The following is a 71,259-nucleotide window of genomic DNA, read 5'->3' as shown; positions in this document are numbered from 1 at the left end:
TTCTGGGACCTAGCCAGGAATTTGGATTTTTTTTTTTTTTTTTTTTTTTTACCCCTAATGCAAAGAGTAGCCATGGAAAGGTTTTAGTACCAGGTGAGATGGGAATGGCACAACTTGGCTTTCCTTCAGAGGTCCTCTGGCTGCTAAGTGGAGATGAGACTGCAACACAGATGCTGGAGAGATACCCTGCAGAAGTCTAGACAAGGAAGGATGGGGAGTCGGCGAATGAGGGCTGCAGGGGTCATGGAGAAATGGCGAAGTACCGAGACTACAGCGTTGCAGAGGGAATCTTGACATCAGTTGTCAATGGCTAAGGCATGAGCAGTGAGGGGGAAAGGAGAATCAAGGCTGTCTCCTCTTGCTTAGGCGATGACACTGGTGGTGTGGGAGTGACTATAGTGGGGCCCAGGTTGTGTGATGGAAGAACACAGATTACGTGTTAAGTGTTGGTATAAGTCTGAGGAGCCCGTTCAGCACTAAGTATCAAGGAGCAGAGTCCTGTGACTCTGGGGTTCAAGTTACAAACATGTGGGAGGCGGGGGATATTTAAAGGTATAAAAAACACATAAGATAAACTAAGACTGAGCATAGCATAGGAGGCTCTAGCCCCAGCCTGAGACCCACCCCCCACCTTCTCCAAAGTGTGGTAGCAGAGAGAGAATTATCAAGGTAGATAGATCATTACCAGGGCAGAAACAACTTCACAGAATCCAAGGGAGAAGAGCCATAGTTGGGAAGCATAGGATGAGCTATGTGAGAGACAGTAGTGTTTAATGGGTGTGTATTACAGGCTATCAACAAGGTGTGTGAAAGGCTGAGTTCCAACCGCCAGTGTTCACGCTCCGTTGCTCTTCCCAAGCCTTCACATGGTCGCAGTTCAGCTTGACTTTCCAGGACAGAGGTCCTCTTGATAAGATACAGAGGAACTCTAATAAGAGACAGGTAGTGGTAGGACCATGATGGGAGCTTCTATCAGCAAACTGCAGGCTTCTCCTACTGAAAATGTTCCTAATGTCAAACCTCTTCCCAGTCATGAGCTGGCCAGAATGCAAGGTCAACCAAAGGGAGAGGCCCCAAGATTTCTTTTTGCAGTGAGCTTCTTCTACTACATTAAAAAAAAAAATTGAATGAACTTAATGTAACATATTGAAATGACAAAGTGAAGAAAAAAAAAAAAAACCAAATGACATAATACACGAGGCTGCATACAAATAAAATAAAAGCAATCATGATAATATAAAATATTTATTTATTACAAGTAGCAGGATATGTGGATTGTGTGATGGGTGCTTTCCAGTGTTTTCACGGTGATCTTGTGATCAGCTATATGAACACCAACAGTCTATACCCTGGAACTGGGGATATGACTCGGCTGATAAAGAGTGCTTGCCTGGCATGCATGTAGCTCTGGGTTTAATTTGAAGTGTGGTGTGTGTTATTTATAAGTACTGGTGGTTCCGAGGAAGCCCTGCTATATATAGGGTCACATTTCTTAAATTAAAATGTTTTCTGGGAGGGACCTTCTGAAGAGCAGAACCATGGTTCTTGCTCAGCCCAAACCAGATGTTCTGTAACCTGAGTAGGACATACATAACCTGCTTACAGAGAGCTGTGGATAACTATCTTCGTGTGTGAGTGTGTGTGTGTGTGTGTGTGTGTGTGTAGTATGTGTGTGTATAGTGTGTGGTGTGTGTGGTGAGTGTGTGATGTGTATGTATGGTGAGTGTGTGTGTGTTGTGAGTGTGTGTTGTCTGTTGTGCCATGTGTGTTGTGTGTGTGTTGTGTGGGATGTGTGTGTATGGTGTGTGTGTGTGCTGTGAGTGTGTGGTGTGTGTGTGGGTGGTGTGGTGTGTGTGCGTGGTGTGTGGTGTGTGTGTGTGTGTGGTGTGTGTGGTGTGGTGTGTGTGGTGTGTATGGTGTGTGTGGTGGTGTGTGGTGTGTGTGTGTTGTGTATTGTGTGTTGTGTGTGTATGTGTAGTGTGCATGGTATGTATGTGGTGTGTGTGTTTGTGTGTAGTGTGATGTGTGTCTATGTGTGTGTGGTGTGTGTATGGTGTGTGTGGTATGTGTGTGTTTAGTATGTATGGTGTGTATGTGGTGTGTGTGTATGTGGTGTGTGGTGTGTGTGTGTGTGTATGGTATGTATGTGTGGTGTGTGGTGTGTGTGTATGTGATATGTGATGTGTATGTGTATGTTGTGTGTGTGTATGTGGTGTGTGTGTGGTGTGGTTTGTGTGGTGTGGTGTGGTGTGTGTGTATGTGTGTGTGGTGTGTGTTGTGTTGTGGTGTGTGTGTGTGGTGTGGTGTGTGTGGATGGGTGTGTGGTGTGTGTGTGTGTGGTGTGTGGTGTGGTGTGGTGTGTGTGTGTGGTGTGGTGTGGTATGTGTGGCTGGTTGTGTGGTGTGTGTGTGGTGTGGTGTGTATGTGTGGTGTGTGTATGTGGTATGTGGTGTGTGGGGGTGGTGTGGTGTGTGTGTGGTGTGTGTGGTGTGGTGTGTGTGTGGTGTGTGTGTGGTGTGTGGCTGAGTGGGTGGGTGGTGGACGGTGTATAGTATGTGTATGGTGTGTGTGGGGGTGGGTGTGTATGGTGTGTGGTGTGTGTGTGGTGTGTGTGTGGGTGGTGGGTGGTGTGTATGTATATGTGTGTGTGGTGTGTGTGGTGTGTGTGTGGTGTGTGTGTGTGGTGTGTGTGGTATGTGGTATGTGTGTATGTGTGTGGTGTGTGTGTGTATGTGTGTGGTGTGTGTGGTATGTGTGTATGTGTGTGGTGTGTGTGTGTATGTGTGTGGTGTGTGTGGTATGTGTGTATGTGTGTGGTGTGTGTGTGTATGTGTGTGGTGTGTGTGGTATGTGTGTATGTGTGTGGTGTGTGTGTGTGTGTGTGTGGTGTGTGTGGTATGTGTGTATGTGTGTGGTGTGTGTGTGTATGTGTGTGGTGTGTGTGTGTATGTGTGTGTGTGTGTGGTGTGTGTGTGTGTGGTGTGTGTGTGTGGTGTGTGTGTGTGTGTGTGTATGTGTGGTATGTGTGTATGTGTGTGGTGTGTGTATGGTGTGTGTGTCAACTTCAGCTATGGTTCTTCAGATACCACCAACCTTGTGTTTAGAGCCAGGCTCTCTTGTTGCCCACAGCTGCTGAGCGGGTCACACTGACTCCACAGCCCTCAGGATCCTCCTGTCCAGACTCCCCAGAGCAGGAATTCACTCCCATCACCACCAAGCTCTCTCTGCTTACTTTGTTTGCTTGTTTGTTGTTGTTACGTGGGTCCTAGGGGAATGAACTCGGAGTCTAGGGCTTGCAGGGCAAGCACTTTACCAACTGAGCTGTCACCCTGGCCCTAGGGAGTCCCTTTCATAGAAATTCACAACAGATATTTTTAAACTTCTCATAATGGGTGAGAAAATAGTCAGAGCTTTCCTCCTTATGGGGGACATTAATACATTTGAGGAAGTGAGACATTGCAAAAACCAACTGTAATTCTGACTGTGTTGAGTGGCCCGAAAATAGCACAAAGTGCTTTGAGACCCAGTGTTTTGGAATAAATTGGAAATCTTCCACTTGTCTCCTTAGATCCACCACCCACCACCTGTTGTTCTGCCCCTTGGAGGTGACCTAATTGGGCACAGTCCATGGACCCTCATGCCAGTGTCTCCCAGCCGGCTGGGGAGGGGAGATAAAGAATGGGCTTAGAAAACTGACTCCATTGGGAGGCCTGCCAGCCTGGCAGTGAAGGTCACAGCCCTGTCAGGTGGTTTTCTCCATAGAGCGACCTAAGTTTCCGAAATTACTTTCTGCGCTTGCTCCTCGTGCGGGGCCGGTCGGGGCTCTCAGCGTTGCTCAGTGAAAAGCAATGTACTGTGGCCTGAATCCCGTTTCTGCTTTTATCAACAGTCCCTTTATTAACCCTCATCAACGGATCCACTTGGCTTCCAACCAGGCCCTGAGCAACAACGACAAAGCCAAATCCTACCAGCAAAGGCGACGCCGACGCTGTGGCGCGAAACCCCGAGTGGCTGGGTATAATAAACCGAGCTGAGTGTGGGAGAAGGCCAGGCGAAGGTGAGTGAAGCCAGCTGCTGCAAAGTCAAGAACGGCCATGTAAGCATGACTCAACTGGATTTCTCCCCATGTGTAGTTTCAGAATGAGGAAGTCGAGCCAGTACAGCCCTCTCAGTGCAGCCCTCTCAGTGTGCTCTCTTTTGGAGAAGTAACTTTTCCACAATAAACATAAAATCTACTCTGGGCCGAATCAGGACACCCACAGATGGGGAGAAATGGAAGAAAATAGTGCTCTCATTCTACCTTATAAAATTTGGTCCTAAGTATTCACAATGAAGAAAGAGCTATAAATATGCACAGATTTATCTGCAAGGATGTTCACTGGGGTGCCGATTTAAAGCTTTAACACGGTAAACAACCCATGTTATCACTAACAAGGGAGAAGAAACCTATGGCTTTAAAAACTGATACTGAAAAAAAAATAAAATAAAAACTGACACTGTAGATACGGCCGCATCACACATCTTGGAAGGCTTGGAAGGACATTAGTGTTACATTGAAAGTGAAAGCAGTATACTATAAACATAAGAAATTCAATGCTTAAACTAATATTCATTTATATCCATGGAGTCAGGAGAAATATCTTCCTCTACAGTGAATAAGTAATAAATGCTAGTTTCCCATGAGCATGTATAATTCGTACCAAAAGCATTTTTGTAAGTATCAAGGGCATAGCTTTTGATCTCTTAATTAGTGCGGATGACATACCCCAAGCCACTGCTGCCTGAGACTCCAGAAGAAGAAATGAGCAGCTCAAACCCACAGGTTGATGGAGGACACTGGAGGAAAACATCATTCCCCCCCCCCCCCCCCCCCGCAAAAAAAAACCCAGCAGGATAACTGACCTTCACTGGCTACTCATCAGGAGTCAACAAACCTTCCTGAGCTGCTCAGACCAAGATATGCTATACCTACACTGGACAGCCTAGCATGGATGCCTCAGATCGAAGCCAGGTTTGTGCTCAAGTAAATCCAGAACAGAGAACCCTTACCCAGGTCCACATGAAAGGTCAACACATGGCAAACTCTGGGAAAACTGACCTCACTGAGATCCAGTCTGCCAGGAAAGGATAAAAAACTGCTTGCTAACTTTAATAGATATCTATTCTGGGTGGGTAGGAGTGTTCTCCACCTGGACTGAAACAGCTCAAACAGTAGCCAAAAAGCTCCTCTGGGAACTGCTTCCCTAATTTGGATTCCTCCTAGCCTGACTTTTCATAGCCAAATGTCGCAATAGCTGAAGCTCAGACATCCATTCAAAACCTCCTTGTGCGGACAGACCTTAGAGTAACTCTTTAGTTATTAGGGTCCAGCAAAGGATGGATATTCCTCTTTCATTTGCTTTGCTTTGGCACGCTGTACCCTATACAGGGAGGGATTTACACCCCATGAGATTAGGTTTGGAAGGCCTTCTCCACTGATTCCCAGGCTCCGAGACAAGTAATTGGCAGAACTATCTAAACAGTCCTTTCTCAAGTCACTTCAGGCACTCCAGTTCTCCGTCAAGGCATTGATCAGACTGTCCAAGAGATCCAGGCAATGTTTGAGTCCACCACCAGTGGACCACTGTTCCACCACCACCGCTTGTTCGAGTCTGCTGCCAAGCAGCTGCAACCAACTTGGAAAGGACCCTAGTTGGTGACTGCCTCCTCCCCTATGGCTGTGAAGGTAAATGGCATTACACCTTAGACTCACCACACATAGGTGGGGAAAAAAAAAAAAAAAAAGAAGCCACAGATGGTGCCAAATGGGCTGTCTCCAGACTATGGACCCATTAAAATTAAAGTCTCAATAAGGCCCCAGGGCCTTCCATTCCCTGCGCCCCTACTTCCTCCTGAGATTTTTATTCCTGCTGAGAATACAGGGTTATGGTCCAGCCACCCTGGACCTGGACCTGGGAGCTATGGAAGACAGATACGGCAAAGTATTAGCTATTGTGACTACAGACCAGCAACCCATATTCATCTTGAACTTTGCCCACTTGAAGTGTCTGGTTGTGTTGGAGGGAGCAAAGATATGGACATTTATCTTTTGAAATAGGAACACAGAGTTTGCTATTACATGCATGCCTTCCAGCTGAGCCCCCTAGTTGCCAGAAACAAGGATGGCGTTATGAAACTGAGGCTTCCCGAAAAAAATTCCTTTAAAAAATATCCTGTCTTTGGGGAAACAAAAAAAACTGGGGAGTCAAGCTGTATGCCACAGGAAGGGACCCTGGGGATAGATAAATTACCCTACATATATTTCCAGACCTTTGGGTCCTTAACTCATGTAGGTTCAAAGTCCTACCTCCTGATGTCCAGGAAGCTGAGGGATCACTACCTATTTCTCACTCCAGACAAGGTTTGCCACTTAGTCCTTCGCAGGCAGATATCAGGCAGGATTGCGGTTCTGTTTAGACCCTCGTAGTTCCAGAGGAACAAGAACTTAGCAGACTGTCCGCCCATTGACTGGCAAAGCTCAGTGTGACCGGGGCCAGCCCAGATTAACATTGGAGGACTTACAGTCTAATATCCAATCTTTTAACCTACACACTTCCCCCTTCTTCTGGTGTCTTCTGTTCTGCCTTCCGGGTTAGCTCATCTGGATTACAACCATATTACCAAGCCCCTGGGACTACTTGCTGGGCAAGCACTAATGGTTTGGCTCAATGTGCCTCTTCTGATGCGTCCTGAACCAAGTAGACAGGTTGAGCAGGACCGAAAGTTATTAAAACAGCAGTGAGATTCCTTAGCAGAATTGGGCATACAAAATTGAAGAGACTAAGACTTAGTTCTCATGAGATAAAGAAAACTAAGTCTGCCTTGGGGAAAACCTGTGGTTTCTATGCCAATTGATCGGGAGTAATTTAAAAAATCTTTCCATGGAGAGGAAAAGATATTAATCAGATAATTAGTACCAGTTCTCTTGTTCCCCCAGGCTAACTACTCTGTTTTTAGCACTGGCTGGACCTTCAGCTCTTATTCTGGTAGAATTACTGGCAGAACCCTGTATCTTAAACTGTATAGCCAACTGTGTATCAGTTCAGTAAAAATTAGTGGTCCTTAGAACCAACTACACCTCTTCAAAGCAGGATGAGCCCATGATTTGAGTCAGTCACTAAGACCAGTGGGGAATGTAACAGGGCCCCAGACCTTAGTAGGCCTTGAGACCTTAGGACAACTGACTCCATGACTATGTGGCCCCCCAGTGGAGCGTGATCAACCTACCTGTGGACAACACTCTTAGAGAGAGCTTACTCTCCCTTTCTCAGAAACTATCAATTGCCAAAAGCTCCTCATCTGGGGGTGGGACTTCCTGTCTACCTTCCCTCCTCATGCAAAGATTTGATCAGGCTTGAGCCTTCAGGAGCTTGTGTGTTCTGTCAACTGCTGGAATTGAATTTACGGGGTTTCCCTGTTGTGTCCAGTAGACACTGGCTCTTTGTAGTCATCGTCTTCCTCTGGCTCTTAAAGTCTTCCTGCTCTCCCACCCCCCCCATTCCATAATGATTCCTGAGCCTTGGGAGGACAGGGTGCAACATAGATGCTCCAATTAGGGGTAAGCATTCTCTGCTCTTTAACTAGGTATGGATCTCTGAGTTAATTACCATATACTGCAAACCGGAAGCTTCTCTGCCGAGGGCTGAGAGACACATTAATCTATGGGTATTAGATCTTGACTATGGAAATATAGCTCTTAAAGTTAGTGTCGACTCTGAATTTCCTTAATCCACCTCCCAGTGTCTCAGCACAGGTGACCTTCAGCTCTGTTTTCTGTTCTTGTTCCTGCCCTGGAGATGTCACTTGCTAAGAAAGGCGCAAGTTTTTTTTTGTTTTTTTTTGTTTTGTTTTGTTTTGTTTTGTTTTTTTGCTTTAATTCATGTACAGGGGCTGCCTCCCCACTAAAATGGGGTTCGAGAGGTTGGCCTTGGATGTAAGAAAGACAGGGTTTTATAATTCAAGGATAAAGGAGTTTCCAAATGGGGGCTTTGGTGGGCAAAATAGGCGCAGTTACAGGAGCAGAACATAAGCATAGCAAGTTAGTGTTAAGTTCTGCCTCAGTCCACCTACCTGTGATGTCACTGCTTACCTGCCAAGGGGGCGTGGCCCTGCCCATGGCCATATGAAAGAACAGACCCTCCACAAGGGTCTCTCCTCTTATTTTTCCTCTCTCTCTACTCTCCCTTCTTCTTACTCTTCCTATCTCTGTCTCTGTCTCTCTCTCTGGGGTACCCCTCTCCCCATTTCCTTCTCTCCCCATGCTCATTTAATAAACTCCTCTACAACATCAGCTACGTATCTGGCATCTGGGACATTATCGTCTTATTGTCTTATATCTTACTCTCATATATAAAAGTTAGTCCCACCTGAAACAAAGACATGGTTGCAAGGCAGACACAGCGAGGCGGTCATTGTTAGGCTGGGACTCCTGCTGACCCCTGCACAAGCCAGGTAACCCCATCGGCCCCGCCCACAGGGAGAGAACACCCCAGGCTAATGCGATGTCATCCCTCTCATCTCTGAGTTTCCCATAACCCACCGAGAGTGCCTGCCCAAAGGTTTGGTTTTTGACTGTGTATGGGCACAATGCCGGCTCCTAACTCTATGAAACCCTCTTGCTTTAGCCCAGGGGCATGCCGCCACTGACCTCCTCCTGAGAGATCGGTAAACTGGCTGGAGAGCTGTCTCTCAGTCAGCCTGCCTTTATATTGATTTGGCTTATTGCATCTGGGGAGAAGCCTATTAATCCTAAGAACAGGTCGTCATAACAAGGTAGTTGTAGGCGGCCATATAACCTTTTGAAACAAAGGTAAGGCTGCAAAATGGTTATAAACTTTTTGAAGCAAAGACGTTGTGATTCATTTTTGGACCAGGCTGGGCAGAACCATCTGTAGTTAAGGTTATATTAGACGGGGTGGGCGTGGGGGTGCGTTTCCATGACTGTCTGATTAAGCAAGCTTTATTTAGACTGGCGAGTTGTCTGCCTTTCCCAGTGTTGGAGATTTCAGGGAGAAATCTTCACTGGCTTTTGAGCTCCTAGGATTGACAGAAAACAGTTGTTGAGATAATTGGCTGTTAGTACCTAGAAAACAGCCTTCAGGGACAATTAGCTGTTACAAAGGAAGCAATAAAAATAAATGCAAGAAATGCATCACATGGAAGGGGCGTCATCAAAGTATCTGGGAAAACACATTTCCATAAGGCAAAAGGGTAGTTATTTATCCCAGGTTCAGGAGTTCAACAAGACAAAGGAGAGAGCATGTGGGGGGGGGGTGGTGGTCACAAGCTCACATGGTTTGTGGGGTACATTGGGCTCAGGCAACTGAAGCATATTCATGTAAGGTCTGGAGACTTAATGTATAACAACGTGACTCCTTAACAACAATATGGCTCCTGTTTTGGTTCCGCAGTTCCAGCAGGGCATAGCCCGATCTTTGAGAAACAGAGGTTTACTCATAAACAGGAATGAGGCTAGTTTGTCTTTCCTATAAGTCAGCTCTGAAGTCTGAAATGGAGGCAGAGTGGGCTTTTTTAAAGGACCTCTTGCATACTAGGCAAGGCCTGCCACGCTATCTGCAGGCCTCCATACATATCCTGGAAGTAGTTCTCAGTTACTGTGTCTGTATCTGAAGGGGCTCGGGCAGGCCTGGCCCTTCTCCCCCATCCCCTCTACCTCGCTGAGTCACTAGATTACACTATGAAAGGCAGCAACCAAGGCCTGGTTCCTTATTTGGCCATTTCTTCCTCCTGAGGCTGACGACCGACCGGGCTCCAGCTATCAAAGTATTCAAGTCCAGCAAAAGTCCTCTTTTGGCTCACCTAATTAACATGCCCAGTTAAGATGAAACACCTCATGCTAACATAGGGTTTTCCCTCTTACCTTTTACAAACCGACATTCTCCCATGGGCCATGTCTGTCTCTTCTTTATCCAGAGGCAGGCCTTTGTCCCTCTGAGACAAATATCCCTTCCTCCCTCTCCCTTGGCCCTTTCTCCTTCTCTCTTGTTCTCTGTCTCCTGTCTTTATTTTATATATATATATATATATATATATATATATATATATATATATATAAAAATTATACACACACACACTATATACACACACACATATGTGTGTGTGTGTGTATGTATGATGTCTGTATGTACATGATGTCTTCTGGGTAAATAAGTCTCCTTTGTGCTAAGCACTTGGTCTTGGTGTATCTCGCTTGGGCTTTGTGGTCCTTTCAATAGCTGGCTACTCCATAACTGTACTGTCTCTCCATTCTCACTCCTGCAGGAAATTATTGTTTATAAGTCCATAGAGACTAAGTGAGCCACGGGTGGTGGTGCACTCCTGTAATCCCAGCACTAGAGGAGACAGAGGCAGTCAGATAGATCTCTGTGAGTTTGAGGCCAGCCTGGTCTACCAAGCTAGTCCAGGACAGCCAGAGCTGTTTACACAGAGAACCCTGTCTGGAAAAACAATCAAGCAAGCAAACAAACAACAACAACAACAACAACAAGTAAAACAGAATATTGTAATGCTATATATCGATTTCAACCAAATTTCTCTCACGTTTCTAAATAGTTTTAGATGAAAATGTTTAAAAATTATCGGAAAATAAAAGTTATTTGAAAAACGGCGTTTCAGGGAAAATAGGACTGTGTGCCCAACTTTGTGAAGGGATGCAACATACTTGTCTATTCACCCCAGAAAGGGAACCTGACACACCAACCCATCTATCAATTTTGCCAGTGTCCAACCTGGTGAACCAATGAGTTCTTATTGAGGCCTCTAACAGGAATGTGGGTGAAGGGTTACTTTTAAGGAGCAGGAATAAGAAAAGGCCCTACTATACGGCGGGAGGGTGGAAGGGGGCAAAGACTGGACTCTTCAAAGCTGCAACCTTGGAGCGCTCTGCGTACTTGCACGGACCTCAGCAAATCAAATCTCTCTTGTGCTCCTCAGCTGTTAATCTCTAATTCTGCTCCCCCAACAATGTTTACTGCTTCTTATACTGCTGAAAAGGGGTCCTCAAGAATCTTCCAAGTTTCTGCTTTCCCAGACACGTGACCTTTTGTTTATCTCTCCCCCCCCATCCCCCTTATCTCCACCCCAACTAACCTTTCAGTCCTGACGAGAATGTTTCTGTTTGGACGGAAATGCCTTTACAACAAGCATTAATAACCAAGTCAGGTTGAGCTATTGATGGACTCCAAATCAGCAAAGCAAGAAAGTTAGGCTGTGGCAGGCCTTCCAGTCTGGAGGAGAGTCTACTCAAGGACTGAGGTGGGGTTCTGGGCACAAAGTATCAAAATACGAACTGGGAAAAACCTTTCTCCTAGACTGGTGCTCAGAGATTCCGTGAATTTTGGGGATTTAAAGAACAGGATGGAACTAGCAAAATAGGCTTGTGGGTGGAACACAGCTCAAGACGGACCCGGTGAGAATCGGGTGTCGGACTAGGAACCTAGGAGCCCATCAACGCCCCAGGCACGGCCAGGATCCTCGCGTGGGCGCTTGAGGAGGTCCAAGTGGTGGCCCGCCCTGGGGTGAGCACTGTGTAAGCCAGAGTCGCAGCAGCTCGCGGCTGATGAGAGGTTGGGCCACAAGCTCCTCCCCTGTCCCTCTAGCACTGCAACCCAAGAGGGGAGGGTCGAGCCTAAGGATAGATTTTTAAAGGCCGGGCGCCCAGACCACCTCTGAGCTAACCTATCTCCGTGGGCAACGACTGTCTGGAGACCTGCCGTGCTAGGATTTGGCTCACGCTGGTGCCATTGGTGGGCTCACGGCACCGGGTACCCGAGACTAACTCAGCGCATTGATCAGGTAAGGAGCTTTAGGACAGCGAGAGACTTGGGCTGTGGGCTTGTGGGGCTGGCACTGGGCTACTGCGGCGGGGGTGGGGGTGGGGGAACGGAAGCACAGCCTGGAGAGAGGTCGCGCTGAAACAACAGCGCCCACATTTGGTCCAGGACTGACCTCGGAAGCCCCCAGAAACAGGACTCCAGAATTTTTGCGCGGAGACGAGGGTTACTTCCCAGAAAGCCACCCTAATAATCCAGTACTAAGGGGGGCAGGGCAGCAGGTGAACCGGGCGCAGTAGGGAAATATTTTGTCCTTGGATTTCATTCTGGAAACCTCACACAGTTACTTAGGAGGAGGAGGCGTATCCCTGGTCTAAGAAGTCTGTGAATAGAATAATAAAAATAAAGCAATACTTACTGCTCCTGCTTGGAGCATCCTGCTGCTGCCGAGATGAAATGCTGGTTGTCCCACCCTCAAGGCTGGATTTTTTTTTTTTTTTTTTTTTTTTTTTTTTTTACAAAGCCAAACAAAACTAGAAAACACAACATGGTCCTTTTGAGGCTTCCATTCAGAGCCATGGGAATCACTGCCGGATTGGAGGAAGGAAGGAAGGAAGAATGGATAGGTGTGTCTGACACTTACTCACGCGGGAGCTGTCACCTCCAAAGGGCACACAGAATCTGGTTTGGGCAGCACAGGTTACCAAATTAGACTTGCACAAATTATCTTTGACCCAAATGATAATGCAGAGCTGGGGACTGGTGGAGGAGCAGGAGCTGGGGGAAAATGTATTCCCTGAAGCAAGGAGGCCGACAAGCAAATTTTATAGTCACACTGAACTTCTGAGTCGGGGCAGCAGAGTCAAAAGAAAGAGAAGGCCTGGAGGAAGCCGTCAGCATCCAGGCAGGTATTTGTGCACAGAACCTGTTCCTCGCTATGTGCTGGTAGCATCCCTGAGCAAGTACCATGGTCTGTCATTGCAGACTGTCGCTGACCTCAGGGACACTGAGGCTGAAGAAGAAGGCTCAACACACTGACCACTGAGTGCTTGTGAGGAGGGATGTTAATACGCCTCAGCCACTAGCTAAGCAATTGAGAATTCACACCTGTGAGGTGAGAAGGGCTGGTCTAGGTTTCCCTTCCAGCCAGGCAGCTAGCCTTTCATTTCCTCTTCATCTGCTCACCTAGGTCATAAGGCAACATAAACAAACACAATCCAGTACCCTCTTTGAGACTGCTTTAGCATAGACCATTAAGAGAAGGGCCCCTGGGGTACTTGGGATGGGGGTCCCTGGGAAGGACTTCCTTGAGGGAGACCCTCTTGTCCTTAACTTTTCACTCTTCTGAGAAAAGGTACCTGTAGCCCAGGCTGGGTTTCGGCTTGCTATGTAGCTGAGAATAACTTTGAGCTTCTGGCTTTGGTGTTTTAGTGTCCTGAGTTGTGGGATCCTAGGCCTAAGGCACCCCTCATGGGCTGTGGGGCACAGGGAATGACCCCCATGTACGTGCCAAGCTACTTAACCAATCTTATGTCTTCTGTTTGTTTGTTTTGCTTTGTCTTTTATTTTTGAGGCAGGGTTTCTCTGTGTAGCCTTGTCTGTCCTGGACTCATTTCGTAGACCAGGCTGGCCTCAAACTCACAGAGATCCACCTGCCTCTGTCTCCCGAGGGCTGGGATTAAAGACGTGCACCACCACGACCAGCTATATCTTTTTGTGAAATATTTTATTTTATGTATACTGGGTGCTGCCTTTAAGTCTTTGCATCATGAGTGTGCTGGGAATTGAACCTAGGTCCTCTAGAAGAGCAGCCAGTGCTCTTAACCATGGAGCAGCGCGCCCCTCCCCCACCCCGGCCCCAGGCCAATATCTTAAGCCTGAAATTTAATCACAATTCGTGACTGACCCACTGACACTAAAAAACACAGAGACATCTCCATCAGGTAAAGCCTGCCTGAGGAAGTATTGAATGAAAAGAAATTGAGTGAGGGAACGTTTGGTCCTCAATTGTATTGTTCTAGAACCTTGAGGAAGCTCTGTGGTTTGCTGACATGGACAGAAGGAGGGTTCCTACCTCTTTTCTCTATCAAGTGTCAGCCACCTGTGCCCTGACATCCCTGCTAGTGCGATAGTGACTTATGGTAACAGAACAGACTCACAGACTTGTAGGGCTTTTGTTTTTAAGTGAACGTAGCAGCCAAGGAGACACTACTACAAGACCACTCATTGAATTAATCGGTAGTTGGTTCCTAGCAAAAGCTGCGTTCCTTCATTCCTTCGTTCATCCATGTCAAAACCATTGTTGCTGGGTGGATGTGGTGCAACAAGCCTGTATTTGCAATGCTGGGGAGACTGAAGCAGGGGGATCTCACATGGTCAAGGCCAGCTTGGACTATGTGGTGAGTTTGAGGCCAACTTGAATTACCCGAAAAATTCGTGTCTCAGTAAAAAATAACCAAGGGCTGGGGGTATATTATAGCTCAGTGGTAGAGAACTTGACTAACATGTGCAAAGAAAGCCTGGTTCAACCCTGAACTCTGAGAAAGACAACAGATAGGTATGCTGGCTGGATAGATGATTGATAGATAGATAGATAGATAGATAGATAGATAGATAGATAGATATGGATGGATAGATGGATAGATAGATGATAGATGGATGGATAGATAGATAGATAGATAGATAGATACTTCTACCATGTACCAGAACATGAATGTGAGCAGTAAAGTTAGATACACTATCTCGTGTCAAAATATTCTAGAGTCAAGAGATGAGCAAAAACATCAAGGAAAAATCAGGATGAGTCTGACAGTAATAAAAGTTTTGAAGAAAAGCCAAGAGCTGTGGTACAATGTTATGGACAGGCTTTTAAGTGCATAGACGTGTCTTGGGCAGATAGCAGGAGCCCAACTTCTTAGATTCACCCCTCCTTTTAAAAGAGTTACTTATTTTTATTTGTGTATGAAAACTTGCATGCATGTATGTATGTGCATTGTGTGTGTATACCTGGTACTCTTGAAGGTCCCCTGGAACCAGACTTAGTGATGGTTGTGAGCTACTGAGTAGGTGCTGGGAACCGAACCCTGGCCCTCTGAAAGAAGAATGAGGGGTCTTAACTACTTGAGCCATCTCTCTGGCTCTTTGGTCTCAGTTTTTAGGAGAAAATTATCTTTAAAATGTTCTTGAGATGGGACCACTGAAGCATAAATACTTTTGATAGAAGAGGTGTGTGGGAATCAAGTGCAGTGTATAGATAACATAGTTGGAAGGTCAGAGTGGCTGAGGTAGGTAAGGGAAAGGAGGGCCAGGAGCAATTAGGAAGAAGAAGGGAGGCCAAGGCTAGATTACACAGCCTTACAGGCCTAGTCAGGCAACACAGAAGTCATTCCAAAGAGGATAGCAAGAAGCTGGAGGTGTTCTAAGCAGAGATGTGGCACCATAGACTTCTGCATTGTGAGAGGTTGCTCTGGGTGTGGTGTGGAAAGTGGATTGTTTGGAGGAGGCAGGACAGGGCATGGCTCTAGATTTGCTGTGGTAAGTCTAGCAGAGGGTGTAAGTGACAGATGGACACGTGGCCATTTTTGAAGATAGAGTGAAAAGTGAGTTAGTGTTTCCCTCTCAAATTTCCCACCTACAAAATGGTTCTGCCAATACTACCCATGGCCGCAGGTGTGCTTTAAAAAATATTATCAATGTGCACATAGGAGTATGTAAGACCTTATTACTAACACTGTTTGCTAATACTGTGTCATTTTAGTTCTGGGTGTGTGTCTTCGCTCTAATAAATCCCAGTGTCCTGGTTTTGTTCTTTATTCTGTTTAATGAATTTAATTTTGACAATACAATACTTTGGGGGTGAGGAGAGGGCTAAGTTGGTAAAGAGCTTGCCTTGTGAGGGTGAGAACTTCAGTGTAATCCTCAGAACCCTCAGGAAAGATCTGGCATGGTGGAATATGCTTGTGACCCCTGAGCTGAAAAGGCAGGCCTGTGGGCTCATTGGCTAGCTGGACTGGCCTATGTGGTGAGTTCCAGGCCCCAGTGAGAGACCCTGCCTCAAAACCAAAAAGACAAAACCATAACAATAACAACAAGAAAACAGGCAGTCAACACCTGAGAAACAATTCTAGAGGTTGTGTGTGTACATGTATGCGTGCACATGAATACACACACACACACACACACACACACACACACACAGAAAGAGGGGGGAGGGAGAGAGAGAGCGCGCAACACAACACAAAACAATACGTTTTCTGTCTGTAGAACCCCAGAAACTATTAGGTGAGCCAGGATAGAATATAATGACAGCAAATTTAATCTTGAAACTTGAATATGCTCAAGTCAAATACGAAAATTTAATACTTGAAACTCGGAATCGAAAAAAATGTTGGAAAATGTTTTCAAAGGACAGACTGGTCTTTGTTCAGGATAGGGTGCTGTGCAGATGTCCAAGGGTGCCCGGATCTGTTGAATGGAAATGCCCACGGGGCAGCAGAATTCCCCAGCAGGGCCCTGACAAGCACTGAAGAGCTTTCTCCTAGTGAAGCATTCTCTCTCACCAGAGGCTCTGCGGCTTCCCTGGTTGATTGCTAAGTCAAAGATGAAGCTTTTGAACTTGTTTACTAACTAGAGAAGGGATGACTTTCTCATGACAGGTCATCAGGACATCTCTCCGGCCTTGTGAGGCAAACCTACTTCCCTTCCTCATGTCCTTTGAGGTGCAACTTACAAGAATGAGCTGCCCTAGTTTAGAAGAAGAGGGGCCCCTTCCTTATTTGCACTGCATGCTGTGGTAATCCTCTCATGACAGCCTGCGGGTTACATTCTCTTGCTAGATGCCATTAGTTATATATGAGTCAGATTCTGAGTTTAATTCTGGACTCAATTCTGCTGACTCAAATTGATGACAAGACAGGAAGATGATTCTGGGACATATCCACCATATTTCCTTAGAACTGGGAGCCTGTGGGGCATTTTTACGGGAGAGGTTACAGTCTCTCCTTTGTCCACAAATCTTCGCTTTGTTATCATTTTCTATATGCATGTATAGTTTATGTCTCATATGTTCACACATGTGGAAGCCTATGTGTCAATGTTGCCTATGTGCCACTGTTACACTCCACTTTATTGTTTGGAGCCAGGGTCTCTCTACTGAACTCTCAGCTCCCTTATTTAGCCACATTGGCTGGATGGGCAGTCTCCAAAGCCTTACTGCTTTCAACTTCCAGTGTTCAGACTACATGCATCACACCCTGCTCTATATATTCTGGGTTCTGGGGATCCGAACTTGGGTCTTCATAATTGGGCTGCAAGAGCTTTACCACTGAGGAGCCTCCTCATGTGATGAATTGGAATGTTCAATTTCTTGCTATTCTTCAAAACTCATTGGCTATTATGAGTAAATGTAGACACCCATTTTTTTTTTTCTTGAAAACAGTCAAAAGATGTAGTGACACTCGCCTCTCATTCCTACATGGACACAATCTACAGGAGTGGGGTGGCAATGCTGTTTTGTGGCTAGTTCACAGTTAGCCACACTCCACATTCTGCTGCATAGGTCTGTTTTCCTCGTTTAAGATACCTATTGGCTTCTAATTTTGACTTCAGGTCAGAGCTGTCCTGTCCAGCTTATCTCATTTAACACAACGTCCCCCATTGGCAGAGCATAGACCTGAACCTTGCTAACTATTGAAAGGCTCCATTAATAGATTCAGGTACTCTGGGTCTACCTAGCAAATGGCTAAGAGGTTATTATGCTTCTATTATGCAGCCTGGGGTGTCTTTAAGTCGTACTGGATTGGTTTATTTTTGCCAACTTCTTATTGGGAGGGGTGTAGCACATTTTTAGGGCTTATTTTCCAATTAGATTGTTTATGAGCCCTTAGCAGAAGTAAGCAGTGGCTTTAAAATGATGACGAGTCTTCCTTCCCTGTGGGATATTTGACAGTGTACAAACACATATCCGGTTGGCATAGTTGGGTATGCTGTTGGCGTCTGGTGGGTAGAGGCCAGAGGTGCTCCTACAAGTGTCACACACAGGCATAGGTCAACTCTTGCACCCATGACATGTCAGCCTTGAATGCCAGGCATGATACTGTTAAGAACTCCTGTTTTAGAGTCAGGGCCTAAGTTCAGGGGCTGGTTTAGTTGTTTCCTATCTCTGTGACAGCAGACATGTCACTTAAGCCCATCTTGGTTTTCATATAGATATGATATATATAGATATAGATAGAGATGGAGAGAGCGCAGATGAGGTCATTTGTATAAAATACTTAGCATGGTCAATTACCATTATCGCCAACTGTCACATAGATGTTATCACAGTTTTCTTCCTCTCGCTAGTCAGTTTGCCTCATGTATGAGTTATCACTTATCTTTTAACGTCATCCGACAGGTATGCGTTGGTGCATTTGCGTGTTTTTAAGGATCAATTCAGAGATCTCAGAACTGCCTTCCCTTTTGACCTCCATAACAGCAGCACTGCTCCCAGACCCATGGCCGGGAAGTATTAAGTGGAAAGTTCCCTAAATAATCCGCGAATTTCAAGTTGTATACCATTCTGAGTAGCAGGATGCAATGCCATGACATCCTTGCTGTTGTACTCCATCCTAGCCTGCTCAGAATGTGAAGGGCCTCTCATCCCGTGTGTCTGCGCCCACCAATCACTCAGTAGTGTGCCTGTTTATCAGATCCACTGTCGGGTGTTTAAGGAATCCCGGTGCAACCTTATGTTCGCCCCAAATGGGAAACAGAGCGTACGGCGTTGTTCTGTGATTTTCCTGTGGAGGCGTGAACAAAACCTGAACATTTGCACACCAAATGCACGGATTTTTATTTATTTATTTTTTAATTTATGATTTTGTTTTCAAAGTATGTGTGCTTTGCCTACATGTCTGTCTGTCTACCATGTGCAAGCCTGGTGTCTTTTAAATTTTGAAGAGGGAGTCAGGTCCCTGAGGAATGGAGGTACAGGTAATCATGAGCTGCCATGTGGGTGCTGGGAATCAACCTGGGTCCTCTGGAAGGACAGCCAGTGATCTTAGCTGCCCAGCCATGTTTCATCTCTCCAGTCCCTGGAAGCAGGTTTTCCCACAGTAGCTATGTTGTTTTCATAAAGAGAACTGCAATTTAGCTTCCTTTTCTTGACCCCAGTTCTCTTTTGAAGTTGTGAAAGGATTATACAAGAATCATATGAACTGTCCCCGGAGCATCCTTAGACATTTCTGCAGATGTTGCTTGCTTCTTATGCCTTTGAGGTAGGTAATGTGAGATTAAATTTTGGGTTCACAAGCTAACATTATTGACATAGAAATAGTGCCAAGTGAGTGGATAACTGTTATCTTTCTTACTTTTGATATTAGCAAATATTGAGTAGAAATTGTTTTGCCAATTATAAAAACAAAACAAAACAAAAAGGAGAAGGTGTTTGATACAGATGAGATAAGTGAGTCCAATTCCATGCACAAACTATCCTTGTTTTAGCATTCCAAGAAGGAGACCAGTTAGCAGTGTTCAACTTTAAATAGCAATTGAGGTAGACATTATAAGTGAACTGATTACCAACATGTTTTCCTTTTCTTGCCCAGGTATCTGACAATACGAAATATGTCATTTCCTCTTGTTGAGTGTATGCACACTTAATGTGTATGTACAGGTGTGAAGGACATTGGCACACACGTACACAAGCAAGTAGGGAGCAGACAATGACAACCTCAGGTGTCTTTCTTTAGGACCCGTACATCTTGGACTTTGAGGCAGGTCTGTCTCGTTAGCTTGGAGTTCACTGATGTAGGCTCAGCTGGGTGGCTGTGGAGCCGGAGGCATCTTCCTGTCTGTCTCTCCCTCTGTGGTATGGGATTACACGTGTGTGCCACTATGCCCGTATTTTTTTTTTTTTTTTTACAGACACTCTCAGGGATCGAACTGCAGTCCTTGTGTTTGTAAGGCAAGCACTCTACTGACTGAGTCACCTCCACAGCCTCTATTTCTTCCTCATTGTTCCAGCTTTCCTGTGGACCAGAGTTTCTTAACCTCAGAATCACTGATGTTTTGGGATATCTCTATATGGCGAGGCCAGCCTGCATATTGAGGATATTTAACAGCATGCTGGGCCTCTGCCCGTTCTATGTCAGGAGCAGTCCCTTGACAGTTAGGACGATCAATGACATTTCTTGATAGTTGCAAGTCATTCCAAAATCACCTCAGCGTTGTAAGACAAGCTGTTATGCGTTGTGTCTGGTAACTTTACAAGTTCCCAGTTAGTTTTCTGTGGCTGCCCTAACAATTTGCCATCTAGTGGCTCAGAGTGCGTCCTGGTTGGGGTGTGAAATGACCTCCACACATTCTTCTTCTGAAGCTTCCTCCCCAGCTGATGTTGCTATTTTGGCAGGCGGTGGGACATGTAGAGGGTGGGGTCTAGCTGGAAGGAGTGTGTCACCTTCTGCTTCTTGCTTCGCTTTTGACTTCCTGATGCTCCATGATATGAACAGCCTCCTCCTCTTCCTCCTCCTCTTCCTCTCCTTCTATTTCTTACATTGTTTTGTCTGAAATCAGAGATTATCTCTTAATTCTGTACTGATATTTTACTTTAAATTAAACCATAAGCACTCTATGGCCATAAAATTCATATTCTTTTAAAATTAATTCTCACTATCAAAGCAACATATTTTATTGTAACTGGAAAAACACACATGATTTCATTATCCTTTTTAGTTACTAAAGCAGAGTTGGAATTTCTTAAAGAGATTTATGGACTTGAAAGAGGAGAGAGAAAGAAAGAACGAGTTAGGTGGTAGAGGAGTGGGGGAGGTGAGTGAATATGATCAGAAAACATGGAATGAAACTCTTAAAGAATTGGTAAAAGTGTTATGTACTAAAGGAGTGTCTTAATAGAGATTTAAGTGTGGGCAGAGGGAGGATGAAACAGTAACCTTCAAGACAGGGTGCTGCCTTCCCAGAGGAGTCATACCTTGTGCTTTTTTCTCAACATTAACTTTTACATGACTGTTGTATAATTTTCAATTAAAATTGAAACATGTCACTCATTTGCTCAGTCATAAGAACTGTCTTAAAAATGTGTTAAATAAAATCCCATCGATAACACATCCTAATTGTCTGATATCGTGGTGCTTTGTTTGTGGGTACATGTATGTTCCTGTGTGTGGCAGTTGTAGTATTTTGTAGTGGACAACACAGTACACATTCAGCATGCCCTCGTGACCCTCTCTTCCCTGCTTAGGCAGAGCCGGGGTCAAAGGCATGCACATTACCACACTAGGCTTATCCCATAGGTTTGAGGATGGAAAGTCAGGTCCTCACACTCTCACAGGACTCACTCTCATCCATTGAGGCCTATCTCTGGGCCCCACAACTGCTTTTCCAATATTTTCTGCATAAGCCTACCAGCACCAGTGAGTGACTTTGTTATGCAAATGTCTCTGTTTCAAAGTCTTAGGTGATGCTGTGCTCCTGGGCTTTGTCTTAAGCATTTGAAGCTGTGTGCCTGGTGCCATCCTTCTCAAAGATCGGGTTGTATTTTCATGTTGTGGTGGCCAGTGGTGGTGGCTGTGGAAAAGAGTTTCTGTATGTTGCCGTGTTCAAGACTGCTAAATGAGCACTGTGTGGGCTGAACAAAATAAAAGTGGACATTTCTGTACTCTCTAGTTCTAAGATAATGTCCACTTCTGAAATGTAAACCTATTTTTAGCAGGCAGAGCTTGAAGAGACTGTGGGAGTTACAGCCTCCTAGGAAGGCTTCCACTGTGTTCCCTTGCGAAAACCCTTGGGGGCTGTGGCTATTGCCCACACACTCCAGTGACCCCTGGAAGGTAGAAGACATCTGCATGTTCTTACCAGCGCTTTGTTCAGAAAAGCGGAAAGCTTTGTTTTTGTCCGTATAACCTGGGGAATTTTGGATCATGTTTATTTAAAATGGGTAATATTTTCAGAAAGATTGGCAGTGCCTCAGTTGAACGAGAAAACAGCCAATAGACAAATCAAGACAGACAAGTGAACCAGATGCTAGAGGAATGCACCCTCATCACCAATCGCATTGGGAAACACCACTAACTTCAGGACAGCAGTCCATCAGTGTCTGGCTCTTTTGTTTCCCTCAGTACAGTTTAGCATTCCTGTGGAAGCCAGCCATCTATTTAGTACTCAGAGCATGACAGGTCCAGGAAGGTGCACACCACATGAGAGGAGTGAGGCAGTCCATCATGAAGAGACATGCACAGCATGAGACAGGATTTGACAGAGGAACAGCCACACTGCAGTGGGCACTGTGGGCAGTGAGGCAGGGGCTCTGACTAGGGAAGTTAGGAAGAGCATCTTGGAGAAGAAGCACCAACCTCCCTGATTGGGAAGTATGTTGGAAGCAAGTGTGACATGTACATGTTACAAGGTGGATGCTTTATTGATGAATCTCTCTCTCTCTCTCTCTCTCTCTCTCTCTCTCTCTCTCTCTCTCTCTCTGTCTGTCTCTCTCTCGCTCTCTCTCTCTCTCTTTCTGTTTGTACCTTGTTGTTGTTAACACAACCTCTCATGTAGCACAAGCGGGTCTTGGGAACTTACTATACAGCTGAGGATGACCTTGAACTTCCAATCTTCCTACATCCACCTCCCAAGTGATAGGATGACAAAACCAAGCCGCTATGCCCACTTGTTATTGGCTTTTTAAAAAATGTAGGACATCACTCTGTAGCCTAGACTAACTTGGAACTCACTAAGTAGCCCAGATTGCCCCCAAACTTGTGGCAGTCCCCCTGCCTCAGCCTCCTGAGTGCTGCACATGACAGGCATGTGGCCCAGCTTGTAGTTTTCCTGATGGTTTCCCACCCTCCCCATTTCCCTGTGTGTATCTTCATCTCCTCTCCCATGCCAGGTTGGTACCACTGCCTGTGTTGCTGTTGTTTCTGATGTCACCTGCTGAGTCTCAGATGGGGCAGTTTTACTTTCCAAGGTCACTCTTCTTGCTTGCTATGACTTGCCAGCAGGCAGGGAATGCCAAGTACATGATAAAACAAAAAGAAAACCAGCCATTACCCTGTCCCTCAGAAGTGACCACTGAAAACATTCTGAGATTCTGCATATCTGCTTTTTCTATACATGTAGAAATTATATATTTTAAGTAGAAACAAGACCATGCAACATTAGGGTGTTTTTTTTCCTAATTTGCATCAGAGTGTTGGGCTCATTTCTCTGGCTTTAAAGCCTGCCATTCACATGACCCAGTCAGATGGCATCAATAGTGGTGCCACCCACTGACTCCCTGATGTAAGAAACAGAGGCCGTGTGACTCGTGAAGCCAGACAGAAGTACTGTGCACCTTAAACACAGAGCAGAAGACAGCCACTTGTATCTCATATTACATTTTTAAGTTTTATAGCACTCAAAGTTGTGACTTGAGAAGCCTGAGTGGAAGGCCAAATGCTTCTTTGCTTGTGGAGTTCCGGTCTAGTGTGAAAACAAAACAAAACCGAAACCAAGAAGTCGAGATACCAGAAAGCCCGGTCCATGTCTCCTCCGATGCTGAGCAGCATTGTTCAGGGCACTTGTTGGTCTTCTGAGAAACAGGAAAGCAGGCTTCATCCTGTCTCTCCCTGGGCTGTCTGTGTGTATGTCTCTGTGTGTGTGTGTGTTCGTTTACATTTCCCCTTCCATGAGTGTGTGGAGGTCAGAGGACAATCGTGGGTGTGGCTCCTTGCCTTCCTTTTTGCTCCAGAGGGCCTCTTGTGGCCTCTGCCTTTGCCACCACGCTGGCTGGCGTCCAGGCTACCAGGAATTCTCCTTCCGTCAGGCGGTCGGAGGGTTGGGCTTACAGACACACACTAGCGTGTCCAGCTTCATGGAGGTTCTGGGCGTCTGAATTCCGATCTTCACACTTGCACAGCAGGGTTTACTGCCTGAGCCATCTTCTGAGCCCCCCCTCCTTGGGTGTGTATGTCTGTGACACCTGTGATCCTAGCACTTGGAAGGTGGAGGCAGGAGTTTGGCGTCATCCTTGGTCACACAACAGACTTCCAGGCCAGCCTGGGATACCTTAGACTTGTTCTTACCATGCCCTCTCCCGCCCCTACTGCTAAAAAAGTGGTGAGGCAAAAATAAAAAGAGTGGTTTTTTATTCTTATTTTCTCATTTATTTCAAAATATTCTCATTTCTTTAGCCCTTTGTCCCAAGAGCACAGTTCAGTTCCATAAAGAAATAGCTCCAACAGGACTTCAGGGCTGCCTAACTGTCACCCCCCGTTCTCCCCCCCCCCCCGTGTGTCCCCATCAGGGAATCCTGTGCTTTGCAACAAAGCTGTCCTCCCAGTGTTCCCTTCCACCATAAGACGAGCAGTGAGCCAAGAGCGGACCTGCCTGCTCTGCAGTGTCTCCTCCGCAAGTGTGCTTTCTAAAGAAGGGTGCCTTCCCTGTTTCCCACACACTGAAGCTGTAGTGGGGCCATCAAGGACACATGCCTCTGAGCTCCCAAGGACAGCTTGGGAAGTGGATGACTCCTGTGTCCTCAGCCCTGTCTGAAGCTTGGCAGCCGGGGCACTGGGGCAGCCAAAGTAGATTAGTGCACAGGATCTGATTCTCCTTTGGAGAAAACTTCTGGAGGCTTTAGTGTAATGGTGTCTAGGATAAAGTACGGTGTGTTGTTGAAAGTTATGAAAAAGGTGCCCAGATGTGTGTGTGTGTGTGTGTGTGCGTGTGTGTGTACATGCTTGTAGGTGTGTGTGTGTGTGTGTGTGTGTGTGTGTGTGTGTGTGTGCGCGCACATGTGTGTGGAAGCCAGAAGTGGACCTCGGGTGTCTACCATTATCAATGTCTACATTTTTCTTTTTCTTGAGACAGCATCCCAAAAACCCAGCGTTCACTGATTGGCTAGACTGACTGGTCTGTCAGCTCCATCTCCCCAGTGTTAAGGTCCCAGCGTTCATGAATGACTTCGTTAGGGTTTTATTTCTGTGATACGATCAAAAGCAAACTGGGTAGGAAAGTGTTTCTCAGGCTTACATACCCCAGGCCACAGTCCATTAAGGGAAACTAAGGCAGGAAGTTAAGATGGAACCAAAGCCCAAGCCATGGAGGGGCACGTACAGGTTGGCTTCCCTGGCATTGTCACCTGCTTGCTTTTTTGTTCTTTCTTTCTTTCTTTCTTTTTTGTTTTTTGTTTTTCTTTTCTTTTTTCTTTTCTTTCTTTCTTTCTTTCTTTTTTTTTTTTTTTCTGAGACATGGTTTCTCTGTAGCCTTGGCTGTCCTTGACTCACTTTGTAGACTGGGCTGGCCTCAAACTCACAGGGATCCACCTGCCTCTGCCTCCTGAGTGCTGGGATTAAATGCGCGCCACCATGCCCAGCTTCAGCCTGCTTTCTTATGCATCCTGCTCACAGGCTTGACTACAGGATAGCATTATGGAGGCATTTTCTCAATTAATGTTCCCTTCTCCCACCTGCATCTACGTCTGTGTCCCATTGATAAGGAAACAGCCAACACAGTCGCTATGCTTTTGCATAGGTGCTTAGGGTCCAAACATAGGTCCTGCTGCTTTCAGGGCAGGCACCTCACCTGCTGGAACCTACCCAGCTTTGACACAGGGGTATCCTTCAAAACTGAGTGAATCAAGCCTCACACAGCAGCAGCATTGTAACTAGTTGGGTTTATCCAAGGTGCAGTTATTAGTAACTGGAAATTTCCCCTAAAACTAGATAACTGAGTATGAGTGCAAATGAATGTAGAAAGTATGAGTGAGCTAGCCATGCTATATTGAGTAGACCGGTGCTTTGAGGATAAAAATAGAGGTCCCGTGTGATGCGGCAAGTGATAAACTCTGTAACAAACAAATGGGATTTTGCCTCTTTGCAACAGTTTCCAAACACTGTCCTGGGAGTGGGGGATGGTGGTGGTGTCTGTTTGGAGGACAGAGTCCTGGGAAAGACTCCGGGAACCTCTGTGACTTGGGGTCTTCCTTCTGCCCTACTCCACTGTGAGCATCTAAGGCCCCAGAGAGCAGAGCTCCCCCACCCCGTCAGAGGGCCTGAGAAAGCAAGAACAGAGTGGCATTTACATCTGAAAAAAGACTTAGTGAACCATTATAAAGACAAACTTACTCTCTTACTTTATTCTGTTATATTTGGATTTTTAAAAATCATGTGTTAATTTTCTAGTGAGCAAAATAATGCTTTAATAAGACAACACAAAATCAATCAAAATGATAAACAACCCTTGAGCACTGACCCCTCAAAAGGAACTAGTTGAATAGACAAGTGCAGTCCTTCTGTAGGACATGGCAGTGACAGCTCCCAGCTGATTGGCATCTGCATGTTATTAGCTCGAGGTAGCAAGGTCCAGTCTCACTACAACCCGTGTCCTCTGGAATCTCTCTGAAGTCCGTTTGGTCTGAAGTCCATGTCATTTAAGGCCTTTTCAATGTCTCTGAATGGCTTCCTTCCTGGGTTGAATACGCTTGTCTTGCCTTTGATTCCCACTTATAAGATATTGTAGGTGATTGTATCAAATTCTTCAGGGTTCCCAATTGCTCCCATCATGGAGAGTATAGACAGTACTTACTTGATAAATGGTCTTGAATTAAGTGCCTGGGATCTGGTGTTAGTATAAAGCCATTGGATACTGCAAAAAGACATTAACACCCTGGAAATGTCGATGCTGTCATTCGACAAAAACAACAGAAATGTATTTCTTATCCACGGAAGGCTGTGCGCATTGGAAGGGCTCCTTTCTGGCTAGCGAGTATGGATCTAGACTTCGTAGACTGGAGTCCCACTGCCGTCACCTGGCTTCTGAGGTCTGTATTGGAAAGGGGAAGGAAGGAAGGGGACACACTGTCTCAGGGTCTTGGGCCACTTCTTCTGAGATGGGCAGTAATCAGGAATTGGTATCAAGACTGGATTCCAGCCATAAGAGAGAGCAGGATGTGCAGGGGACACAGGGACACTCAGGAGTGATAGTTATCGGTGCCACATCTCTATACTGCACCTCAGAGTTACTTATTTAGTTACTGTCTAGTTAGTGCCTCCTTAGGGTCAGTAAAATCAGAATGCATGTGGATTGTGAGAGTTGTTCCAGTGTGCGCTAGAAACCACGTGTACCAGAAACTGCTAGGTTTCGTGATTTGTTTCAACAGACATTTATTTAGTGCTGACTGTATACCAGGCACTATTTTTAGGACTTTGGAAGACAATAGAGTGGTAGAGTCCAGGCTTCTTACATTCCCAGCACTGGATTTCTAAAGCAAGATAATAAATAATGCACAGAGTATATCAATTGATAACAAATATTGGAGATGTGTATATGGCCTTGGGCATGCACAGGTGTGGGGAAGCAGCTTGGAGTCCTGCTTTAAATTGAAACATGGAAAACAAGTCACTATAAGGGTAATATTGGGGCAAACTCCTGGAGATGAAAGTCATTGGGGGTGTCAAGGCAGAGAGCTTTGCTGTGTGTGTGTGGGGGGTCGAGGGGGAATATTTACAGACTTTGGGGTGGGCTGGAGGAGTCAGGATACCTGGTAAGCTTGGTGGGTGGGATAGAGGCCAGGATGGAGACAGTAGGTGTGCCATTAGAGGGGACAGGGATAAGTTTTCAAGTCCAAGTTAAGGACAGACCAGGGCCAGCCTTGTATACTACTTTGCCCTATGGCATAAGAAGCCAATGAAGTTTGGTGGCTGTGACCCTGTAGTTATACTGGGCTTAAACTTCATGGCTAGGACAAAAGCAGAAAGACAGTTATTGCCAAAGTTCAAATGAGAGGCAGTGGTAGCTTGGATCAGTTCCATCAACTCCTCCCAAAGTTGAAAGGACACATTTTTGTTTTTATGTATTTGTTTTACATTTGAAACACAGTCTCATGTCACTCGGGCTGGTGTTGAACTTGATGCATAGTTGAAGATGACCCTGAACTTCTCTTGCCTTTACCTCCATGTACTGGGCCCACAGGCATGTGCCAGCAAGCCTAGTTCATACAGTACTGGGGACTGAACCCAGGCCTTCAGGAAAGCTAAGCTAGCACTTTACCAAGTGAGCTTTGTCCCTTGCCTGGGGAGACTCACATTAAAGGGGAGACATTAACGCACAACTATGAGTAACTTTTGTTTAGAAGATGTTCACATATGGGACTAAGTATAATGCCACATTTTATGACCTCAGCTCTGATGTCCCATCTTCTCATCAATTCATTGATTTAGGAAATATTTTTCAAGTGCCAATTGCCTTCAGAGGCCAACTATATTACCCCGAGCTCTGCTTTTCAGAAATATAGTGGGGTAGGATGCTCACCCAACACCCACTAGTACCACTTACGTCAAAATCAACCACAACAGAGGGTTATAACCACAAGAGAAATGGTTATGGAAACATTATCCAACCCACTAACTGCTGCTAGTTATCTGCACAAGACATGCCATTGGGCAATAGTGAAGATGAGGACACATTTGTTATAATTATTATGATTTGATGTTCTATTTCTAACCAAATGACAGTTAGAAAATCATATTTAACTGTCTGCAAATGTTATTTCTGTGTTCTGCCTTCCATCAGTGTCAAGGATTCTGTCAGTTCAGTACCTATCTAAAAGCATCTCTGAAAAATGTGTGTTTCTTTGTTAACATACATTGATGGGACCTCAGGCCCACTGACTGGCAGTCACTTAAGTCCTTTTCGGTACACTCATTGCCCTTTTTTTCTCTTTTCTTTTAATTATCTGCTCTGAAGAACATTAAAACGAAGCCACTGCTCAGCTCCCAAGATGGCGCCACTCAAACTGCACGTGCTTTTCTGCTTCTCCTGCTGCCTCACGCTGGTGCATCCTTTTAACTGGCAAGACCCATCTGCTTTTGACTTTAGGCCATCAGGTAAGAGGCATCAAAGTCCAAGCAACTTCAAGATGCTGTGTGTTTTGATGTGTGAGAAAAGTCCTTTAAAAAGTGTTCGTGCAGGGGCTGGGGAGGTGACCGCGTGCAAGCATGAGGACCTGAGTTTGAATACCCATCACTGATGTAAGAGGTTATCAGTGTGAGGGAGGTGAGTCAAAGCAGGAGAATCCCTGAAGCGTATTGGAAAACCATCCTAGATGAGTTAATGCACTTGAGGTTCACTGAGAGATCCTGCCTCAAAAAAAGCAAAGAGAGAGTGTCTTCAAAGAAGACACTGGTCATTGACCTCTGGATCCTATGGTCATGTATACACACATACATGTACACCTGAACATGCATGTGTGCATGCATACACTAACAAGTGCTTACAATACACATGCATGCATGTCTGCTCCCTTGTGTGTGTGTGTGTGTGGACACACACACACACACACACACACACACACACGAGCATATATATTCAGAGAAATATTTGTTTGGGGTCGGGAGGGATTGCACCCTTCTCTCTTTACAACCCCAAACAAGACTGTTTTCTTCAACACAATGTGCGTTGTAACCTACAGACTGTCAACTTGCTCTGACCATGGAAAATGCCCTCAACACTTCCTCCTCCTCCTCCTCCTCTCCTTCCTCTCCCACTTCACTGCCCTAATTCAACTCCTGCCAGGTGTAGGAGCCTACTTGCCTTGGAGTTAATAAGATAGTCTCCAACCATGATCCAGGAGAGTGGGATGGGGCTTGTGTCTTGAGAAAGAAACCTGATCCCAGGGAGGTGGTGAGGCATGTGAGAAGGTAACAATCTGGATGCTTGAGGTGCAAAGGAACAAGACTGTTTCTACCTGAGTGTGAGACGTGGAGGAGGCAAGTGGATACTTGGAACTCTAGAGGAGAACGGACATGGTCACTATTTCTCTTGAGTGAAGAGAGAATAAACGAGGAGGGGAATATAGACAGTACTAGGAAGAGTAGCCAGTGTGGAATCTGCACATCTCGTGTCACCAAGAAGGACCCATCTTGCGAAGACGTTGCTTCTGGAGTGTTGTTCATCTTAAAGGCCTGTGATGCACATGCACCTCAGTCTGTGTCCTGTGGAGAGCACGGCAGGAGACAGCTTGAGCATGGTGCCGCAGTTGTCTACACCTACACTCGGACAGATGGACTCACTCCGGATCTAGTTGTTGGATTTGTTGAGTGACTCCTTACCACAGCATCTACAAAAGGGGTTGCGTAACTCAGTGTCATCGAGATAAACTTTGCCCTACTTCCTCATTAGGGAGACGGAGGAATCGATGGGAAAGGGACTGCACCTTATATTGCTATTTGCACAGGTAATTGAGTATCTCAGAGGGCCATTCATCACTTAAGACGTCCCAGGAAGCGAAGGCACCATTGATACAGTGGTGACTAAGGTGCAGAGCTTGTTGTCAGGGAACCTTATGACCTACTAGAAATGAAGGTTATCTTTTCAAGTATTATTTTTAGTGGATGGAGACAGGTCATATGATGGGTAAGTTGTTTTCCAGGGTACATTTTTTTATCATTTACTCTTATGGGTATGGGGTGAGAATTTAAAGACGTTTTCTATCTTCTTATCTTAAAACATCACTGGGAATCTGTTTCTTGAGGGTGGGGTTAATCATTATTCATCCTTCCAAGTCTTCTGTTAACCCAATGCCATACTCATTCTGCCTGCTCCAAAGTAGATACATGAATATTTTTAAAAACTATAGTTAATAGACTAAAATAGATGATTATTATTCTTTGTAATTTATTAAATGAATATATAGAAAATAGAGCTATTTGGGTTATAATTTACTTAATTTGTGAGTGTGTATTTGCGTCATAAGTGTGTGTGTGTCTGTGACTGTCCATACCTCTATATACAGGTGGACACCAGAGGGAAATGTCCAGTGTCCTATCCTATCACAGTCTACCTTATCCCCTTGAGACACGGTCTCTCACTGAACAAGAAACTCGGCAGACATCCAGCAAGCCCAAGACATTAGCGACCGCAGGGCTGGAGTTTCAGGTCCTAGCTGCCATGCCTCAGTTTTTGTGTGGTGCTGTAGATTCAAACTCAGGCCCTCGCGTTTGCACAGCAAGCACTCTTACTCATTAAACCCTCTCTCCAAACCCTTCTCTTGGCTGTTTGACACTGCCTTATGTAGCCCAGGCTGACCTCTCACTCACTATGTGGCAAAGGCTGGCCTCAAATTATTTATCCTATAGTCTCCTCCTTGCAAACACTGATATCACAGGCATGTGCTGCTCTACTTGGAAAGGCTTACAAGCATGGGTAGAGATACACCGCATGCTGATGAAGGACAACAAAAGTATAAAAAGGAATTCATTTTCCCCCTAGAATGTATACATCTGAAGACTCAGGAACATTTGACTGCCAAAAATATATTCTGAATAGCATACCATAGGATCTAAAGTTCCTATTCAAATAAAGTTCAAGAGGACTAAAATAAATAAATAAATAAATAAATTCTGAGCCACAAGTGATGGCATCCAAGCCGCAGTTGGTCCAACAAGTCTCTTTCTTTTTCTTCCTTGTGATGCAGATAGATGGAAAGATGCAGATGCAGGCTTACATGATGTACAAGCTGCAAGATACTTGCCCTTTGCCACACCCAGTGTGGTACCTGTGGCTCCTAAATTCTAGGTGAACAGCCTCCTAAAGTAGAGAAGGTCTGGATATGTGTTATTAAAAGAGGTTCCCTTGTTTCCGTGGAATTAAGATCCATTTGTGTGGGGTGGAACTTTGTTGACAGGTAGGTCTCCAAGGCAGCTAAGAATTCTCTGGGGCTCCTCGCTGAACTGTGAGAGCCAATGGTTGGGCGCCACACCACCACCTCCCAGCCCTGCCATGACTGCCTGTGGGTAGGGACAGAGCAGCTTGTCACCTCCCAATTACATGAAGCCTGACTCCACAGATAACCTGAAATGGGAGCGGAAGAACCTTTTGTAATTTTAAAGAAACCCCAGAATGTTCACTAGTAGGCAAAATTAAACAAAGTAAAAATCAGAAATATTCCAAATTTTGAATGGGCCCTGAAGGAGAGCAGAAGCCCTTAAGTATAGGACCTCCCAGCCTGGTACCAGGGAGCGTTCACCAGCTCTGGAAAGTGCGTGTGGGGGTGGGGTGGGAGGAGCAATGGCAGTTGACTGCCAGTTACAAGCTTCAGAGTCAGTGAACATATTCACTTTACCCGCCTTCATCTGCCTGATTATCATGCAAGCTGGTTAAGGCTTTTATGTCCGACTCTACCACTGGGCACCAGAGAGAAGAGTTCAATTGTTTAGGTCAGAGTATCATAGCTTGGTATCAGAAACAGAACTACCTGAGCTCCACTCCGCTGTACCGTCTCCCTCCCTCAAAGCCGCCTCCTACCATTGCTTTGCCAGTGTGGTGAGCCAAGAGAGAGAGATCTGGACCATGATGCAGCATCTCTTCAACTTGAATCAGCCTACTTTGAACCTTTTTGATTCAGTGGCATTAAAGTGAGCACCATGAGTCTGCATTTCTAGAGCTCTAGGTGATACCTCCTAGGATGCTGGCTTTGTGTAGGAGGCCTTATATATTGAAAGCCTCCATCTCTGACTGGTGTTTGACACATGAGTTGTCAAGTGGAGGACGTGATTAAGGTTATTGCCAAGACTCCAACCCTTGCTGAGCAATGCAGCATGACGACAATGCGTGTGCCACACCTCACACAGCTCTGGGTGTTTGGCAGGGACTGTGCAGCAGAGTGTCAGTCAAGTGAATGCTGAGGGACAAGTAGGAACCTGGCTTTATTGTTATTTAGAAATAACATCTGAAAGTAAAAGCATGGATTTGATTGATCTAGAAAGGAGGGCAGCTGTAGGTATAAGAGTTTGGGCTTCAGAAAGAGAAGAGGATATGGGAGTAGGTAAGTCAAAGAACACATGTGATGGGTTTGACTTAAGGACAAAGGAGATTGGTGGTCCCCTCCTTTCTGCACAATCGTATTGAGCCTGGTGGTCAGAGGCTGCACTTAACTAGTGGGGCCACCTCTTGAGCAGTTGCTAGTTTGGGTGCTGTCTTCTTTCTTGCCACCATAGAATATTCCAGACATACAGAATTCTTGATTCTGAAGAAGAAATGATTATTATGTCTGGGATCTGGATTATTCCAGATTAAGAACAAATCATAGAGATTGTGTAGAGATTTGTTTGACTCCCAGGATTGTGGCCTGGGGTAGGGTGGGGGGGGGGGAGCTGGGCAGTTAGAGAGTGAAAAAGAAGGAGTTGGGAGATGGTCATTTAGTTTCATCTTGGAAGATTTGCTTTGATAGCATTATGCAAAGATGTCAGGTCCAGATGTGCAAGAAGTGTGGCTGTGTTGGCCGTAGTGCTGTACGTCTTTAGTCTCGGCATTTGGGAGGCAGGGGCAGACAGTTCTTTGTGAGTTTGAGGCCAGCAGTTGGTCTACAGAATGAGTTTCAGGACATCCAGGGCTACATAGAAAAACTCTGTCTCAACATACACACACACATACACACACACACACATCCCACACATGCATGCACACACATGCTCAGTGTAAACAGTAATCTGAAGTGTGAGAGGTCCATGTTCAGAAAAGAAGCAGATATAAGTTATATTTCATACACCTTGTAGAGAAAGAGAAGCTGGAGACAAGTCCCTTGGGTGACACTCCAAGCATCTTGCCAGAAGACACTTCTACCTCCATCTTTTTATTCCCCAGAGCCCCCTACATGGTTTGTACAAATCAGGCCCCTCGAGAGGGTGAGAACTGAGAGGGCACTGGGGAAAAGGGTCAATCAGTAATGTGCTTGCCCTACACTTGTGAAGATTAGAGTTCAGATAAACAGCACCCTGTAAAGCCCCAGCACTGGGGAGGCGGAAACAGTTGGCTCCATGAAGGTCATTGGCCCAGCACCCTATCCCATCCACGAGCTCCAGATTCAGTGAAGATTCTGCCTCCAAAAAAGTGAGGTGGAAAACAGTTGAAGAAGATAGATGCCATAGACCTCTGGCCTCCACATTCACACACACACACACACACACACACACACACACACACACACACACACACACACACACACGAGACCAGGAACTATCAGCTGTATTTCATTGCCTTTGATCTTCTAGCACAGTAAAGCCTGACGTGACTGGGTTACTGTCATGTATTTACATGAAAGCACATGAACCTATTTTTCAGTATGGTTTCATAAGCTTAAAGAGGTGATGTCGGCTGCCAGCTCCTGCCATAGCAAAATTCCCAAAGGAAATGGATCCTACCCCGTCGGTTGTACAGACCTGATGCTCGGTTACACGAATAAGGTAACGCCTTGCTTCTTATCCTTAAGCCCTAAGGACTTGCCCTTGCTCTCTAGTGACCTTGAACTCACTTGTGAATGATGAATAGGCCATTCCTGGCACAACGCCTTTCAATACTGTGCCATTCTTTATTTGTTTATTGCTGCCTATAGACAACTATTGCCTATGACTGATGAATTTTATCTTTTTCTCAGATTTTTCTTCTACTCAAGGCATGGTTATTCCATCTTTTTCTCTTTTGTGGTTGTATTCAGCCACCTAGAACCTTGAACACTTCCTTGGACCTCTTAGGAGAAGACAGGGATCTGGGTCCCGGTAATAATATATTCAAGGCACTGTACTACTTGGACTGCATTTGACTGAGAGTATGTCCATTTCCCAACAGAGCATCTTCTTGCGTTTGTATTACCCAGCTCAAAGTCAAGGTCAAGATCGCTTTGACACTGTTTGGATCCCGAACAAAGAATATTTTTTTGGCCTTAGTAAATTTCTTGGAACACCGAGTATTGTAGGCAACATTTTGGACTTCTTATATGGTAAGATTTCTATTGGTCCTGTTCTGAAGTTATATGCACATGTATGTTTATATGCATGTGGATATAACATATGTCTATGTATATTAGAAACAAGAGTTACAAGACATAAGATTTTTCTCCTAAGATGGTAAGGATGTGATTCCTTTTCTTTTTCTTTTTAACTGTGCGGGTGTTTGTGCATGCCTGTTCTTATACACATGAGTGTGCATTCATGTAGGGGCCAGAGGACATCCTGAGATGTTATTTCTCAGAAAACACAGTCCACGTCCTTTGATTCAGGGTTTCCTAGTAGCCTGGGGCTCACCAGTTAGGCTAGGCTGGCTCACCAGCAAGCCCCGGGGAGCCTCCCTGCTCAGCCTCCCTAGCACTGGGATTACAGGTGATTTCCATCAGCAAGGCAGACACTTCATCAATTGAGTGATCCCTCTCGCCAGAAAGAAAGGATTTCTTAAGGAATTAGGCAACACTGAGTGAAGCAAGGGCTCTTTATCATTTTACGCATTCTGATTTTGATGGGCTGGGCTGGGCTGGGGATGCCAGACTTTTCTTAATAGCTTCTTATGCCTGATCCTCAGTCTCCCTTCTTACATCCTCTTAAAGATGCCACAATGTGGTCACAGTAGCAAATTGTCCGGTGGGACTATTACCCCCCACCACACACAAGTATCTTTTGTGTCAGACAAAAATAGAAAATAGAAGCCAAGGCCAGCTAACTTGACACTCATCTGAAGAGACCTTACAGCCAGGTGTGGTGGTGCACATCTATAATTCCTGCACTCGGGGAGGCAGAGGCAGGTGGATCTCTGTGAGTCTGAGGCCAGCCTGGTCTACAAAGTGAGTCCAGGACAGCCAAGGCTACACAGAGAGACCCTGTCTCAAAACACAACAACAACAACAAAAGCTCACCACCCATTCCCAAAGGACCCACTTCTCTCCTACTGTCTGAGGCAGCTGTTATTTAATATATCTGCACTTTATACCAAGGGAGACTTTCTGTTCCCAACATCTGTTAGATCAGGTGTGAATTTGAGCCTATGTTAATTACACCATCAAATTTATCCTCCAAAATTTTCAGCTTTGGGAATTCATTTTAAGCTTATCTTAGGGTTTTCACAGAAATTGCTTTAAAATAGGAAAATGCTCTAAACTAGAAAATACCACTATGTAATGTGGAGTAATTTATAATTCACTTCCATAGCAACCATCATGTTCAGTCTTCATGACCACGTATTTGTTTATGATAATAAAATAGCATAAACATGAACATAACAATGATGATGAAAATGACTGAGACCTGAAGGAAGGGAGGCAATATTTCTTAGTTTTGAGCTCTTTAATATGTAACTGGATAAGTACTTTATATTTAAAACTTAATTAGATACGAGTTTCATTAAAAGTATCCAAGATCGTAATCGCCCGCTCCATTTTATAGAAGGGGACTCTGAAACTGGACAAGTCCCAGGACATGCCCAAGGCCGATAACCCAACAGTGGTGGGCTTATGAAAAGCTCCCTCTGGTGCGTGATGTCATGCTCTCTGTCTCTTGCTGGACCATGATGCATCATGAGGAGTCTCTGGTTCCCAGGTCCGGGCTTTCAGAACGATGTTCTAAGTTTACTGGATGGTCACTTTCAAGTGAAACAGAACTTCAAAATAGGAATAATCAGTGTCCTTCCAGAATACAGCTATAAGTAGGAAACACCCCTGCACCCCCACCCCTCTGCCCCCCACCGCCCCATACAGTCAATGGCAGCAAGGACTGCTAATTGATGCACTTATGGGGAAAGGCACATGCAAGTCTCTGGTTGGTGACTGTCTAGTGTCTGGCTTTTTAAATGACTATACTAAGTTATAAAATCAGAGTTAAAGCTCCATGGTTTGGGGATTTGTGCTCAGGAGATGTAACTTAAATCAACCAGCAGCCTTCACGCCAGAGGAAACACTGATTTCCCTTCCACTGTTGCCTAGGTTCAATGAAGACACCTGCAAGCTGGAACGCTCCTCTGAGAACTGGAGAAAAATACCCACTCATTGTCTTTTCTCACGGTCTTGGAGCATTCAGGTAATACTGGGGAGACTAGGCAGTTTCAGTTCCAAGCCATCACTGATAGATCCATTTCTTTAAAAAAAAAAAAATCAGATTTTGGATTGTAATATTGGCCCATGTTGGGTACTTGGGGGTTGCCTAAGAATTGACTGTGGGGCTGGTGGAAAGTTGGGCAGTATTTACAATAAAAAAATATTATTTGATTTCTGCTACACTCTGATTGACAAATGGGATTCAAGAACCAAATCTAGCCATCCATGCATATCAAAGCTTTCTTGGAGCACAGGCACACCCATTCAGCTCTCGCATTGTCAGCAGAGTTGAGATGTCTTTCTCACAAAGCCCAAAATAGGTGCTCTGACTAGCAGCAGGCAGGCCTTCGAGTCTTCACAGTAGACCACATCCCCTCCTGTGCCTTCAGCATCCCCTCCTGCACCTTTGGGTGTCCCCAGGCATACCATGTGTATTTCTACAGACATGGACTGGGAAATACATGATGTGAGAAAAAGTCGTAGGATATGGCGGTGTGCGAGAGAGTGCGAATGTGACCACTCAGCTCACAGCCTCTGTTAAGTAGTTAAGCAGGCACTGGAGGTGCATGCACTCTGCACTCTGCTCACCTCAGTGAGGATCGCCTTTCACAGATAAAGAGCCACAGCTGAGAAGCCTCAAGGGCCTGGCGCAGGACAAGCAGCTGGGAAGTGATGGAACTTGACCTACCTTCCTATGTACTGCCTCCATACATGCATTACCTGGTCAAAACTTTGTGTCTGGTGCTGTGGAGATGGCTTAGCCATTGTAAAAGCACTTGCTGCTCTTACAGGGAACCCAAGGTCATAGCCCAGCACCCACCCACTTCAGGTAGCTCTCAACTACAGTACCCTCTTCTGGCCGCCACAGACAAGTGCACACACATGTGCATCTAAGTATACATGAACTAAAACTTGTTAAATCTAAAAGATAAATAAATAAATAAAAACAAAAAGAGGAAACCCTTACCTCCTCTATCTTAACTATAAGCCTTTGTTCTTAGCTCTGTTTTATAGACGATGGCAAAATTGAGTAACTGTCCTAAAATCATATCGCTAAAACATGACAAAGATTTAAAAACCCTCGGACTTAACTTGGCATCACTTATGAGAATGGCTTTTCAATGTGGTCCCCATGGTTTCCTCTAGGACTGTGATAGTGGAAGGGATTTTTTTTTATGTCACTAGACAATGGACAACCAGATACTTTTCCGGGCACTTCCTTGGAGTCCTCTTTTATTTAAAAAAAAAAAAAAAAAAAGTGGGTGAAAGAGGAAAGGGAAGTCAATAGATAAGGAGGAGAGTTGAGTCAAGGATGGAGCTGAGGAAGATGGTCAGGTGGGGAATGAAGTAAATTAAACCCATGTGTGTGTGTGTGTGTGTGTGTGTGTGTGTGTGTGTGTGTGTGTGTGTTGTGGCGGTAAATGGATCTGCATCACCTCTCAAAATCAGTATTTATAGTCACTATAACATTAACTCAGTTTTCTTTATTCATATTTACTATTTCATTACCTCAGTGTTCTTGACAGCCTAGGCTGAATACTGCCTTGCTTTAGCAGCCCTACCTGTGTACTGTAGGATGCTTAGCGGTGTCCCCTCTGGTCACTACACACCAGTAGCCTCCTTTCCCCCGGTGGAAATAAAACACCTCCAGACACTGCCAGCTACCTCTCACGGGGTAAGCTCTTTGATGATCAGAGCTCTCCAGTGTGCTGATGCGGGGCACAGTGGGGTCCGTGTTCCTCATTTCTATACTGGACTTAGGTGTGTAATTGTGGTTGGTAACTGCGCTGCTTCCTGCTTTTCATTCTCCAGGTCACTTTATTCTGCTATCGGCGTTGGCTTGGCATCTTATGGGTTCATAGTTGCTGCTGTCGAACACAGGTAAGTTCCTGTGTATGCCAAATGCAAACAGCAGCAGCAGCAGCAGCAGCAGCAGCAGCAGCAGCAGCAGCAGCAGCAAAACGATGTCAGCACCTTTAACTATACTTGTAACTGTTCTGTACACTCACAAAAACCTCGGGTGGGTGGAATTTCACGTGAGGACAACAAAAAGAGAAGGAACGACATTGCCAGGACCAGTCCATGTTCTGAGATCAATAAAGGTCTGCTATGGACTAAGCTGCAAGTGATCAGATGCTATGCCAGTCCTTTAGAACTTGTAACTATGCTACAAGATGGTTATTTCATCCACAACATAGAGATGAAAGCACAAAGGGGATTTGCCCAAAGTCAGAAGTCTATTAGGTGGCAATGTACGAATTTGACTTTAAAGACCTGTTTTGTTTTTGTGTTGTTTTTGTAGTACATGGGATTAGAAACAGGACATTGTGTGTATTAGGAAACACTCTATCACAGAGCTGGGTCCCCAGCTCATGAGAATGGCTTTTCAACGGGGTCCCAATGTTGCCTTCTAGGATTGTGATGATGGAGGGGTTAGTTTCATGTCACTGAACAAGGGGTCAGTTAGATCCTTTCCAAGAGTTCCCTTGGGGTCCTCTTTTGTTTGTGGGAGGAAGCTAGGGTGGAAGAGGAAAGGGAAGCCTGCAGATGAGAGGAAAATTGAATCAAGGTTGGAGTTGAGAGAGACACTCAGATGAGGAACGGAGAGTAATTAAATCTGTGTGTGTTGTAGAGACGAATCTGCATCGGCAACTTACTATTTTGAAGACCAGGCAGCTGCAAAGCTGGAAAATAGGTCTTGGCTTTACATTAAAAAGCTAAAACTGGAGGATGCAAAAATAATTCGGAAAGAGCAGGTACGTTTCAGTGAGGGAAGGGACATGGGGCCTTCAAAGCACAAGGAAAATGACAATGGTTACAACGATTAGCTCTCCCTCTTACACAAAGTTCTATCAGAAGACTCTGGTGAAAATTTCTTTTATTGAAAGGTCTGTTTCACAGAAAAGTAAACAAAGGTACTCTGTGAAATAATAATGATACATATCAGAATTCTCTTCTGTTAAAGCGTCTGGTTTTTTTTGAATCTCAAAACCAATAGAGTTTTGATGAACATCTTTTTCTCTTTTATTTATTCTTTCATATACTATATCCTAACCACAGTTTCTCCTTCCCCCACTCCTCACAGTCCCCCCTCTCCTCCCCTCTTCCTTAGATCCATTCCTCCTCCATTCCATTAAGAAAAGAGCAGACTTTCCAAGGTTACAATAAGACTAGGCACAAACCCTCATATCAGGGCTGGAGGAGGCAACCCAGTAGGGGGAAAAGTGTCCCAAGAGCTGGCAAAAGAGTCAGAGACATCTCCACTACCACTCTTAGGAATCCATAAAACACCTAGGTAACAACCATAACATATAGTTATGGGGTGTGTGTATCTCATACACACACACACACACACACACACACACACACACACACAGACATGCAGAGGACCAACCCCGGAGTCATGTAGACTCTGTAATTGCCACTTCAGTTTCTGTGAGCCCCTATGAGCCCTGTTTAGTGGGGGCTCTGTGGGCCATGTACTCCAGTGTTCTTGACCCCTCTGGCTCCTACGATTCTTCCTCTCCCTCTTCCTCGGGGTTCCCTGAGATCCAAGGGGAGGTACCTTATGGAGGTCTAGCTCCAATTTGTGTGTTCTCTCTGCCTAGTGTTTGGCTGTGAGTCCCTGCATCTGCTCCCAGCAGCTGCCAAAGGAAGATTCTCTGATAACAATTGGGCTAGGCACCGGATGACTAGATTTTCAACCCTAGGGGCATTAGGTGAATGCTAGCTCTGTCACCTGGTGGTGGGAAGACCTGGGCCAAGTAAACCTTGAGCTTTGATGTGTTACAAAATATGGAATAACAATATTCCTCTCTCGTGGTCACCGGAATGATTGCTTGAGATAAAATACACTGGCTGCTTCTTTATCTTGGGTCTGTTAGATGTGACGTGATACTTTGACCCACACACATTTTGTTGAAGTAGGTTATTGTGTCACTAGGGAATCTTCCTTTCCAGAGGGAGGAGGAGACCCCAGAAAGGTCCCTCCCTGAGGTTACACAGGCAGGAAGCAGCTGCTGGTAGGAATACTGTTCTATACCTCTAGGGAGATGTGTTTGTGAGTCACTGCACATGTGTGTGTTAGCGACCCTCATAAACTTACTGGTTCACCAAGGTAGGCTTGGAACTTGGCTGCAATCATTTCCTTGGTCTGATGGCATCCTCTCTGTGATGGATAGGCTTTGTTCATATGTCCCCACCATTAGTATACAGTAAGTAGAAACCCAAACAGGTCACAGTGGGAAGCCATAAGTGAGCTGAATCTAAGCCGCAGCTGATACCCAAGCTGGAATCCCCTAGCTTGGAATCTGCTAGCTTGTATTCCTGTCGTTTTTCGACGACGTGTTTGCAGTGTGTAACTAACTGTTTCTCACACAGGCAATTCTTCACAAACATTAAGGTGTTGCAATATCTTATGTTATAATTTCCTTCTAATTATTGTACCAGGTTCAGCAAAGAGCCAAAGAATGTTCCCAGGCTCTCAGTGCTATTCTGGACATTGACCATGGAAACCCAAAAGAGAACATTCTAGGTTCAGATTTTGATGTGAAACAGCTAAAGGTGAGCTTTAACAGAGCTCCTTCTTCCTTGGACTGTGATTCTGTGGTTTTGTTTGTTTGTTTGTTTTGGTTTTTTTGGTTTGGTTTTTTTTTTTTTTTTTTTTTTTTTTTTTTTTTTTTTTTTTTTTTTTTTTTTTGGCTGCTTTCCTGCTGCATTGCAAGGTACATGATAGGAGGCTTTTTGATGGATGGCTTTGATTGTCAACTTGACACAAACTAGAATCACCTAGGAAAAGAGACTCAATGAGGGATGGTCTACATTGGGTTGGGGATGTCTGTAGAGGATTGTCTTAATTAAGTTAACTGATATGGGAGCCCCAGCCTACTATGGGCAGCACTACTCCCTAGGCAGGGAGTCCTGAACAGCTCAGCAAACAAGTAAGCTAGCAAGCAAGCAAGTCATGCTTACATTAATGTCTCCCTGTGGTTGGCTGATGATGCAATATGGCTTAGCTGTTTGAAGTCCCTGCCATCTTGCCTTCCATACCACTGTGGACTATAACCTCGGAATTGTGAGCTAAAATAACCCCCCCCCCTTTTTTTTTCCACCTCATTTGACTTCTTTTTTTTTTTTCAGGATATTTTATCACAGCAAGAGAAATAAAGGTAGACTAGAATGGGCACACAGGTGCACACACTCACATATGTACACTCACACAAGCTAGGCAGCAGTGAGACCCGAACCAAATTGAATTGTACGTAAATAAAAACTACCAGTTGGAGCCGAGAACAGTAGCTTCACATGGTTCAACTTCATACTTCCAAGGGAGGTATATAATTTGTTGAACAGGATGGTATCATTTTAAGCTTGACCTTGAACGAGTTGGCCAAATTTTTGAATGACATTTTTGGGGGGTCTGGGGGGGGCAGTGGAAGTGTGAATGGCATGAGTTGGGTGTTAAGAAAGAGTGTGCAGAGGGAACTAGAAGTATTTTGATTTGAGGATAATGGTTCCCTCTCTATACAATTGAGAGCTGACTCTCCACAAGCCACCTCCTGTCGTCATGTGTCTATCACATGCCCTTGGCCTGACACAAGCAAACACTTCCCTTTTACTAACTCCTATCTAATCTCCAACACTCAAGTCAGGCATCACCTCCTCTGAGAAGCTCTTGTGGTCTCCAGTGCCTTTGCAGAGTGAGGGTTAGCTGTCATACTACCGTAGTGCTCCGTGGACTACCATAGTGCTCCGTGGTCTCCAGGTGCTGTGCTGTGCTGCCTCACAATGTGTCTAAAGCCTCTATCACTTTCTTCCATGATAAACTGTGAGCTCACTACTAACAGTGAGATGACAGTGTGTGGCATGGCAGATATTCAAGAAATACTCTTTGAGTGACTAAACTGATAATCATGGGATAAGGTGAGAAAGAATTTAGCAGAGGGGCTCAGTTTCAGATGTGGGTGATAAAGACCAGTAAGTTTACCTGTGAGTTTGTGTGTGTGTGTTTAAAACATATGTATCTATGTGTGTATATGTGCATGTGTGTATGTGTATTCCACGTTATAAGTCATCAAGGTATTTAACCAGACCTGTGAAGTGAATAATGATTATACAACAGACAGAACAATTTAACATGCTCTTCTAATGCCAGGTGAGATGATAACTCTCTGTCCTGCTTTGTCACCCAGGGCACTATCGACAGGAATAAAATAGCCGTGGTTGGACATTCTTTTGGAGGAGCAACAGTTATTCAATCCCTCAGTGAAGACCAGAGATTCAAGTAAGAGAATGAGACAAAGCGAAACAACTAGAAACGGCTGGGCTAGAGGCCAGGGTAACACGCATGACAGATAACTGTTTTTCTGAAATTCTAGCGATCTTTTGGGGGGTTTATAAGTCTTACTTTTTAAAAAATATTTGTTTCATTTTACCTGTGTGGATTTTTGTCTGCCTGTGTGTATGAGCACCCTGTGTCTGCTTTGTACTGAAAGGAACCAGAAGAGGGCATTAGATGCCCTTCAACTATAGTTACAGATCGTTGTGAGCTGCCATGTGGATGCTGGGAATTGAACCCGTATCCTTGGCCAGAGGAACAACTGCTCTGAGTCACCGAGCTATCTCTCCAGCTCAAGCCTTTCTGTTGTTCTTTGCTCCATCAAGTTTATAACCTTTCCTAGGCCGAAACCATTCATTTGTCCTGCTGCTGAAACCTTCCCCTTGACAATTATAATAGAGTAGCAATGTGCACGGATGCTGTGGGGTCCTTTGGGTGTGTGCCCTGGAAGAGTACAGCCGGGTCACACTACCTAGCTCTGGGTCCAGCTTTTTGTGATTCTTCCACATTGATTTCCAAAGTGCCTTCAGCAGCTCACACCCATACCAACAGCCCTTCCCCCCACATCCTTGTCAACATTTGTTGATTCTCACTGAGACAGAATGGCCTCTCAAAATCATTTAAATCTGCACTCCCCTAACTGCTAAAGATGCTGAACACTTTTAAAGTTACTCATTAGCCACTTCTTTTCCTTTTAAGAACTTCTGGGTTTGTACACTTTGGCCCATCCTTATTTTGTTGTTGTTGCTAAGTTGGGTTCTTTACTTGTTAGTTTGAGTTGTTTTGAGTTCGCTGTACTTTTTTGTGTATTCATGTCCCTCTCATATGTGGACCTTAGCTTCATTGGCGTTAATATGTAGAGGCCAGGAAAATGGAAAGGATCTCAGGAGCAGCGAAACAGAGGCTCTGGGCAAGAGGAGTCAGGGGCGTACTAGAACCCGTGGGGCTGTGTGGATGGAGAGGGAGAGGAGTGGAGAGGCTGTCATCCCAAACTAAGTGTGCGTGACCATGCTGTAAAGAAGCCTGCTACTTTGCGAGCTAATTTAAAAAGCCGCTTCCCCTGCCTCTCCTCACCCACCCTCCATTGTACATATTGATCTGTAAAACGCTTCTTGCTTTCACTTGGAATTTCATCTTCATGTCTTTTCTGTGACATGTTTGTGATAATGTTGCCACCAATGTTACAATCTTCCCTAAGAAGTTAGGTTTCTAATTTTATCATTAGGCCTTTCTTTTCTTTTGTCTTTGAGGCGAGGCTAGATCTAAAAGTCACAGATTTATTTGGGCAAAAGTCAGACAAGAGCCCAGTCTTCTAACGTATAGAAACATTTTCTTTCTTAACTTCACTCTGGACTCACAGGGAGTGGGCTGGGCTATCTGAGATATTTCCCCTGAGTATAAGGGCGTTCTCTGCTGTCATCCACTTTGCACACAGATGGATTTTCAAAGAGGCCAGAGAACACAAGATCAAACCTAGTGGGAAGAAGAAAATAATATTTTTACTTTTTAAAATTTATTTTAATTCTATGAATGAGCATCTCTCTGTGTCTTTGTCTGTCTGTCTCTCTGTCTGTCTGTCTCTCTCTCTCTCTCTCTCTCTCTGTCTCGTGTGTGTGTGTGTGTGTGTGTGTGTGTGTGTGTGTGTATGTGTATGTGTGTGTGTTCATGTGAGTGCAGGTGCCCAAGGATGCTGGAGATGTCAGATCTCCCAGAGCTGGAGCTACAGGTAGTTGTGAGCCACCTAGTGTAGTCCTTTGGCAGTCCCCACAGTTATATTTGCATACATGGTATGCCTCATGTGTTTTACCCTCTGAATACAATCCTATGTGTCTGGGTGTCTTGTTGTTCTGAAATAGGTGTGACAGACATGCTGTGAAGCACCCAAGACTCTCTCTGGGCAGGTTAGAGAGATTAATCTGCAGTTAAGAGCAGGCACTATTACTCAGTTCCCAGCACCATGTCAGGCAGCCCATAAACACTCCAGCTTCACCAGCTCTGGTGCCCTCTGCTGGCCTTTCTGGGAATCTGTATGTCTCCTGCCCCCCACTCCCGTGCTATGCCTCCACCCCCAAATCTTGAAACACAGAAGAAACAGGGCAAACTAGCTATTTTTCATTTTTGAAGAAATTACAACTGATTTCAATGTATTTTGAAAACCATGTGACAAGAAAAAATGAATATGGAAAACTTTTAAGGAAATGGTCTTTTTTATGTTACGACTCCTAAACAGCATGACCATGCAATCTCGAGTCCAGCTGCATTGCAGAGCTGACTGGAGCTCTCTCGAGAGCCCTGTGCTAAGTTGGTTGGTGAGGTAGGAAGGAGTCCACTGGCCAGCCTGTAACCAGCCCTTTCCCACCATCCATGTCTGCAGGTGTGGAGTTGCTCTAGATCCGTGGATGTTTCCTGTGAGTGAGGAGGATCTGCCCTCCAGAATCCCCCAGCCTCTCTTCTTTGTCAACTCCGCCCAGTTCGAGTCCAAGGACGATGTCATAAAAATGAAAAAGTTCTATCAACCTGACAAGGAAAGGAAAATGATCACAATCAGGTGAGTGCGCATGGCCCTGGTGGTGGTGTACACCTGAGACATACGGGAGCACCTGAGACGTAGGGGAGCCGCTGAGGACCAGCTGTGCTGCTGCTTGTTACCGTTTTAATGCATAGAAAATAGTTTGTCTCCTTCAGCACTCTTACACTTCCTCTTTCTTTTCTCTTGTAAAATGAGAATTTTTCATTATTTAAAGCAAAGTTACAAGTCAACGTTTTAGGCTATATATCATACAGGGGTGCAATAAGAAAATGATCTCAACAGTACGATGAAATACACTTGAAACTTGGCATGTCTAATGTATTCCCGTGTCATTGCTTCACTTGAGTGAAGCGGTACAGCGATCCGAGGATGTAATGTGAAAGTTTGGGCTTTGAATAGCACCGGCCCTCATTTCAATAAGAAATCTTAATTAATTTCTGAGTTAAAAAGTTTTCAAGCTCAGCCTGGTCTACAAAAGCGAGTCCAGGACAGTCAAGGCTACACAGAGGAAACCCTGTCTCGAAAAACAAAAACAAAAATAAAAACAAAAAGCTTTCAAGTTAAAACTCATTGCTTTAGTAAATCGCTGACGCTACCTGTGTTGGCCATTGGTGTCTTCGCAGTGTGCAATAACCATGCCAGTCATGAAAAGTGTAGCAAAACAGAATTGATGTCCTTAAAAACAAAACAAAACAAAAACAAAAACCTTTTATTCTTTGTGAGTTTCACATCATGCACCCGAATCCCACTCATCCCCCTGATCCTCCATATCCACCCTGTGCCCTTACAACCTCCCCTTCCCAATAAATAAAAAATTAAGAAAACAAATCTCTCAGTGGAAGCTGCAGTGTATCACACAGTGCCAAACAGCTTTACTTGGAAATGTTCCTTGTAATGAGTCATTGGTCTGGTTTGACGCCTCTGGCTTCTGCTACACTGTCAATACTGGATCCTTACTGGGATGCCTCTCTCATATCCTGTTGTTGACCTGTGTCATGGAGATCCGGCAGCTTTGGATCTGCAGGACCTGCCCCTTCACACACTACAGCAATTCCTAGATGGGATAGATTAGGTAGATGCTGGGGTGGGGCCATCTGCAAGCCCTGGATCTGGCCTACGTGGTGGCAGAGTTGATCAGACCACCAGCTCTCCTGTGCCTGCGCCACCAGGACCAGCTCTACCACACTGCCCAGGTGAGGGGCGGAGCCAGCTCTTCTGCATGCCAAGGGCAGTGAGGGACAGGGCAGGCTCCGCACAGCCCTCAGACACCAACATGGTCCCAGGTGGCAGTCCAGACCTGGAATGTTTGCATGGCCTTTGGTGATAACATGGGCCGTGGACAGCCACACACAGGCCCCTTCTGCTGCAGGACCATGGACCCAGACATTGCTCTGGGTGGCAATATGGGCCAGGGCGTTACCTACCATGGCCTCAAGTGGCACGGGCTACTCACATCACGGTACTTGCATCCAGCTGTTCCTCACCACCTCCAGGCTCCAGCTCCATCTCTTTTCATGGTGCACAAACCGCTTGTCTTCTCTTTCCCCCCAAACCGCATACTGGGGTGTCTTCAGCCTCACCCACCCACCCACACCCTCCTTTCTTTTTTGATGTGATGCATACAAATGTTTCGCCTCCTTGTCTCTCTGTGTACCAAGTGTATGCAGTGTCTGCAGAGGCTAGAAAAGAGTGTCAGATCCCCCCTGGAGTTCCAGATGGTCACGAGCTGCTATGTGGGTGTTAGCAAGCAAACCTAGGCCATCTCCAAGAGCAGCAAGTGATCTTAACCAGGGAGCCATCTCTCCAGCCCCAGACTTAAGTGGAAATGCTTTTAACGCTGGTAATTATACGGTGCTTCTACCAGCAGTTTAATATATAGCTGGGTATTGACTGTTTTTGTCTGTGTACCTGAACACCTACATATTTGAGGGAGTAGGACTGAGGGACAGCAGTTCAGCCTTAGGTAGTTCAATGTCTTTAAAAAAAAAAAAAGCTGAGCTCATCCATTCTGTTTATCTGTTGGGACAGTATACAAGTTTATACGTTCCACCAAGCTGTGAGGGGTGCCCTGAATGATAGCCATGTGCTTATATCCAGATATGGTTTAAACTCACAACAAGATGATGCAAGGTGGGCCTAGAGAGATGCTCAGCAGCTAAGAGCAGTTGCTGATCTTGCAGAGGCCTGGATTCCAGCTCCCAGCTCCCAGCTCCCATGTCAGGGCACTCACAAAGGCCTGCATCTCCAGCTCCAGGGGATGTAATGATCTTTTCTCGTCTCTGCCAGCAAGTGCAAACTCACACACATGTACACACACGTACACACACACACACACACACACACACACACGAATATAAGAATATTTTTAAAAAGACTTTCAAGCAAAAAATAGAACTCATCTTTCTAACTCTGTAAACCCTGGTTAATTCAGGAGGGGAAGAAAGGCAGGAAGGATGCAGGTAAAATAATTTCCTTTTATCCACAGTTTGAGTTTCTAGCTTCTATTTTCATAGTTTTAGTTATCTATGGCCAGATGTGGTCAGGAAATATTTACTGAAAAAAATTCTAGAAATGAACAATTCATTTTTTAAGTGTGAGCCGTTCTGTATACTATGAGGAAATACTGTAGCATCTGCTTTGATGGGAGCTATTCCTTCATCCAGTCATGTGTATTCTATGTGCAAGCCTGCTGACGGTCACCCAGTGTCGTCTCGGCCATCAGATCAACCATCATGATATTACAGTATTCATGATTAGACACAGTTCAGTAAAGGAGTGAGGAAGAGAAAAAGGAAATTACTCTTTTCTTTTTCTTCTCCCCACCCCCCATTAACATACAGTTTTGGTACTTTTCCTGTTTCTGTGAAAAAGCAAAACATTGTGTGCTGGAGAGATGTCTCACAGGTTAAGAGCGCTGGCTGAGCAAGCCACAGGGAGTAAGCCAGGAAGCAGCGCCCCTGCCCCTTCCTGGTGTCTGCCTCAGGCTGCCTGCCTTGTTCTGCCCTTGCTTTCTCTAAGTGAAGGGCTGTGTGTGATCTAGAAGCAAAACCAACCCTTGTTTCCTCAAGTTGCTTCTGTTTGCGGTATTTGCCATAGCAAGACATAAACTAGGGCACAAATACTTTTTGAGGTTTTTTCCCCCCTAGCCAGAAGAGGAATTGGATTTTAGGATCCTTAAAAGAAGGGGCTGTGACCGTCAGATACATAAAAATGACCGGAGTGCGCATTTTGTTTCCCTATTTTGCAGAGAAGTATCCAGTGGGGCCAGAATCTTTTTGTACCATTTAAAAAATATATTTTTCCATGCAACATGAGCGTAAACATCTTTCTTTTTTAGGGGTTCAGTGCACCAGAATTTTGCCGACTTTACTTTTGTAACTAGCAAGCTAATTGGAATCAAGCTGACCTTAAAAGGAGAAATAGACTCCAGGGTAGCAATCGACCTCACCAACAAAGCTTCATTGGCTTTCTTACAAAAGCATTTAGGTAAGAAACGGCACACTTCTCAGGACAAAACCATTTTCTGTTCACTCAGTCTTCATCTTATTGTACCTGTTTCCATTTGGTTTTTAGTAGACAAAGCAGCAAATTAACTTGAAAAGTAAAATATTCCAAAAAGTGAATTATGTTGCCTTGTGTTGTTTCCTATGTGTGTGTATGTGTATATATGTATATCGTATATACATACTTGTTGAAGCTAACAGTCCTTCTATGGATCCTGGGGTGAATTTATGTGTTGGGGATACTGAGAGCAGCTTGCTCATCTGTAAGCCTCTCTGGGGTTTGGCATTTGCTAAGGCAACATGGCAACTGTCTTGGGCAGAATGCCTTGCCCCTAGGAATTTGTGAGTCTCTAATTTGTGAGTCTATACTGCCACCTAGCGGCACCCGGCTGTTTGATGTTCTTGATCGTGTTTATTTATTTGCTCTTTATAGGACTTCATAAGGACTTTGATCAGTGGGACTCTCTGGTGGAAGGAAATAACGAGAACCTGATCCCTGGGTCACCGTATGACGTAGTCACTCAGTCCCCGGCTCTGCAGCACTCTCCCGGATCACACGACCAGAATTAGAAGAGCTTGTTACAGTCTACTTTTAAAGTTGAGAGAGAAAGAGAGAAGAAGAAGGAGGAGGAGGAGGAGCAGGAGGAGGAGGAGGAAAGACCATAATGTATTTACCCAACCATTTTCAAATGTACACTTTACAGTAGTGATGGATGCCTAGATTTTCCCCTGTGAATGTAAAACACATAAAATAGAGCATACAAAACTATTACCAGTTTAAATCATAATTTTTACAAAGCTTGCCCTTTAAGGGTCAAATGAAAAGCTACTTTCGTATTACACTTACAGAAACCTATTGACAGGAACAATGCCAGTGGAAGCCTGCTGCAAATGACCTAAGATACTCAAACTTACAATAAAAGCAGAACAGGTTATCCTGTCTTTGGTTCTCTGTTCTGAGCAGCAGAACTGAGTTTGAGCAACATGACAGTCTGTGTGGAATCTGGCAGCGCTTCTCTGTGGCCTTTGGCTCAGGTTAAAAAAAAAAAAAAACATCAATACGACCATGAAGCTGTTGTCTGGATGGAGAGTTGGTGGTGCTGTTCAATTTCGATTGATGATGAACGGAGATGTGGGTGAGCTTATTAGGCTATCTGAGACAAGAGCAATTGAGTCAGAGTTGGTACTTAAGATTTATACTATTTTAACCTCGGATGTGCTCTGTTTACTAACTGGAGGTGCCGTGAGAAGCAGCCGAGGCATTCCCGCTCAAACACACTGGGGGTTCACTCAAAGACTGTGAAGCAACAAAGGAAATGTTCGAAATTCTCGGCCAACTTTGGATGTTTTAAGTCTGTATGACATAGCCAGGCTGTGATGGTGCACGTCTTTAATCCCAGCACTTGGGAGGCAGAGGCAGAGACTGAGTTCCAGGACATCCAGGGCTACATTCAAGAGACCCTGTCTTGAAAAGTAAACAAACAAGAAAAATTTATATGCTCTAATATTGTAAGGTTGCAGCCATGAGAAAGCTTAAAGGGGATTTTATAACATTTTTGTGTGTACTGCGTGTTTGCACGTGGGGAGGTACATGTGCATATTCGTATGTGTGTGGACACGCGGGTGCACATGTCGTCACAGACAGGTGGAGGTTAGACACATCCTTCTACCTTTGCTTGATCAGTTTCTTTTGCTTGCTCGCTACTGCAAACACCAAGCTAAACTTCCGGGAATTGGCCTGTCTTCGCCACCTGCCCCATGGAGGAGCACCAGCAAGTGCTCCTCCAGACAGACAAGTCCCACTGTCCCTGGCTTTCCCTGGGCTCTAAAGATTCAAATTCACACCACCCCGTAGCAAACGCTTTACCCACTGACCCATCTCCACAGCACGTCAGAGGTTATGTATGTAGCTATGCACCTGATAATCACTTTAGGCTGTCCACGAGCTGAGTACATATTCTGTTATAGGTACCCTGCGTCCTGCATCCTGTTGCTTCTTGAGATTTGACAGAGGATGGCTTGGCTTAGCCTGTGTAAGCAGGGATTGTCAGCTCTGAGGCTCCATCCCTCTCTTGCTCCACTGGTAGGCAGCCATTTTCTGGTTTGCCACCATGTAGTGCTTTGTGGTGCACAGTCACTCAAACGAAAAGCTGGACACCACCCCAGTAGCCATTCACACTAAAGGCTTTTGTAATCTGGCTATAGTGTACCTTCTTTTCCTCTTGCTAATTTATAATATTTCTCTATATCAAACTATTTATTGCATTTATCCCAAAACACCATGCATAAACCTGCCACTTATGAAGGTGTTGGTGGAGGCCAGGAGAGGACGTTGTACTTCCTGGAACTGGAGTTACAGGTAGTTATGAGCTGCCCTGTGTGGGTGTGGGGAACTAAACTCTGGTCCTTTGTGAGAACAGTATGCACTCTTACCTGCTGAGACATCTCTCCAGCCTCTTCCTGTGTTTGTTTGTTTGTTTGTTTACTTTAAGGCACCTTCTCTCATTTTTCACTCAGTGAAACAATACCCACATTTTGTTTTTGTTTATGGTTTTAAGACAAGGTCCCCTTGTGTAACCTTGGCTAGCCCGGAAGCTACCGTGTAGACCATGTTGGCTGTGAATGCTGGGATCGGCATGCCTTTGCCTCATGAGTGTTGGGTGTCACCTTGCCAGCAACACCCAATTTTTAAGGTGCTTAATTCTCACTGTTCCCATGGCACTGCAGGGGTTGATAATATTTTTAGACATGTACCTTCACCCTCTTCACATTGGCCATACCTTTTCGTTTTAAAAATGATTTAAGTGTTTTGCCTGAAATGATGTTTTTTTAAGAGTAATTTTTTTTACAGTTTGTGATTTATGCAGATGCCCAAAGGAGAAAAATGGTGAAAAACATCAAGTGAGCTACAATGCAAAAAATAAACTAGCACGTTGGGCATTTCTCACAGGAAAGGAGAAAAGTGCTTTACACGTCTCAAGCACTTTTCATATTGTATCCTGATGACCCCAGTTCCAGCACCCAGGAAGTGTACAGAGAGCCAGCTCTTGGAAAGCTGTTCTTGTTCAGCACGTGTGTGTTTTAGCACGCATGCATCCAGACACATATCTACTAGTACACACACACACACACACACACACACACACACGCACGCACACCAAATGAAATGTGACTTTAAAAGTACCAGCTGGGTGACTCATAGGTTGTGAGTTTTTGGGGGGGAGGGGAGGGGCAGGCACTGGCATGGCGGGCCTGGAACTTACTGTATAAACCAAGCTGCCCTCAAATTCACAGAGATCCTCCTGTCTCTGTCTCCTGAGTGCTGGGATTAAAGGCATGCTCCACCATGCCAGATCAGGGTTAAGTTTCCATGGCACCAAGCTTCCGCACTCCTTAGCTGCAGCGGACAGACAGAAGGATGCACGTGACCACCACCGCTTCGGGGACAAGCTTTATTTAACTCTGGGGCTACATCTGCTGGGTCCCAAGTGCAAACAGAGCAGTAGCTACCTATTTAAGCGGTCAGACAAGGCAAAGCTCCCAGAGCAAAACACGGGTTCTGACGATCTTACGAACCAGGCCGGGCCACTCAGCAGCAGCCCTCCAGTCACGAATCTAGAATTTTCTATTTTAATACAAACAACCTATGGAAAAGATACCATTTTTATGACTATAGTAATATGCTAGCAAATTGTTTAGCAAAATAAATTATCCTGGCTGAGCAGAAACACCCACAGACTACGGGGCTGAGGAACAAGCTCAGATGCCTCCAAATAGCAATGAACAGGCCGCTCTGTCAACCTGAGACCCCTGCTTCCATCACAGACCAGTTTCCCCACCCAAGGACAACTTCCAGGGGTCACATGCTCTATGTTTCCTTGAGGATGCTTGGTCTGGGTAGCATGTGGCTTGTTAAAGGCAGCTTCTGATTGGCCATGTCTACACCTCCAGAGTCGAGTCTGTGTCACCTCCACCTTGCTCCTCTGAAACCGAAAAAAAGCCTGAGGAGAGAAAGTAGAGTAACAGCAGGGCAGGAAAGAGGACAAAAGCCCCAAGAAGGGCTCTGAGCCGTTCCTAAAGAATCAGTTGCTTTCTTGTGAATACTGGAGGTCTTATTGGTACCGAGTACTGAAGCTTATATTTAAGACACTTTGAAATTGGCTGATTTCATCTTTTCCTAGAATGAGGGTGAGAGAGAGAGAGAGAGAGAGAGAGAGAGAGAGAGAGACAGAGAGAGAGAAACAGAGAGAGAGAGAGAGAGACAGAAAGAGACAGAGAGACAGAGGTTGTGTGTGTGTGTGTGTGTGTGTGTGTGTGTGTGTGTGTGTGTGTGTGGAGATGTGTGGGAGTAGAAACAACTTGGCAAGAGTCAATTCCTCCTTATACCATGTACTGGTATTTTGGTATTTTTGGTGTGTTTTTTGTTTGTTTGTTTGTTTTTGTTTGTTTTGTTTTGTTTTTTTTTCCAATATGACACAAGTTAGGGTCATCCAGGGAGAAAGAACTCAATTGAGAAAATGCCTGTATTAGATGGCTCTTTGGGCAAGCCTCTGTGGCCTTTTCTTGGTTAATAATCCATTGGGGGAACCCAGCCTACTGTGGGTAGTGCCAGGTCTAGGTAATGCAGAGCAAGCTAGTAAGCAGTGTCCCTCCGTGGGTCCTCTGCTCCTGCCCAGTTCTGCCCCTGCATTTCCTCAATGGCGGATTGTGACTGGAATGTCCCAAGCAAACACTCTCTTCCCAAGTTGCTTTTGGTCATGGTGCTTATCACAACAATCGAAAACCGATTGGAACACATCATGTGAGATCCAGGGATGGAGCTCAGGTCAGCAAGGCTTGGCAGAAGGTCTCTATACCCCTCAGCATTACAGCCACCCACCAAGGCGCTGTTTATAAAAAAGAACTGTGAAGTTCTGGGACTACCCAACACACTGAATGTTGTCATGAAGATAAACTAAGTGTCCAGAAAGAAGTTCAAGAGATTGACAGATGGATAAATTGAATATACAAATTGATTCTGAGGAATAGCCTAATTTTAAAGTTATATTTATTATTTTGTATGAGGAAGGAGAATGGGTGGGTGCATGCATGTGTGTGGCGGTGAGGGGACAGTTTGCAAATGTCACTTCTCTCCTTTCACCACGTGGGTCCCTAGGTTTGAACTCAAGTCTTCAGGCACGGCAGCAAGTGCCTTGACCTACCTACTGATGCCATCTTGCTTGCACTGAGAAAACCGTCACGTGCCTTTTAAAATATGTTTGTCTAAAATTTATTCTATTCTCCAACAAATTCCCTCTGTCAGTTTAGCAAATCTTCCTCTTATTTATCCCATTTTACCACATTTAAGCATTTTTTACCCCCTACCCCGCCCTCCCACCCCCACCCCCATTCTGCTAATATCCACAGAAGTTGGCTGACCATTCCATTTGAGAGATTAAAGGCAGTGGTGTCTTTAAGACTTGGAAGTTCTGGGTGACAAAACTATTGTGGTTTTAAGCATACAGGTTACCTTCGGTGGTGGCGTCATCCGATGACACGAGGGAGAGGTCCTTTCCCACTGTTTGGGGCACAGCCTAATAGATGGAACCTTTGCGTTATTGTCATTGTTAAAGTTGTAAACACAGAGTACTTCAATGTCACTACAGACGGGGACAAGCGGTAAAAATGCATTCCTGGCCAGTTCTCATGGTTTGGTTTCAGAGCCAGGGATTGGGATCCGAAGCAAATCTTGGGCTCATCACGTTCTCCCTCCTCGCTACACCTGCTGGAGCGTCCCACACAGGCAAAGAAGGGCTGTTCGCCTCAATGTATGCTCTCCCAACCCGGGCAGCTTTCATGAAGGAAGAAGAGGGCAGTTGCGCAAGTGGGTGTGAGCCTATCATCCCGGCACTTGGGAAAAAGAGAAGGAAGGATTAGAAATTCAAGGTCATCCTCCACTCTATAGGGAGCTCAAGGCCAGTCCGGGACCATGCAGTACACTTGGCTCTAAAGAGGGTACACATAGACTGCACCTCCTCTTCCCAAAAGATCATTGCATAACAGGGGGCAGAAGGAGGATAAGAGCCAAAGGCAGGGGATGACTACAAGGAAACCATCTGGACACAGCAGGGTGGCTGCACCTGCAGCATGCTATGACAGCATGCACAAGACCTCTTCAAGCCTGAGTTAGGGCAAACCCTGGCAAGGAGATGGGTGTTGAGCCCTAAATCCACCCCTTGCCACAGAGATGGTGACAAGTGGGAGCAGGAGAGACAGGTTTGCTCTAGATCCTAGCCCCAGCCAGATCCACTACTCCCCAGTGGGAAACCACACATCCAAGAACAGTTGCGCAGCACAAATTAGTCCTGAAGGGTGTGAAGTCAAGAGGATGCAAGGTTGGATGGGTAGGAAAGGCGGGTGCATCTGGGAAGAACTGAGAGAGGGGGTGAACAGAATCAAAACACACTGTGTGAAACTCAGTCAACTGAAAAAAAAAATTACAAGCCAAGCTATGAGAAAAATAAAAGGAAAGGGAGCCATCGCTCCTCAAATACCCATTACTCAAAGCTATTATCCCTGGCGAGACTCCAGTGAGTTATTAATGACCACCGTCCCTTCATTAACTAACAGCACTCTGTGCAAGTGAAACTTATTAGTAAGGATTCTTTGTGGCAAAGTTAAATTATTCAGGCCAAACTCCTAAAAATCAGGCACCTGGACACAAATGAGTTCATAGATCACAAAGTCATGCATATATAGTGACATAACACTCGTTTGTACATGGGTATCGTTATCTGAGCTCCCCCACATTACAGGACCATATAAGTCCCATTAGTAACCACATCCAACAATGTTAACATTTTCCTCCTAAGCGGCTACTCAATGTCTGCTAATTGGCTGAGTTAACGACACCAGTGATTGTACCATCTGGGTATTCCTGAAGAGCCTCTCTTCACCTAGTTTCAGGAAGGTTTCTCCAGATTCATTACACACGCCTGCTCCCCCAGGGCACTTCCGGATGGATGGCTACAGGTAGGGGCAGAGCCTGGGGTGTTACTAGGAAAACTACAACCACTCAGGTCCAAGGTAGACTGCAGCGCCAACCCAACAGCTGTTATGGTGGGCAGAGATGCACAGAAACAGCTTCAACAGTGCAGCGCGACTGTGTGGGTTGATAATCACTGCCATTTTAAAGGAGGAAGCACACTTTAAAACACCTTTCAATGTGCGTAACCGCCTCACTTTTCTGCTTGCACAAGGTGGAGTTTGATGTCTTTACATCTTCAGGTTGCCTGTCTGTCTGTTGCATTTGTCAGTCTGTCACTGAGTTGCTAAATAGACCTGTAGTCTATATTATATGCTTGGGTCCCCAAGTATTCTGTGCCACAAACTGAATCGCTTTGTGGAAATTCTGGTTTTTCTATGTTCTGTAATGTTTATGACTAAGTAAAGATGGAATCAAGTAATTATATGCAAGCTGGACTATTAAATAATGGCTTAGCTTTATTCTTTTCGGGAGGGGTGCTTGGGACTGGAGCACTGCCTATGTACTGGCACGCTGTTCCTTGGTTTCTGAATCAATGTGAGTCCCTGGAATTGTTTGAAATTATTATGCTTTGGGGTCATCTGATTGAACCCTGACACTTCACAAGTTTGGAAACTGAAGCCCTGAGAAAGGAGGCTGTTCATGCTGTGAAGTGCAAACAAAGATCCTGATGATCACGCGTGCGGCACATGAGCGACATCACACTCTGACAGTGCGCCATTACCAAGCCCTCACTGTGGCATCAGAAGGTCAGACATTGCTATGGCCTTGGTTGTGGCCAGTATGGAGTGAGCTCCCTAATTTCTCTCTTCTACTCATCGCAACTGCCAGGGCAAGACAGAATGAAAAAAAGCAAATGCAAACAGGTTGACACTGATGATGAAAATGACACTGACACACACACACACACACACACACACACTGCTTTGGCACTGAGGAGGGCAGGCCAAATGGAAGCTGCTCGTGGAGTTAGACAGCAAAATCAGAGAAAGGCTCATTCTCTCGCCGGAGGCTGGAATGAAGTGACCCTGAATACTGGAAGACGGGAAATGGGCAGAAAAAGTCCACTGTGCTATTTTCTTCCGGCTTCATGCTGAGAGACAAGGATGTGTAGGCACCTAGACTGTGGGAGGAGCCTGTCTATGCCCTTCAGTTAGCCGAACAAGGCTAGATTTATTCCTTTCCCCTCACTCACGTCACTCCAATAGCACGCTAAGTCACAAACCACCGAAAGACCACAAGCAGAAGGCAAAGAGGGAAACATATAACTCTAGCTAGGGGATCAGAAGACAAAGCTTGTGGGGGCCGAGGAGACAATGTGGGCAACGTGTTTGCTACACAAGCATGTGGACCTGAGTGCCATCAGCAACATCCGTATGAGAAAAGCTGGGTACGGGGAGCATGTTTTATGGACAGGGTCAGAGATAGGCAGCAACCGGCAGCCTGCTGTCCATTCAGCATAGCCAAAGCGAAGGGCCCCAGTCCCAGTGAGAGAGCCGTGTCTCAAAACAATAACAAACTCCCAACAAAACAAAACCCACCATGGTGGATGGCTCCTGAGGAGCACTTGAGGTTGACCTCTGTCTTCTACATGTGTGTACGATACACACGCATGTGTGCCCTCCAAACACCAAAAGTGATACAGCATAGAGGAAGTCTCAGGGGCAAAGAAGCACAGCACTAACCCTAACACTATATGCCAGGAAGGCCCCGAGTTCTGCTTGGCGGTGGCAGCCCAGCAGTCTCTCACACCTGACTACCATTCCGTGGGGTCCAAATCGGCTCCAGTACCTCACGTACTGAGCAGGCCCAGGCATCGAGGCAAAGGCTCTGAGGACTGAGCTGATGTACAAACCACAAGACACAGACAGGTGGAGTTCACAAGAAGAACTTTACTCAATAACCCACTAGGATGAGGACCTCAGCTGACTCACAGGACCCAGGTCTTAGACGATTCCACACGGGCAGGGCAGCATCATCCAATGACTCAGCCTACAAAGTCAGGGAATCTTGAACCATCTCCCCAGCGAAAAGACAACCATGAAGGCCAGGCCTCGGAACTGTCAAAAGCAAGATGTCCAAACTCGACCATGCAAACGCAACAAACTTCAATACCCAGGGACACATCCTGGTGGCAGTGGAAAATTTTCACCATTATAGTCCTCAGCAGACTGCAAGACTATGTGCTGCACTATTGTCTCTGCTTGCAATGTGTGAAAGAAATAAAGTCAGTCTAAATGGCAAAAGTGCGAAAGGAAACTAAAGTATTAACCGGCTTGTCTTTTGAAGTTTGACTGCAAGTAGGGGTTACTTCTTCCTTTTAAAATAAAAAAAAAATGTATATATGTGGTGTGCATGGGGGTGGGGGGTGGGGAATGGAGAGAGGAATGAAGGGAGGGAGGAAAGGAGGGAGGGAGAGAAGGAGGGAAGATATCCTTGGAGGCCACAAAAGAGCATTAGATCCTCTGAAGGTGGAGTTGTAGGCAGTCATGAGCTGCCCAAAGTGGGTGGGTATACAAGAACAGCAAGTGAGCTTAAGCTCAGAGCTACTCAGCCATTTTGTTTTAAATTTTCTCCTATTTCTTGGATTTTTTTTTTTTTTTGCATCAAAAAATGTACCATATGACTCATTATCATTCTCCAACCTCCAGTGGAAAATGAATAAGCAAACCATGACTGACTAGTTTGCCCATAGTGATACTTGGTCTCCAATCCCAGAAGCATTGATTTTGTTATTGATGGTATCAACTGGGATGATGTAGGTCACCCCCAGCCCATCCTTCCTAACACAGGGGCTTTGAAAAATGCCTGCCCAACCATCTTGAAAAATAAAGAACAGTGAAGCTGGGCATGGTGGCGCACACCTTTAATCCCAGCATCCCAGCACTGGGGAGGCAGAGGCAGGCGGATCGCTGTGAGTTCGAGGCCAGCCTGGTCTACAAAGTGAGTCTAGGATGGTCAAGGCTACACAGAGAAACTCTGTCTCAAAAAACAAAAAAATAATAACAACAACAACAACAACAAAATAAAGAATAGTGCTTTCATCAGTTAATGCTTACAGAGTCGTACCTCAGAGGCATTCTTATCTCCTTTGGGAATTCCATTCCAGACGTTCTCAGGGCTTACTATCTCCTCCACACCACTTGAGAGGTTCAAAACCTACAGGAGCAAAGAGAATGCTTAGAAAAAAGAAAGCAAAACAAAGACAAGCTTTACAAACTGAAGGTGCCCAATGTGTCACAGGGATCTTTACAGTAAGACAGTGAAAATGGCTGCACGAGGAGCTGGGGATACAGCTGGGTTGGTGGAGTACCTGTCGAGCACGCACAGCCCTAGGCTCAACCCCCAAGTGTGGAGATGCATGCAGGTCACCCCAGCACTTGGGAGGTGGAAACAGGAGGTACAAATGTTCAAGGAAACTTGGCTCATACAGAGTTTGAGTCTAGCCTGAGATACATATTTCTTTATTTCTCAAGACAGTTGGGCAGGCTACAAATGAAGAAAGGGTTATATTAAATTTCACCCTGAATTTTAAACTCACTAGCACATACATGTTGAGTATTTATGCTAAGAGATCGGCAATAATTAAAAATCAGACCTCAAGTGCTCCAAATTTCATGGAGGAAAGGACCTACAATCAGACAAGAGAACAGAGCTCAGCACGTACACTTCTGCCCCAGGTCTGCTTCCATACGCCCCAGATCTTTCTGGAAGATAGAGTTTGAAGCTATGGGGAAATCTACACAGTAATACCAGACTGTGTTTCTCCAAAGAGGAAATGGCTTAAATGAAATCTTTAAAGCTAATTCAGACTTAATTATGTGGTAAGCCAGGGGAATGCCTTTGATCTCAGCGTTTGGGAGGCAGAGGCAGGCAGATGCCTGAGTTCAAGGGCTACACAGAGAAATCCCATCTCAAAAACACCAAGAACAGAAAAGAAAAAAAGAAAAAAAAAACAGAAAAGAAAACAAACAAAACCCAAGAAAACAAAACAAAACAAAAATCATGTGGTGGGTGGGAGGAAACACAGGTGAAACAGGGCTGCTTTATTACATATTCCAAAGCAAAAGCATGCATAGACCTGCAAAGCTAAGCAGTGTGGTGTCTAAGATACAGTACAGAATATTAAGAAGGATGCTTAAGGCTGAAGAGCACTCAGAGTGCTGCCTGCACAATGCTAATGAAATCCACTTATACTCTGCGCAGCGGTTGTCCCACTTGGTTGATTTTGTATGTGTGTGCCAGCTTGTCTGTATGTGCACCATGTGTCTGCAGGATCCAATGAAGGCCAGGAAAGGGTGCCTGCTGGGCTGGAACTGGAGTCAGATGTGGTTGTAAGCTGCCCGATGGGCAAGCTGGGAACCCAACTGGGTTTCTCTACAAGAGAACAGGCGATCTTAAGCGCTGAGCCGTCCTTCCAGCCTAGGCTATCCAGTCTTAATGGTGAGAAAGAGGTATATTCTTGAATCCCCATCTCAAGAAATTCAGAACTGGTGGATCGGGCCAACACCAGGGCATGTGGAATTTATAAAGAATAGGCCAGCAAATACAGTATATCTGATTTGCCAGAGTACAGGAAACAAAACAAAATAACACCATGATAAACTGTAAGTCCCTGCCAGTGCTTACATTAAAAAGTGAGGTAGGTGTGAGTCTCACGAACTTCGTCAAGGTGGCGGGAGAAATGAGCAGGGGTGAACAAACAGAGGTAGGTAAACAGCTGCCTGGGCTCGCTGATCATCTGGGGACACTAGTGAGGCTCTTGTAGCAAGGACCCCTTGAGATAAAGTCCTTTCGCTTCCCCCTTACCCTTGTTCCATCTTCGGCTAGCTCCAGAATCTCACACTTAGACCACGTGTTCCTTTGGCTTGACCACACGACACATTTCGATCCAACAGAGAAGCCTTTCAGAGTGTAGGTGCTGTGTAGTTGAACAGCTAAATGGAATACAGCAAGATTCAGTGTGTACAGCGAACACCTTAGCATGAGACACACAGGAGAAGCACTCTCCTAGCCTATGTTTGTTATCTTCCTTTAATTAGTAACATTCAAGTCATATACTGGTTTATTTTCTAGGTATCTCTTTCTTCAATTCTATTATACATAAAATACATTTACATCTATCTATCTATCTATCTATCTATCTATCTATCTATCTATCTATGGCCCAACCCTATATAATCCTGCCACTTCCCTCCAAACAACAGAACCGTCATTAAATTTGACCTCTAACACTGATTACTAAAAGCTGGCAATGCCACTGTCACTGAATGTGTTCTAGTATAGTGAACATGAAACTAACAGCCACACCCCCACCATACACACAAAGATGGACATTAAAGTATTGGGTATGGACGTGAAGAAGAGTGCAAGGCAGATCCATCCAGTTTCCTGAAAATGTGTGAGTTCATTTTTCCTTGTGACTAAATAAAACCCCACTGAGCAGATATCCCAGATTTCTGTAGTTGATTCCCACATTTCTGTAGTCCAGGTTGGCTCATTCTTAGCCATTTCCAAATAATTCAGCAATGAACATGGATAAGCAAGTGTGCTGGCTGGTTTTTATGTCTACTTGTAATCTGGTAAGAGGGATGCTCAGGTGAGAAAAAAAATGCCTCCATAAGATCTGCCTGTGGGCAAGCCTGTGTTGTGCTTTCTTGACTAATGATGTGGGAGGGCCCAGCGCACTATGTGTGACACTGTCCCTGGGCTGGTGGTCCTGGGTTCTTTAAGAAAGTAGGCTCAACATGCCATGGGGATCAAGGCCGTAAGCAGCACTCCTCTGTACCTTCTGTATCAGCTTCTGCCTGGAGGAGGTTCCTGCCCTGACTTCCCTGGATGATGGACTGCGAGCTATAAAAGGAAATAAACATTGTCTCCCCCAAATTGCTTTTGGTCATGGTGTTTTATCATAACATTCTAACCTAGACAGCAAGTCTGTGTGGGAGACCTTAGGAGTCCCCTGGGTATATACACCCAGGGACAGCTGTATCTTATGACAGGGACAGCTGTATCTTATGACAGGGACAGCTGTATCTTATTGAAGAATCTCAAAGGACCTTCAGTTTGTATCCCCCTGAAGGCCAAAGGTGTTAAATATGGTAAAAAAAATATTTTGTGTCTCTTCTTTTGAGAATTGACTATTCAGTTAATTGGCCAAGTTGTTGACTGGGAAATTTTGTGAGCATTTTTCATGTTTATATTTAAAGATCTTTGTGTATTTTACATGTTATCCATCAATGTGAAATATAGCTGACAAAGATTACCACCCATTCCCAATACATTTTCAAAGGTCTGATTTTCATCTTTATCTGTGTGTGCACACCTGCATGTGAGTGCAGTACCCACAGAAACCAGAAGAGGGCACTGGATCTCATGGACCTGGAGTTACAAGAGGTTGTGAGATGCTTGATGTGGGTGTTGGGAATCCAATTTGGGTCTTCTGTAAGAAGAGCACTGTGCAGCACTAGCTAATGAGCCATCTATCCATCCCACTGAACCCCATCTCTCTACTCATCAAAGCCCATCAAAGCCCTGTGCTTTAAGAGCGCAGGTTTCAATTCTGTATGACAGTATAATCTGCACTTATTTTTTACATTGTTAGCAACCAATACACACAGAAACTAAAATAAGACCAGAGCGAAGTGCACCATGACGTGAACACTGACTATTTCCTGCTGGCTCAAATCTGAGAGTTTTCATTCTCCTTATATTATTTCTGTCTCCATTTTTATATCATGGTTCAAATTAAAAAATATAGACATTTGAAAAGCACATATTTGATCATGAAGAGTGAAGAGAGGTGACCATTTTATATAACTTTTTTTAATTGTTATTTTCTTGGGGCTAGAGGGATGGCCCCGCAGTGCATTGCTTTTCCAGAAGACTCAAGTGTGGTTCCCAGAAGCAACATCTGGGGCTCACAGCTGCCTGGAACTCCAACTCCAGGGGAGTCTGACTCCCCGACCCTCCAAGGGCAACAACACTCATGCACGGGCGCACACACGTGTGGGTGCACACAATTTAAAATAATAATAATAATAATAATAATAATAATAATAATAATAATAATAATAATGAGGGTTTTGTTGGTTTCTTAAAATCTTTTTTTAAGAGCTGGGCGTGGTGGCGCACGCCTTTAATCCCAGCACTCGGGAGGCAGAGGCAGGTGTATTGTGTGAGTTCGAGGCCAGCCTGGTCTACAAAGCGAGTCCGGGACAGCCAAGGATATACAGAGAGACATGGTCTCGAAAAACCAAAAAAAAAAAAAAAAAAAATCTTTTTTAAGAAGCAGAGAAAATAGCAAGCAAGAAAGTTAATATTTATTGACTGCCCCCTGAGGTTTCTCCCAGCTGTTGACTCTTTTATTAATAGAAGCTCCCTAAATCTAAATTCTGTTTAAAAGTTTCTAAATGAATGATAAAATCAACACATAATATGGTTAAGCCCAGAGGGGAAAAACAGGCAAATGTTCCCCACTGTAAATTTATTTACTGGCAAGGTTGACTAAGGGAGGGCCATGTTTTTAAAATTTAGCAAGACACTGACTGTCTTGATTTTAACATACAATTCTTTACAGTTTACATGTGATTGTCCTTTTTAAGACACAGGGTTTTTTTTTTTTTGTCATTTTGTTTATTTTTTTAAACTATAGTGTATGTGTGTGTGTGTGGTGTGTGTGTGTGTGTGTGTGTGTGTGTGTGTGTGTGTGTGTGTGTGTACGCACGCACATGCAGGAGCAAGTGTAAGTTGGGAAAGGAGGCCAGATCCCCTGGAACTGGAGACATGTGTGGTTGATGTGAGCCACCACATGGGTGCTGGGAAACAAACCAGGGTTCTCTGCAAAGCCCATAAGTATCTTGACTGCTGAGCCATCTTATTTTAAAACACCAAATTAATATTCTCACATTTCATTCAGCATTTGTCATTTCGCACTGATTTTACAACTATGTTTTCCATGTTTCAAAATGCCCTTTCAAGTGGGGCATGATGGCATAGGCCTGTCATCCTAGCACTCAGGAGGCTGAGCCAGAGGGGCATCGACTCAAGATAAGTCTGGGGTATAGACAGGGACTCTCTCTCTCTCTCTCTCTCTCTCTCTCTCTCTCTCTCTCTCTCTCTCTCTCTCTCTCTCTCTCTCTCAAATCAAAACAAGCAGAAATCAAATGCCCTCCGTAAAATTCTAATCTGAGTATCTTCTTTGTGTTTCTCTAAAAAAAAAAAAAAAAAAAGTGTAAGTTACTCCGGCAATAGCTATTCCTTCTCCGGAACACAACCAACCACGAAAGGGTTCAAGGTGAAAGCGACCAACACACCTGGGACAGCACCCCCGCACTTCCTTCCGTCTCTGCCATCTTCCTGCGAGAACAAAGGTGCCAATAAGGCAGTATTGTCTCTGTTTTCAAATTGTGGAAACTCCTCTTCAAACAGGTTCATTTCATCGTGTGTGGGGGAATCGCCACTCTTGCCGTGGTGGAGGGGTGGTGACACGCTGTGGCCGTCATCCGAAGAGGCCCCACAACTGAACTTCCTCTCATCCTCGGCACACCTGGTTTCCTGGATGCTCCCACTGACAGCTGCGGATAAAGGACTTAGGCTGTCATCCAAGGACAGCTGGGGCGTGGGGAGGTCCAAGTCTAGCTGCTCCGCCGCCGTCTCACATTCCAGGGGAAGCTGCACCGTAAATGGTTCCAGGGTGGCTCCTGCCTCGCAGCCGGGGGACGACGGGGGTGCCACTGGAGACCCCAGGCCTAGCTCCTCTTTCTCTTCCTCTCCGACAGGAGAGTGCTGTAACTCGATGGAATCCAGTTCTAAGAATTCTTTGCATTCGTCATCGGGGGAGAGTGGTACCTCCAGAGAATTTAGCTCCAGTAATTCCTGTGGCTCACCGGCATGGGACATTAGTGGGTTAAATCCTGCAATGAGATAGTTATCGTCAAACTTGGCTCTGCCCACAAAATGGCAACCCATTTTATCATCTAGCCTTTCAGAATCCATTTTACCTTTGCACGTGCTCTCGAACGCTCCGAAAATACTACGGGTGCTACGTTCATAGAATTTACTTGGCTTGGCTTCAACGTTCAAATCTTTTTCAATTCTCTCCGAGAGCTCACCTGCCCGGGTTTCCACATATAACTTGTTATCCTGTACCATTTTGTGACTTGGTTTCTTAAGGCCAAGGTCAGGGCTAGTGGGCCTAAGGCCTCCCTGTCTCTCTGCGCCATGTCCATGTCTGTCACAGTACGGGTCGCGCCTGGGAATGCCTGCCCTCGCGTATTTCTTCATCTTCTCGGTAATGCTTTCGCCTTTGCTTTCCAACTCCACGACTGCTAAGGGGATGTTGCAAACATCCCTTTTGAGCTCCAGGATTGTTATTTCCAACACATCTTCCGTGGCTATCTCGTAAAAATAGTCGTTTTCTTCTTGAGGGCACACACCGCCGGAGACCGTGAACCCGGAAAGACAGCACGGAAATGCTTGCATGGGGATCACCGCGAGTTCAGAAGGGATGTTCCAAAGTGCTTTGTGGTCCACGCAGTCTTCGACGTTCCCAAAGTCCACAAGCCTGACAGACGCAAGGTGACCATCACAGATATTAGTGATGAGGGCCCTGTAGTAGCGACCGTCTTCTCTGTACCTCACTATACAAGGGTCTCCAACGCGGGGACACGGGACACAGCTCCCCCTGTCTGCGAGCTGCTTTGCGGCAGTTTGAACCTTGGCTTCTACATACTGCAGCTTCTCAGAATCGGCAAACTGACACCAGAAGTACTCAGGCCCGTCTATGACGGTGGCATAGGCTCTTATCGACTTTGTTTTGGGATTATACCAGTTAAGAAACACGGAAGTGTCAATGTTGGGTTTGTTAGCAGAGTTTGAACAGTCCCCTCTCATGATTTGGGTGGTAACCCCCATTTGAGATTTTTCATTGACCCGAAACCTGCTAATCATATCTTCAGCTATGATTCCGTGTTCGTCGGCGAGAATCACTTCCCAGGTGCCTAGGAACTTAACAAATTCACATCTTATCTGAGCCTCGTCCGTCCTTTGGGAAAAGTAGCCCACCATTTCCTTACAGCTCACCATGTCAGGTACCAAAATCCCCTTTAAGGAGCAATGGAAGCACAGTGCTGGTAGCACTGCATCAATGGGGCCAAGCCTACCCGTTTTGTTAGTGTGGACCACAGACATGTTGCCATAATCTATAAACTGAACGGAGAGAAGGTCGTTGGGTTGTTGTTCCGTGACCACTGCTCGGTACCATAAGTTATCTTCTGGGAAAATGGCACATATCACATCTCCGCTTTGCCAAGGTGGACCTGCGTGACACTGGGGCCTTGTTCTGACATCATTTAATCTCTCTGAAAGACAATTGATCTCAGCTTCATCTTCTATCAGCTGGATGTAAAAATCTGAAAGGTCATTAATATGGGAAACATATACAGAGGTCTTAAAGCCGGGTGCTATTGTCTTCTGCGGGAATTCACAGAACTTCGGAGGCAGATCTTTGCTGCCGGAGTCCCCTTTTCTCCTCTCTGGAGGAGTGGAGGCTAGTTTAGCGGCTCCCACAGGTGGAATGACAAACATATCTTCTTTCTTCTCTCTGGTTAACGGAAACCCTGCATCATTTCTGTTTCCCACAGGGCCCTGATACGGAGTAGCCAGGTTGGCCTTTGTTGAACCTTGCAAATAACTGAGCTCCTTACGCGCTGGGCTGATCTTGGGCTTGCATGACTCACCCGTCATCTCTACACTGTGTGATTTGCTTTCCCCTGGTTTCTTCAAGTATTCTGTAGGCAGCGACTTGACGCTCTCATTTTTATTTTCAAGAGCTTTGCTCGCGTGGAGGATTATCTCATTCTCTTTGTCCTTTTTTCTTGTTCTGCTTTTGTAGCCAAGGAGCCCTAGCTTCTCGTTAATACTGGCATTGATTTGGGCGCTCTGGTCGTACAGCTCAATGATCAGTCTCCCATCTGGGTCTTTTGCTACGACTAAAGCCTTCAACGACTTATCCAAAACCGTCTCCTGAAACCACGCCGTGACTTCCGCTGGGATGTGAGGAGGAATATCAGATAGCGAACACTTAATAGCTTGCATGGGTAAAAGTAAAACATCATAGGCGTCGCCAGGGATGGGGATAAGATGATCCCTTGCTGTGTGCGTGTTCCCAAAATCAACAAAGAAGACTTTACTTGGTTCTTTTTCTACTATTACTCCCCTATACCAGTTTCCATCAGTGTATTTGGCGAGGCACAAGGTGCCAGGGATCAAGGTAGATGTCTGTAAATTCAGCAAGGCTTTGCTTAGCTGTATAATGTTGTATGACAACTTTTCTAGAATATTTGTATTTCTTGCTAGTTGGCAATAAAATGTCCAAGGGTCGTCGACATGCGTTATGTACACCAATTCTTCACTTCCGATTTTTAGGTCGTGGGTGGAATAATAGTAAGAATGTAGCTCAACAGACGGTTCCAGGGCCTTCTGCAGCTTCACAGGCCTGGCAAGTCTCTTTTCTACCAAAAAATGGCAGGCGCTCTGGAAAGGCGTGAGCAAGTCCACAACATGGAACCACTCTTCATCGTGCCTCGACGCCAAAGCAAAGATTGTGCATTTCAATTCTAAGTTGTTCTGCCAGGCGTTGTCTATAAACCCACTGAAGGCCTGTACTGCCTTCTCATCCCAGACAAAGGGATTGTCGCCTGTGGGTTGGATCAAATTATAAAGACTGCATCTAAACGCCTGAGCTCTAACCTTGAGGAAGGCATCACTGACGGAGAGGATGTCCTTCATAGATACCACATCCTTGTCTCCATAGTCCACAAACACCACCCTGACGTGCTCAACCGTCTGGGCCCCGCTAATCAGAGCTCTGGACCATCTTCCGTTTGCTGTTCGCTTGGCCAGACAAGCGCGGGTGTCCCCTTCGTAGGGAGCTGGCTCGCTTTTGCAATAGTCCTCAATGTCACACATCAGTGTTCTGAACCCTTGCGCGTTCCTCATCGGCTGGCACCAGAAGGAGCCAGGGTTTTCCACGTGCGACACTTTGACTTCAAAGGTACTGCCCACCTCCAGCTCCCCTTTGCCACAGCAGCCAGGCGTCATCTGCAGGTAATTCAGAGCGAGGATGGAAGAATCAGATGCTACCTTCTCCTTGTCCCGTGCAATGTGCCCGGCGGCAACATTCGAAAGGTTTGCCGTGTTGGCCGAAGCTTCTGAAACAGGCAGAGTTTTCTGGTCTTTCTTGGCTTTGTGGTCTCCATCACCCTCCTTGGCTGAAGATAATTTGCCAGTCTCCGCGATAAAATGACCTGAAACGTGTCCCGTGGAGTGCACACTGGGTCTGATGTTTTCTTTTGTCTCAAACTCCTGGTACTTAGCATACCCAGCTTGAGCGATGACCTTACTTATGTTTTCTTCCCCTGTCCTGGATTCGTCAAGGATCTCGATGACGTACTGGTGAGCCTGCCTATCAAGAATGTGGACCACTAACTCCTTGTGGAGCACTGTCTTCTTAAAAAATGAAATCGCCTCCTGGCTCCAAGTTTTCCCCAAAGGCCAGATGTCAGCCAGGGTGCACTTCAGAGCCAATATTGGTAACTGCCTAAACTGAGGCAGCAACATTCTCACATCGCACCAGTCCACGCTCTCGCAGTTGCCCCGATCCACTAAGAACACATCCACACTCTTGCTGTCTAACCGGGACACCATGGCTCGGTAATAGCCATTTTCTTTCCATTTGACACAGCAGAGGTCATCCGGTTCCGGTTTCAAAATAACCCCGTCCAGCTTACTGGCAGAGGAATAGAAGCTGCACATCCTTTTCAACAGCTTGCTGAAGGTGTTCTTGTGCTTTCTGAGGCGGATCCAGAACTCTGAAGGGCTCTTCACAAACTCCACCTGGGCATCGTAGAAGGCGTTCATCTTCAACCGGATGGACCTTAAGAATGGGAGAGCACCTTCCTCCTTCATTTCCTCGGCGAGGGGCTGAGGCTGAAATGCAACCTCCACTTCCTCCTCCTCTTCCTCCTCCTCCTCCTCTTCCTCCTCTATCCCCTGGCTCTGAAGAAATCGGTCAGCCAAGCAACAGCATTGTAGTCCAAATGCACTGTTGAGGTTAATTCCATCTTCCCCGTACAGGGTGACATAGTACTTGTGCTCAAAGGAACAGTAAAATTCAATCTTGGCATTCACCGCCTGGCCCAGGATCAGGGCTTTCAAATCACCAACTTGTGACGGAGACCAGCCTCTCCCACAGTCCCAGAGTCCATACAAAGCACATGGGTAGGTCACCACAGGCATTCGAAAATACTCGGGCAGCAAGTAGCGAAGGCTGCTGCAGCTCACTAGTTCTTTTCTTCCATAATCGACGTGAAGCACCTGGGCACAACGTTGAGGCCTGAACGTTTCAAGCAAGAGAGCCCGGTACCACTGTCCATCTAAGCCACAGGAAGCACATGGAGACCCCGGCTTGTCTGGGCTCTCCTCCCTCTCCTCCCAGGTGGCACTGCCTGAGTCTTCATCCTCTGTCCCTATGGACACCCGGTATACCTGGGCCATACTCTCAGAAAGGCGGTGAATCTCCTGCGAGAGGCTCCGGAGTTGGCAGTGAATGCGGTGGGGATGGCACACTTGGGTTACCACCACGGGCTCTGTCACTCCCAGCTGGAGTTGGGGATAGAAGTAATCCAACCCTGGATGCTCTTGTTTGGGTGCGGCTCGCGGGAGAACTGGAGCTCCGGGGCAGCCCAGCCCCGCCGCACTCAGGTAGCGTTTGAGCAGCGAACAGAAAAGGCTGTCGGGCACCTGCCTGGCCAGGCCCAGCTCCTCCATCTGCTTAGACACAACGGGCACCTCCAGCAGCACCAGGCGATGGAGAAGCAGCACGTCCAGGACCCTTCCGTGCACCTCCTTGCCTTGCAGGTTGCTAAGGAAGTCTACTGCGGTGGGGGACCACTGTTGAGGTTCGCCACCGCCGGTACCACCGCCGCCCGAGGGAACCAGGCCGGCTAGCACACAGCCCAGCACCTCAGAGGGCAGGTGGAAGAACTCGCTGCGCCCCGGGGCCAGTGAGCCCGGGCCCGCCGTGATGGTGCGGCCCTCATCCAGCAGGAAGACGCGGCTGTCCTGCGCCTGGCGGCTGACCACGCGGCACCGGTGCCACATAAGCCCTACCTGCACCAGGCACAGTTCGCCCGGCGATGCCGAGGCCCCACCCAGCGCCCATGGGCCGCGCGTGGCGGCGGCCTCCTGGATCTCCCTACTCAGCCGCACGTATTCTTCCCGCCGCTGACCCACCAGTCCCCACAGCTGTACCGGGATCACCTCGGGATGCACGTCCACGAAGGACACCCGTAGAGCCAGCGAGGCGCCCGGAGTAGGCAGCCCAGGAGTCGAGTTCATGTCTGCGGCCGGTCGAGAGCTGCCCCACGCGTCTGGAGACGGTCCCACCGAGCCAGGACCGGGGCACCGACGCAAGGGGAAGGACGCCCGGAGAGGCGATCCTTCAGCCAGGCGCCCGGCGCAGGGCCTCGGGGACTCGCGACTGGTAGCAGCCGACGGCCGGCTAACCGCCCACGGCGTCTCGCAGGCTCGGGGAGCGCGTGGCTGCCTGCCTTTCTGGCGCGGGGAGTCTCACTTCGGCCTCGGGGGTGGCCTCCGGGCACAGGGGACACCTGGGGACAGCCAGCAAGCCTGTGGGAGGCAGCGTCAGGGTGTGACCTGCTTCTTCCCAGACTGCTTTTGACTCTGCCATGCTCAGTGGGAATGTCTGGCAGAGGTCCAGTAGGGGCGCAGGACCAGGAGGTCACTTCCTTTTTGGTTTTCCCGCAGTGGATGGAGCGCTGCACACCAAGCACGGTGCTAGCCATTGGAGTTCCCGAAGAAAAACAGGGAAGGAAAAAAGATGGAGGCACCAACGGTGCCTTCCCGGGCGTTGAGGCTGGAACTTTCATTGCTCTAGGCAAGGCCTTACTGAGGAGCAGCAGTGCGCTTGCGCCCTGCAGAGCCCGGATGAATTTTTCCCTCCTGGTGCATTGGAGACCTGGAGCCGGTTGCTTTAGCCTCTCTTAATCTATGGCCCTGCTTCATGTCTGAATAACAGATTCCTTAGGCATTTATGATAAATGATAAACCTGAGGTCAAATGGTTTCTTCCCAGCATTTTTTCTGGTGTGGCTTCCTTCCCTTCCTTGTTGCTTAGCTACACCCAGCTC

General features: G+C 45.8%; 2 protein-coding genes across 3 annotated transcripts; one reads left to right on the top strand and one right to left on the bottom strand.

Moving 5' to 3' along the window:
* Positions 1–11,716: 11,716 nt before the first annotated feature.
* Pla2g7 (phospholipase A2 group VII) lies at positions 11,717–49,602 on the top strand. The gene is made up of 12 exons (XM_051152932.1): positions 11,717–11,853; positions 28,548–28,687; positions 33,921–34,042; positions 34,425–34,575; positions 36,544–36,637; positions 38,467–38,535; positions 39,287–39,410; positions 41,104–41,217; positions 42,846–42,937; positions 45,366–45,539; positions 48,859–49,007; positions 49,458–49,602. The coding sequence occupies exons 2-12, from the start codon at positions 28,582–28,584 to the stop codon at positions 49,592–49,594; spliced, it is 1,332 nt and encodes a 443-aa protein (XP_051008889.1). The 5' UTR covers positions 11,717–11,853; positions 28,548–28,581; the 3' UTR covers positions 49,595–49,602.
* Positions 49,603–52,875: 3,273 nt separating this feature from the next.
* Tdrd6 (tudor domain containing 6) lies at positions 52,876–70,581 on the bottom strand. 2 transcript variants are annotated; one of them, XM_051152570.1, is made up of 6 exons: positions 68,840–70,581; positions 64,364–68,260; positions 60,858–60,985; positions 59,118–59,207; positions 54,534–54,597; positions 52,876–53,025 (listed from the first exon to the last, which is right to left on the bottom strand). In XM_051152570.1, the coding sequence occupies exons 1-6, from the start codon at positions 70,446–70,448 to the stop codon at positions 52,964–52,966; spliced, it is 5,850 nt and encodes a 1,949-aa protein (XP_051008527.1). In that variant the 5' UTR covers positions 70,449–70,581; the 3' UTR covers positions 52,876–52,963. The 2 variants fall into 2 exon arrangements, with proteins under 2 accessions (XP_051008527.1, XP_051008526.1); XM_051152569.1 differs by having other exon boundaries at positions 64,364–70,581.
* Positions 70,582–71,259: the final 678 nt, after the last annotated feature.

This window comes from Acomys russatus, chromosome 11, assembly GCF_903995435.1.
Source record: "Acomys russatus chromosome 11, mAcoRus1.1, whole genome shotgun sequence".
In the NCBI taxonomy this organism is placed as follows: Eukaryota; Metazoa; Chordata; class Mammalia; order Rodentia; family Muridae; genus Acomys; species Acomys russatus.
The sequence above is the reverse complement of the archived record's forward strand: the minus strand, read 5'-3'. Positions and strand labels throughout refer to the sequence as shown.

Excerpts from the sequence above, each read along its gene's own strand:
- Pla2g7 (XM_051152932.1), top strand. The coding sequence starts at position 28,582 with ATGGCGCCACTCAAACTGCACGTGCTTTTCTGCTTCTCCTGCTGCCTC. Across the intron at positions 34,576-36,543 it reads CATTTTGGACTTCTTATATG|GTTCAATGAAGACACCTGCA; the intron begins GTAAGATTTCTA and ends ACTGTTGCCTAG. Across the intron at positions 49,008-49,457 it reads TTTCTTACAAAAGCATTTAG|GACTTCATAAGGACTTTGAT; the intron begins GTAAGAAACGGC and ends TGCTCTTTATAG.
- Tdrd6 (XM_051152569.1), bottom strand. The coding sequence starts at position 70,448 with ATGAACTCGACTCCTGGGCTGCCTACTCCGGGCGCCTCGCTGGCTCTA. Across the intron at positions 60,986-64,363 it reads GTGCGGGGGTGCTGTCCCAG|CTGTTCAACTACACAGCACC; the intron begins GTGTGTTGGTCG and ends TATTCCATTTAG. Across the intron at positions 59,208-60,857 it reads TAGCCGAAGATGGAACAAGG|GTTTTGAACCTCTCAAGTGG; the intron begins GTAAGGGGGAAG and ends TTGCTCCTGTAG.